The sequence below is a fragment of the Melanotaenia boesemani genome, chromosome 8 (genome assembly GCF_017639745.1).
Source record: "Melanotaenia boesemani isolate fMelBoe1 chromosome 8, fMelBoe1.pri, whole genome shotgun sequence".
In the NCBI taxonomy this organism is placed as follows: domain Eukaryota; kingdom Metazoa; phylum Chordata; class Actinopteri; order Atheriniformes; family Melanotaeniidae; genus Melanotaenia; species Melanotaenia boesemani.
Genome location: NC_055689.1, coordinates 37,916,683 through 37,988,341, shown reverse-complemented (window position 1 = coordinate 37,988,341; position 71,659 = coordinate 37,916,683). Strand labels below are relative to the sequence as shown.

At 44.5% G+C, this 71,659-nt stretch overlaps 2 protein-coding genes across 3 annotated transcripts; both read right to left on the bottom strand.

The window, feature by feature from the left end:
• Positions 1-20,432: 20,432 nt before the first annotated feature.
• LOC121645078 (M-phase specific PLK1 interacting protein) lies at positions 20,433-36,713 on the bottom strand. Its single transcript, XM_041993388.1, has 2 exons — positions 36,286-36,713; positions 20,433-20,805 (listed from the first exon to the last, which is right to left on the bottom strand). The coding sequence occupies exons 1-2, from the start codon at positions 36,610-36,612 to the stop codon at positions 20,686-20,688; spliced, it is 447 nt and encodes a 148-aa protein (XP_041849322.1). The 5' UTR covers positions 36,613-36,713; the 3' UTR covers positions 20,433-20,685.
• Positions 36,714-55,134: 18,421 nt separating this feature from the next.
• inhbab (inhibin subunit beta Ab) lies at positions 55,135-66,987 on the bottom strand. 2 transcript variants are annotated; one of them, XM_041993623.1, is made up of 3 exons: positions 66,913-66,987; positions 60,610-60,874; positions 55,135-56,789 (listed from the first exon to the last, which is right to left on the bottom strand). In XM_041993623.1, exons 2-3 carry the CDS (start codon positions 60,872-60,874, stop codon positions 55,996-55,998), a joined length of 1,059 nt encoding a protein of 352 aa, XP_041849557.1. In that variant the 5' UTR covers positions 66,913-66,987; the 3' UTR covers positions 55,135-55,995. The 2 variants fall into 2 exon arrangements, with proteins under 2 accessions (XP_041849557.1, XP_041849556.1); XM_041993622.1 differs by lacking the exon at positions 66,913-66,987 and adding an exon at positions 61,342-61,673 and having other exon boundaries at positions 60,610-61,245.
• Positions 66,988-71,659: the final 4,672 nt, after the last annotated feature.

The following is a 71,659-nucleotide window of genomic DNA, read 5'->3' as shown; positions in this document are numbered from 1 at the left end:
GGCATCATGAAAGGGTTTGACCTGTTAAGAAGCACTTTCAAGTGTGTAAGCTTCATACCTGAGAAGAAGGAACCCGGCATCTGAAAAAAAGCACTACCTGTTGAAAGTGGGCGGGGCTTACGGTTAGACCGGAATTGGTCATGTGGATCTGTTCAGGGCCAGACCCTGATTAATCCCTGCAAGTCTGATGGGGATTGGATCAGAATTGAGGGATTTAAACTGATTTATGATGTCATGGCGTCTTATCGAAACTCGCCATGGTGCCACGGTCTTGCCCTGCAGCGTAGATCAACAGTTTTCACCGGATATCATCACCAACTTGTTTTCTGCTGTTTGACCTAGGTTGTACCTGGTTGTGTCCAAAACATCAGAGAAGTCGTTGTCGGGTAAAAACCATGACTTTCTGTTGCCAGGGGGCGTGACCCAATTCATAATCCAAATATGGACATGTAGATGTGTTCAGGATGGGACTGGCATCATACATGGCCATTTTGGTTCAGATAAGTTGTTTCTTTCCTGGTCTTAGTGAGGACTGGAGTTCTAGGATCTACTTTCCTGGTCTTAGTGAGGACTGGAGGTCTAGGATCTACTTTCCTGGTCTTACTGGGGACTGGAGTTCTAGGATCTACTTTCTTGGTCTTAGTGATCTACTTTCCTGGACTTAGTGAGGACTGGAGTTTTAGGATCTACATTCCTGGTCTTAGAGAGGACTGGAGATGTAGGATCTACTTTCCTGGTCTTAGTAAGGACTGGAGTTCTAGGATCTACTTTCCTGGTCTTAGTGACGACTGGAGTTCTAGGATCTACATTCCTGGTCTTAGTGAGGACTGGGGTAGTAGGATCTACTTTCCTGGTTATACGGAGGACTGGAGTTCTAGGATCTACATTCCTGGTCTTAGAGAGGACTGGAGATGTAGAATCTACTTTCCTGGTCTTACTAAGGATTGGAGTCCTAGAATCTACTTTCCTGGTCTTAGTGAGGACTGGAGTTCTAGGATCTACTTTCCTGGTCTTAGTGATCTACTTTCCTGGTCTTAGTGGGGACTGGAGTTCAAGGATCTACTTTCCTGGTCTTAGTGAGGACTGGAGTTCTAGGATCTATATTCCTGGTCTTAGAGAGGACTGGAGATGTAGGATCTACTTACCTGGTCTTTGTAAGGACTGGATTTCTAGGATCTACTTTCCTGGTCTTAGTGACGACTGCAGTTTTAGGATCTAATTTACTGGTCTTATTGAGGACTGGAGTTCTGGGAAATACTTTCCTGGTCTTAGTGAGTACTGGCGTTCTAGGGTCTTATTTCCTAGTCTTAGTTAGGACTTGAGTTCTAGGATCTACTCTCCTGGTCTTAGTGATCTACTTTCCTGGTCTTAGTGAGGACTGGAGTTCTAGGATCTTCTTTTGTGGTCTTAGTGAAGACTGGAGTTCTAGGATCTAAGTTTGTGGTCTTAGTGAGGATTGGATGTCTTGGATCTACTTTCTTGGTCTTAGTCTACTTTCCTGGTCCTAGTGAGGACTGGAGTTCTAGGATCTACTTTCCTGGTCTTAGTGAGGACTGGAGTTCTAGGACCTACATTCCCGGTCTTAGAGAGGACTGGAGATGTAGGATCTACTTTCCTGGTCTTAGTAAGGACTGGAGTTCTAGGATCTACATTCCTGGTCTTAGTGAGGACTGGGGTAGTAGGATCTACTTTCCTGGTCTTAGTGAGGACTGGAGGTCTAGTGATCTACTTTCCTGGTCTTAGTGAGGACTGGAGTTCTAGAATCTACTTTCAGGGTCTTAGTGAGGACTGGAGTTCTAGGATCTACTTTCCTGGTCTTAGTGATCTACTTTCCTGGTCTTAGTGGGGACTGGAGTTCAAGGATCTACTTTCCTGGTCTTAGTGAGGACTGGAGTTCTAGGATCTCTATCCCTGGTCTTAGTGAGCACTGGAGTTCTAGGATCTATATTCCTGGTCTTAGAGAGGACTGGAGATGTAGGATCTACTTTCTTTGTCTTAGAGAGGACTGGAGATGTAGGATCTACTTACCTGGTCTTAGTGAGGACTGGAGTTCTAGAATCTACTTTCCTGGTCTTAGTGAGGACTGGAGTTCTAGGATCTACATTCCCGGTCTTAGAGAGGACTGGAGATGTAGGATCTACTTTCCTGGTCTTAGTAAGGACTGGAGTTCTAGGATCTACTTTCCTGGTCTTAGTGACGACTGGAGTTCAAGGATCTACATTCCTGGTCTTAGTGAGGACTGGGGTAGTAGGATCTACTTTCCTGGTTATAGGGAGGACTGGAGTTCTAGGATCTACATTCCTGGTCTTAGAGAGGATTGGAGATGTAGGATCTACTTTCCTGGTCTTACTGAGGATTGGAGTTCTAGAATCTACTTTCCTGGTCTTAGTGACGACTGGAGTTCTAGGATCTACATTCCTGGTCGTAGTGAGGACTGGGGTAGTAGGATCTACTTTCCTGGTTATAGGGAGGACTGCAGTTCTAGGAGCTACATTCCTGGTCTTAGAGAGGACTGGAGATGTAGGATCTACTTTCCTGGTCTTACTGAGGATTGGAGTTCTAGAATCTACGTTCCTGGTCTTAGTGGGGACTGGAGTTCAAGGATCTCCTTTCCTGGTCTTAGTGAGGACTGGAGTTCTAGGATCTATATGCCTGGTCTTAGAGAGGAGTGGAGATGTAGGATCTATTTTCCTGGTCTTAGAGAGGACTGGAAATATAGGATCTACATACCTGGTCTTTGTAAGGACTGGATTTCTAGGATCTACTTTCCTGGTCTTAGTGACGACTGCAGTTCTAGGATCTACATTACTGGTCTGATTGAGGACTGGATTTCTGCAAAATACTTTCCTGGTCTTAGTGAGTACTGGCGTTCTAGGGTCTTATTTAATAGTCTTAGTTAGGACTTGAGTTCTAGGATCTACTATCCTGGTCTTAGTGATCTACTTTCCTGGTTAGGGTAGGGTTAGGGGTTAGGGTTACTTACCTGGTCTTAGTGAGGACTGGAGTTCTAGGATCTACATTCCTGGTCTTAGAGAGGACTGGAGATGTAGGATCTACTTTCCTGGTCTTAGTGAGGACTGGAGTTCTAGGATCTACTTTTGTGGTCTTAGTGAAGACTGGAGTTCTAGGATCTACTTTTGTGGTCTTAGTGAAGACTGGAGTTCTAGGATCTAAGTTTGTGGTCTTAGTGAGGATTGGATGTCTTGGATCTACTTTCTTGGTCTTAGTGAGGCCTGGAGGTCTAGTGATCTACTTTCCTGGTCTTAGTGAGGACTGGAGTTCTAGGATCTACTTTCCTGGTCTTAGTGAGGACTGGAGGTCTAGGATCTACTTTCCTGGTCTTAGTGGGGACTGGAGTTCTAGGATCTACTTTCTTGGTCTTAGTGATCTACTTTCCTGGACTTAGTGAGGACTGGAGTTCTTGGATCTACATTCCTGGTCTTAGAGAGGACTGGAGATGTAGGATCTACTTTCCTGGTCTTAGTAAGGACTGGAGTTCTAGGATCTACTTTCCTGGTCTTAGTGACGACTGGAGTTCTAGGATCTACAATCCTGGTCTTAGTGAGGACTGGGGTAGTAGGATCTACTTTCCTGGTTATACGGAGGACTGGAGTTCTAGGATCTACATTCCTGGTCTTAGAGAGGACTGGAGATGTAGAATCTACTTTCCTGGTCTTACTGAGGATTGGAGTCCTAGAATCTACTTTCCTGGTCTTAGTGAGGACTGGAGTTCTAGGATCTACTTTCCTGGTCTTAGTGATCTACTTTCCTGGTCTTAGTGGGGACTGGAGTTCAAGGATCTACTTTCCTGGTCTTAGTGAGGACTGGAGTTCTAGGATCTATATTCCTGGTCTAAGAGAGGACTGGAGATGTAGGATCTACTTACCTGGTCTTTGTAAGGACTGAAGTTCTAGGATCTATATCCCTGGTCTTAGTGAGCACTGGAGTTCTAGGATCTATATTCCTGGTCTTAGAGAGAACTGGAGATGTAGGATCTACTTTCCTAGTCTTAGAGAGGACTGGAGATGTAGGATCTACTTACCTGGTCTTAGTGAGGACTGGAGTTCTAGAATCTACTTTCCTGGTCTTAGTGAGGACTGGAGTTCTAGGATCTACATTCCTGGTCTTAGAGAGGACTGGAGATGTAGGATCTACTTTCCTGGTCTTAGTAAGGACTGGAGTTCTAGGATCTACTTTCCTGGTCTTAGTGACGACTGGAGTTCAAGGATCTACATTCCTGGTCTTAGTGAGGACTGGGGTAGTAGGATCTACTTTCCTGGTTATAGGGAGGACTGGAGTTCTAGGATCTACATTCCTGGTCTTAGAGAGGACTGGAGATGTAGGAGCTACTTTCCTGGTCTTACTGAGGATTGGAGTTCTAGAATCTACTTTCCTGGTCTTAGTGACGACTGGAGTTCTAGGATCTACATTCCTGGTCGTAGTGAGGACTGGGGTAGTAGGATCTACTTTCCTGGTTATAGGGAGGACTGGAGTTCTAGGAGCTACATTCCTGGTCTTAGTGAGGACTGGGGTAGTAGGATCTACTTTCCTGGTTATACGGAGGACTGGAGTTCTAGGATCTACATTCCTGGTCTTAGAGAGGACTGGAGATGTAGAATCTACTTTCCTGGTCTTACTGAGGATTGGAGTCCTAGAATCTACTTTCCTGGTCTTAGTGAGGACTGGAGTTCTAGGATCTACTTTCCTGGTCTTAGTGATCTACTTTCCTGGTCTTAGTGGGGACTGGAGTTCAAGGATCTCCTTTCCTGGTCTTAGTGGGGACTGGAGTTCAAGGATCTACTTTCCTGGTCTTAGTGAGGACTGGAGTTCTAGGATCTATATTCCTGGTCTTAGAGAGGACTGGAGATGTAGGATCTACTTACCTGGTCTTTGTAAGGACTGAAGTTCTAGGATCTATATTCCTGGTCTTAGTGAGCACTGGAGTTCTAGGATCTATATTCCTGGTCTTAGAGAGGACTGGAGATGTAGGATCTACTTTCCTAGTCTTAGAGAGGACTGGAGATGTAGGATCTACTTACCTGGTCTTAGTGAGGACTGGAGTTCTAGAATCTACTTTCCTGGTCTTAGTGAGGACTGGAGTTCTAGGATCTACATTCCTGGTCTTAGAGAGGACTGGAGATGTAGGATCTACTTTCCTGGTCTTAGTAAGGACTGGAGTTCTAGGATCTACTTTCCTGGTCTTAGTGACGACTGGAGTTCAAGGATCTACATTCCTGGTCTTAGTGAGGACTGGGGTAGTAGGATCTACTTTCCTGGTTATAGGGAGGACTGGAGTTCTAGGATCTACATTCCTGGTCTAAGAGAGAGGACTGGAGATGTAGGAGCTACTTTCCTGGTCTTACTGAGGATTGGAGTTCTAGAATCTACTTTCCTGGTCTTAGTGACGACTGGAGTTCTAGGATCTACATTCCTGGTCGTAGTGAGGACTGGGGTAGTAGGATCTACTTTCCTGGTTATAGGGAGGACTGGAGTTCTAGGAGCTACATTCCTGGTCTTAGAGAGGACTGGAGATGTAGGATCTACTTTCCTGGTCTTACTGAGGATTGGAGTTCTAGAATCTACTTTCCTGGTCTTAGTGATCTACTTTCCTGGTCTAAGTGGGGACTGGAGTTCAAGGATCTCCTTTCCTGGTCTTAGTGGGGACTGGAGTTCAAGGATCTACTTTCCTGGTCTTAGTGAGGACTGGAGTTCTAGGATCTATATTCCTGGTCTTAGAGAGGACTGGAGATGTAGGATCTACTTACCTGGTCTTTGTAAGGACTGAAGTTCTAGGATCTATATTCCTGGTCTTAGTGAGCACTGGAGTTCTAGGATCTACTTTCCTGGTCTTAGAGAGAACTGGAGATGTAGGATCTACTTTCCTAGTCTTAGAGAGGACTGGAGATGTAGGATCTACTTACCTGGTCTTAGTGAGGACTGGAGTTCTAGAATCTACTTTCCTGGTCTTAGTGAGGACTGGAGTTCTAGGATCTACATTCCTGGTCTTAGAGAGGACTGGAGATGTAGGATCTACTTTCCTGGTCTTAGTAAGGACTGGAGTTCTAGGATCTACTTTCCTGGTCTTAGTGACGACTGGAGTTCAAGGATCTACATTCCTGGTCTTAGTGAGGACTGGGGTAGTAGGATCTACTTTCCTGGTTATAGGGAGGACTGGAGTTCTAGGATCTACATTCCTGGTCTTAGAGAGGACTGGAGATGTAGGAGCTACTTTCCTGGTCTTACTGAGGATTGGAGTTCTAGAATCTACTTTCCTGGTCTTAGTGACGACTGGAGTTCTAGGATCTACATTCCTGGTCGTAGTGAGGACTGGGGTAGTAGGATCTACTTTCCTGGTTATAGGGAGGACTGGAGTTCTAGGAGCTACATTCCTGGTCTTAGAGAGGACTGGAGATGTAGGATCTACTTTCCTGGTCTTACTGAGGATTGGAGTTCTAGAATCTCTGTTCCTGGTCTTAGTGAGGACTGGAGTTCTAGGATCTACTTTCCTGGTCTTAGTGATCTACTTTCCTGGTCTTAGTGGGGACTGGAGTTCAAGGATCTCCTTTCCTGGTCTTAGTGAGGACTGGAGTTCTAGGATCTATATTCCTGGTCTTAGAGAGGACTGGAGATGTAGGATCTACTTTCCTGGTCTTAGAGAGGACTGGAGATATAGGATCTACATACCTGGTCTTTGTAAGGACTGGATTTCTAGGATCTACTTTCCTGGTCTTAGTGACGACTGCCGTTCTAGGATCTACATTACTGGTCTGATTGAGGACAGGAGTTCTGCGAAATACTTTCCTGGTCTTAGTGAGGACTGGAGTTCTAGGATCTACTTTTGTGGTCTTAGTGAAGACTGGAGTTCTAGGATCTAAGTTTGTGGTCTTAGTGAGGATTGGATGTCTTGGATCTACTTTCCTGGTCTTAGTGAGGACTGGAGGTCTAGTGATCTACTTTCCTGGTCTTAGTGAGGACTGGAGATCTAGGATCTACTTTCCTGGTCTTAGTGAGGACTGGAGGTCTAGGATGTACTTTCCTGGTCTTAGTGGGGACTGGAGTTCTAGGATCTACTTTCTTGGTCTTAGTGATCTACTTTCCTGGACTTAGTGAGGACTGGAGTTCTAGGATCTACATTCCTGGTCTTAGAGAGGACTGGAGATGTAGGCTCTACTTTCCTGGTCTTAGTAAGGACTGGAGTTCTAGGATCTACATTCCTGGTCTTAGTGAGGACTGGGGTAGTAGGATCTACTTTCCTGGTCATAGGGGGGACTGGAGTTCTAGGTTCTACTATCCTGGTCTTAGTGATCTACTTTCCTGGTCTTAGTGAGGACTGGAGTTCTAGGATGTACATTCCTGGTCTTAAAAAGGACTAGAGATGTAGGATCTACTTTCCTGGTCTTAGTGAGGACTGGAGTTCTAGGATCTACTTTCCTTGTCTTAGTGAGGACTAGAGTTCTAGGATCTACTTTCCTGTTCTTAATGATCTACTTTCCTGGTCTCACTGAGGATTGGCGTTCTAGGATCTACTTTCCTGGTCTTAGTAACGACTGGAGTTCAAGGATCTACTTTCCTGGTCTTAGTGAGGACTGGGGTAGTAGGATCTACTTTCCTGGTTATAGGGAGGACTGGAGTTCTAGGATCTACATTCCTGGTCTTAGAGAGGACTGGAGATGTAGGATCTACTTTCCTGGTCTTAGTAAGGACTGGAGTTCTACGATCTACATTCCTGGTCTTAGTGAGGACTGGGGTAGTAGGATCTACTTTCCTGGTTATAGGGAGGACTGGAGTTCTAGGATCTACATTCCTGGTCTTAGAGAGGACTGGAGATGTAGGATCTACTTTCCTGGTCTTACTGAGGATTGGAGTTCTAGAATCTACTTTCCTGGTCTTAGTGACGACTGGAGTTCTAGGATCTACATTCCTGGACATAGTGAGGACTGGGGTAGAAGGATCTACTTTCCTTGTTATAGGGAGGACTGGAGTTCTAAGAGCTACATTCCTGGTATTAGAGAGGACTGGAGATGTAGGATCTACTTTCCTCGTCTTACTGAGGATTGGAGTTCTAGAATGTACGTTCCTGGTCTTAGTGAGGACTGGAGTTCTAGGATCTACTTTCCTGGTCTTAGTGATCTACTTTCCTGGTCTTAGTGGGGACTGGAGTTCTAGGATCTACTTTCTTGGTCTTAGTGATCTACTTTCCTGGACTTAGTGAGGACTGGAGTTCTAGGATCTACATTCCTGGTCTTAGAGAGGACTGGAGATGTAGGATCTACTTTCCTGGTCTTAGTAAGGACTGGAGTTCTAGGATCTACTTTCCTGGTCTTAGTGAGGACTGGAGTTCTAGAATCTACTTTCCTGGTCTTAGTTAGGACTGGAGTTCTAGGATCTACTTTCCTGGTCTTAGTGATCTACTTTCCTGGTCTTAGTGGGGACTGGAGTTCAAGGATCTACTTTTGTGGTCTTAGTGAAGACTGGAGTTCTAGGATCTAAGTTTGTGGTCTTAGTGAGGATTGGATGTCTTGGATCTACTTTCCTGGTCTTAGTGAGGACTGGAGGTCTAGTGATCTACTTTCCTGGTCTTAGTGAGGACTGGAGTTCTAGGATCTACTTTCCTGGTCTTAGTGAGGACTGGAGGTCTAGGATCTACTTTCCTGGTCTTAGTGGGGACTGGAGTTCTAGGATCTACTTTCTTGGTCTTAGTGATCTGCTTTCCTGGACTTAGTGAGGACTGGAGTTCTAGGATCTACATTCCTGGTCTTAGTGACGACTGGAGTTCTAGGATCTACATTCCTGGTCTTAGTGAGGACTGGCGTAGTAGGATCTACTTTCCTGGTTATACGGAGGACTGGAGTTCTAGGATCTACATTCCTGGTCTTAGTGATCTACTTTCCTGGTCTTAGTGGGGACTGGAGTTCAAGGATCTACTTTCCTGGTCTTAGTGATCTACTTTCCTGGTCTTAGTGGGGACTGGAGTTCAAGGATCTACTTTCCTGGTCATAGTGAGGACTGGAGTTCTAGGATCTATATTCCTGGTCTTAGAGAGGACTGGAGTTCTAGGATCTACTTTCCTGGTCTTAGTGATCTACTTTCCTGGTCTTAGTGGGGACTGGAGTTCAAGGATCTACTTTCCTGGTCTTAGTGGGGACTGGAGTTCTAGGATCTATATTCCTGGTCTTAGAGAGAACTGGAGATGTAGGATCTACTTACCTGGTCTTTGTAAGGACTGGAGTTCTAGGATCTATATTCCTGGTCTTAGTGAGCACTGGAGTTCTAGGATCTATATTCCTGGTCTTAGAGAGGACTGGAGATGTAGGATCCACTTTCCTAGTCTTAGAGAGGACTGGAGATGTAGGATCTACTTACCTGGTCTTAGTGAGGACTGGAGTTCTAGAATCTACTTTCCTGGTCTTAGTGAGGACTGGAGTTCTAGGATCTACATTCCTGGTCTTAGAGAGGACTGGAGATGTAGGATCTACTTTCCTGGTCTTAGTAAGGACTGGAGTTCTAGGATCTACTTTCCTGGTCTTAGTGACGACTGGAGTTCAAGGATCTACATTCCTGGTCTTAGTGAGGACTGGGGTAGTAGGATCTACTTTCCTGGTTATAGGGAGGACTGGAGTTCTAGGATCTACATTCCTGGTCTTAGAGAGGACTAGAGATGTAGGATCTACTTTCCTGGTCTTACCGAGGATTGGAGTTCTGGAATCTACTTTCCTGGTCTTAGTGACGACTGGAGTTCTAGGATCTACATTCCTGGTCGTAATGAGGACTGGGGTAGTAGGATCTACTTTCCTGGTTATAGGGAGGACTGGAGTTCTAGGAGCTACATTCCTGGTCTTAGAGAGGACTGGAGATGTAGGATCTACGTTCCTGGTCTTACTGAGGATTGGAGTTCTAGAATCTCCGTTCCTGGTCTTAGTGAGGACTGGAGTTCTAGGATCTACTTTCCTGGTCTTAGTGATCTACTTTCCTGGTCTTAGTGGGGACTGGAGTTCAAGGATCTCCTTTCCTGGTCTTAGTGAGGACTGGAGTTCTAGGATCTATATTCCTGGTCTTAGAGAGGACTGGAGATGTAGGATCTACTTTCCTGGTCTTAGAGAGGACTGGAGATATAGGATCTACATACCTGGTCTTTGTAAGGACTGGATTTCTAGGATCTACTTTCCTGGTCTTAGTGACGACTGCCGTTCTAGGATCTACATTACTGGTCTGATTGAGGACTGGAGTTCTGCGAAATACTTTCCTGGTCTTAGTGAGGACTGGAGTTCTAGGATCTACTTTTGTGGTCTTAGTGAAGACTGGAGTTCTAGGATCTAAGTTTGTGGTCTTAGTGAGGATTGGATGTCTTAGATCTACTTTCCTGGTCTTAGTGAGGACTGGAGGTCTAGTGATCTACTTTCCTGGTCTTAGTGAGGGCTGGAGATCTAGGATCTACTTTCCTGGTCTTAGTGAGGACTGGAGGTCTAGGATCTACTTTCCTGGTCTTAGTGGGGACTGGAGTTCTAGGATCTACTTTCTTGGTCTTAGTGATCTACTTTCCTGGACTTAGTGAGGACTGGAGTTCTAGGATCTACATTCCTGGTCTTAGAGAGGACTGGAGATGTAGGCTCTACTTTCCTGGTCTTAGTAAGGACTGGAGTTCTAGGATCTACATTCCTGGTCTTAGTGAGGACTGGGGTAGTAGGATCTACTTTCCTGGTCATAGGGGGGACTGGAGTCCTAGGTTCTACTATCCTGGTCTTAGTGATCTACTTTCCTGGTCTTAGTGAGGACTGGAGTTCTAGGATGTACATTCCTGGTCTTAAAAAGGACTAGAGATGTAGGATCTACTTTCCTGGTCTTAGTGAGGACTAGAGATGTAGGATCTACTTTCCTGGTCTTAGTGAGGACTGGAGGTCTAGGATCTACTTTCCTGGTCTTAGTGGGGACTGGAGTTCTAGGATCTACTTTCTTGGTCTTAGTGATCTACTTTCCTGGACTTAGTGAGGAGTGGAGTTCTAGGATCTACATTCCTGGTGTTAGAGAGGACTGGAGATGTAGGATCTACTTTCCTGGTCTTAGTAAGGACTGGAGTTCTAGGATCTACTTTCCTGGTCTTAGTGACGACTGGAGTTCTAGGATCTACATTCCTGGTCTTAGTGAGGACTGGGGTAGTAGGATCTACTTTCCTGGTCATAGGGAGGACTGGAGTTCTAGGATCTACTATCCTGGTCTTAGTGATCTACTTTCCTGGTCTTAGTGAGGACTGGAGTTCTAGGATGTACATTCCTGGTCTTAAAAAGGACTAGAAATGTAGGATCTACTTTCCTGGTCTTAGTGAGGACTGGAGTTCTAGGATCTACATTCCTGGTCTTAGTGAGGACTGGGGTAGTAGGATCTACTTTCCTGGTCTTACTGAGGATTGGAGTTCTAGAATCTACTTTCCTGGTCTTAGTGAGACTGGAGTTCTAGGCTCTACATTCCTGGTCTTAGAGAGGACTGGAGATGTAGGATCTACTTTCCTGGTTACTGAGGATTGGAGTTCTAGAATCTACTTTCCTGGTCTTAGTGACGACTGGAGTTCTAGGATCTACATTTCTGGTCTTAGAGAGGACTGGAGATGTAGGATCTACTTTCCTGGTCTTACTGAGGATTGGAGTTCTAGAATCTACTTTCCTGGTCTTAGTGAGGACTGGAGTTCTAGGATCTACTTTCATTGTCTTATTGAGGATTGGAGTCCTAGAATCTACTTTCCTGGTCTTAGTGAGGACTGGAGTTCTAGGATCTACTTTCATTGTCTTATTGAGGATTGGAGTCCTAGAATCTACTTTCCTGGTCTTAGTGAGGACTGGAGTTCTAGGATCTACTTTCCTGGTCTTAGTGGTCTACTTTCCTGGTCTTTGTCGGGACTGGAGTTCAAGGATCTACTTTCCTGGTCTTAGAGAGGACTGGAGATGTACGATCTACTTACCTGGTCTTTGTAAGGACTGGATTTCTAGGATCTACTTTCCTGGTCTTAGTGAGGACTGCAGTTCTAGGATCTACTTTACTGGTGTTATTGAGGACTGGAGTTCTGGGAAATACTTTCCTGGTCTTAGTGAGTACTGGCGTTCTAGGGTCTTCTTTCCTAAGCTTAGTTAGGACTTGAGTTCTAGGATCTACTCTCCTGGTCTTAGTGATCTACTTTCCTGGTCTTAGTGAGGATTGGATGTCTTGGATCTACTTTCCTGGTCTTAGTGAGGACTGGAGGTCTAGGATCTACTTTCCTGGTCTTAGTGAACTACTTTCCTGGTCTTAGTGAGTACTGGCGTTCTAGGGTCTTCTTTCCTAAGCTTACTTAGGACTTGAGTTCTAGGATCTACTCTCCTGGTCTTAGTGATCTACTTTCCTGGTCTTAGTGAGGATTGGATGTCTTCGATCTACTTTCCTGGTCTTAGTGAGGAATGGAGGTCTAGGATCTACTTTCCTGGTCTTAGTGAACTACTTTCCTGGTCTTAGTGAGGACTGGAGTTCTAGGGTCTTCTTTCCTAAGCCTACTTAGGACTTGAGTTCTAGGATCTACTCTCCTGGTCTTAGTGATCTACTTTCCTGGTCTTAGTGAGGATTGGATGTCTTCGATCTACTTTCCTGGTCTTAGTGAGGAATGGAGGTCTAGGATCTACTTTCCTGGTCTTAGTGAACTACTTTCCTGGTCTTAGTGAGGACTGGAGTTCTAGGGTCTTCTTTAGGCAAGGCAAGGCAAGGCAGTTTAATTGTATAGCACATTTCAAGACATTACAGATATTTAGAATAGTAAAAGGCATCAACACATAATCACAATAAAATAATAAATTACATTAAAATTATTAAAAGCGAGACAAGTTAAAAAGTTTCCGTGCAGATTTCATGCATAGGCATGAGAAAAGAAATCTGGGTTAACCTGGATTTAAAAATGTCTACATTTGGGGAAAGTTTAATCTCCACTGGCAGTTTGTTCCATTTGTTTGCAGTATAACTGCTAAATGCTGCTTCTCCATGTTTAGTCTGGACTCTGGTCTGGACTAGTTGACCAGAGTCTTTGGATCTAAGAGCTCTGCTAGGTTTATATTCTCTGAACATATCACAGATGTATTCTGGGCCTAAACCATTCTGGGATTTGTAAACAAGCAGAAGGGTTTTAAAATCTATTCTGTGACTGACTGGAAGCCAGTGTAAAGATTTCAAAACTGGTGTGATGTGTTCAGATCTCTTAGTCCTGGTTAAAACTCTAGCAGCAGCGTTTTGGATGAGCTGCAGAGGTTTAATGCTCTTTTTAGGAAGTCCTGTTAAAAGACCATTACAGTAATCCAGGCTACTGGAGATGAATGCATGGATGAGTTTCTCTTGGTCTTTCTGGGAGACTAAACTTTTAATTCTGTTGATGTTTCTGAGCTGGTAAAAAGCTTCTTAGTGAAGCTTTGATGTGGCTGCTGAAAGTCAGGTCTGAGTCTATCAACACTCCCAGGTTACGAACTTGGTCGGTGATTTTAAGAGCCCGAGTCTCCAGGTGTTTACCAATGCTGACCCTCTTCTCTTTGCTACCAAACAGAATAATCTCAGTTTTATCTTCATTTAATTGTAGGAAATTCTCCCTCATCCAGGTGTTTATTTGCTCCAGACTCTGACACATTAAGTCTATTGGACTGCAGTTGTCTGGAGACAGAGACACATAAAGTTGTGTATCATCTGCATAACTTTGATAATTAATGCTATAGTTCTGTAATATTTTACCCAAAGGGAGCAGATACAAGTTGAACAGAAGAGGTCCAAGGACTGACCCCTGGGGCACTCCACAGGTCATGGCCACTCGCTCGGATTCATAGCTGCCGATCGTAACAAAATAACTCCGGCCTTCTAAACAGGACCTGAACCAGATAAGAACCGCTCCAGAAAGTCCAACCCAGTTTTCCAGCCTATGCAACAGGATTCTGTGATCTACAGTATCAAACCCAGCACTGAGATCCAGCAAAACCAGGACTGATACTGGACCAGAACCAGGACTGATACTGGACCAGAACCAGGACTGATACTAGACCAGAACCAGGACTGATACTTGACTAGAATCAGTATTCAACCTAATGTCATTTAACACTTTGACCAGAGCTGTTTCAGGGCTGTGATGAGGTCGGAAGCCGGACTGAAATTTATCAAGATTTCCACTTTCATTTAAAAAGTCATGAAGCTGGTGAAATACAACTATTTCAATGATCTTGGAAATAAAAGAGGTTAGAGACGGTCTATAGTTGTTCATTATAGAGGCGTCTAGAGTCCTTTTCTTTAGGAGGCTTAATAGCAGCTATCTTTAGTGACTTGGGAAAAATGCCTGATGCCAGTGAGCTGTTAACTATCAGTAGGAGACCACTTTCTACTGAGGTAAAAACTGTTTCTTGTAGGATTTTTAAATCAAACTTTTTAAATTGCGACATAACATCAGAATTATTTCCGGGTTTTAGACACAGACTAGTTTTCTTGTTGTGGAATTAATATTTTGTCTGATTGTTTTAATTTTTTGGCTAAAAAAGTTTGCAAATTGGTTGCATTTCTCAGTGGAAAGGAGCTCTGGGCTTATCTGTATAGTTACGCAGGCTTTGTTTGTACAGCTCATAGTAAATTTGAGGTTTATTTTCCGCCATTTCCGCTCAGTTTTTCTGCTTTCTCTCTTTAGGCTGGTAACCACAGTGGTGTTTCTCCATGGTGTTTTCTGTTTGCTCAAGTTGCTCTTGATTCTTATCGGTGCAACAGCATCCATTACATTCAAGATTTTCAGATTGAAATGATCCAGGAGTCCATCAACTGACTCTGCTCTGGTTGTTGGTAACATAGCTATGGCCTCCACAAACTTGGCACTTGTTCTTTCATTAATGTACCTCTTCCTAACCGAGGAGCAGGTTGGTTGGACATTCTGAGTGATCAGTAAATCAAACAAAATACAAAAATGGTCAGAAATGGCCGAGTCAGCGACCACAACAGAAGAAATATCAACACCCTGAAATAACCAGGTCCAGAATGTGACCTCGAATGTGGGTCAGTTCTTTTACATGCTGCCACAAACCAAACATCTAATATGGAAGAAAATTCCTTTACTTGTCATGTTATCTATGTGGATGTTAAAATCCCCAGTTAAGATGAAATGGTTAAAATCAGTAGAGATAACTGACAATAATTCAGAAAGTTCATCAATAAAATTTACACAGTGTCCTGGACGTCTGTAGATGATTAGAAATAGGATTTTAGGAACGCCCCTTAAAATAAAACTAAGATATATAAAAGAAGTAAAATCAGCAAATGAAATCTCTTTACACTGGAATGAATCTTTAAATAAGGCAGCTTCTCCTCCCCCTTTCCTCCCGTTTCCACATTTATTCATAAAACTAAAATGAAGGGGTTGCTGTTTCATTAAGAACTGTAGCACTTGTGTCTTCTGTTCACCATGTTTCTGTCAGAAAAAGAAAATCTAAACTGTGAGAAATGATGAAGTCATTAACTAACAGTGATTGTTGGACAGAGATCTAACATTAAGTACAGCAGCTTTATGAAGTTTACTCTGGTCTCTGTTGTATTCTGAGTTATACAAGGTATAGTTAACAGATTAGATCGATTCACCCCACAAACTGACCGTGTTCGATTCCTTATTTTACTAACACAGGAATCCTACTGGGTCCAGGCTTGATCTCAGAACAGCTGTCAGTAGTAGCAAAACTACAGCAAGGACCCTGAACGCATCATGGCATGTTATCTTTGTTGTGAATTCTGCTGCTCTGGGAACCTCCTGCACCTCCTCCCGTGCCCTGCTCGGTCAGGACAGATGATCTAAGAGGAGGATGAAGAGGGGGAGGAGGGGGAGCCCTGTATTTCTTGGTAGATGGTGGTCGCTGGGGTCCGGTCCGGGATAGAGACATCCTTTGAAGACCTTGGGTGATGTGGAGAAGAGGGTCTGGTGAGGGGGGAGAGCTGGGAGTTGATCTCTTCTCTGCTGTGTCCTTCGCTCTTATCTGTACATCATGTTTGGGTTTTTCATCCCAACAGCATGACGCAAGTGTGCACCAAGTAATCTGCATCCAGTTAGATTTGGATGGACACCATCAGGTCTGAATCGCTCCTTATAGTTCCAAAAAGGACCAGACGGCATCAGCCCCAGGCTGCTCAGGACCTGTGCAGACCAGCTCTGTGGGGTGCTCAGGTACATCTTTAACCTGAGCCTCAGCCTGGAGAAGGTCCCTGTCCTGTGGAAGACCTCCTGTGTGGTTCCGGTTCCTAAGATATCACACGCTAAGGAACCGAACCATTACAGACCCGTCGCCCTGACCTCCCACCTGATGAAGACCATGGAGAGGCTCATCCTCGGCCACCTCCGCTCCATGGTGTGCACCACGATGGACCCGCTGCAGTTTGCCTACAGGCCAAACATCGGGGTGGATGATGCTGTCATCTACCTACTGCACAGGGCGCTGGCTCACCTGGAGACCGCTGGGAGCGTCGTGAGAGTCATGTTTTTTGACTTCTCCAGTGCGTTCAACACCATCCAGCTGGCGCTGCTGCGGGGGAAGCTGGATGGAGCTGGAGTGGATGGAAAGTTAGCTGCGTGGACCATCGACTACCTCACCAACTGGCCACAGTACGTGCGTCTGCAGAACTGTGTGTCTGAGGTGGTCTCTGCAGCACGGGGGCCCCTCAGGGAACAGTGCTCTCACCGTTCCTCTTCACCCTCTACACCTCGGACTTCACCTACAACACCAGCAGCTGTCATCTCCAGAAGTTCTCTGACGACTCAGCCATTGTGGGCCGTGTGTCTGAGGGGAACGAGCTGGAGTACCGGTCAGTCATCATGGACTTTGTGGACTGGTGTGAGCGCAACCACCTGTGCTTAAACACCAGTAAGACCATGGAGATGGTGATTGACTTCCGGAGAAGGACACTACCCCACACACCGGTGAACATCCAGGGGAAGGACATTGACCTGGTGGACAGTTTCAAGTACCTGGGTGTTCACCTCAACAGTAAACTGGACTGGTCACACCACACAGACGCCCTGTACAAGAAGGGCCAGAGTCGCCTCCACCTCCTGAGGAGACTGAGGTCCTTTGGAGTATGCAGGCCTCTGCTAAGGACATTTTATGTCTCTGTGGTAGCCTCTGCTAAGGACATTTTATGTCTCTGTGGTAGCCTCTGCTGTCCTCTACGCTGTTGTCTCCTGGGGAGCGAGCAGCACTGACCGGGACAGGAAAAGACTGAACAAGCTGGTCAGGAGGGCCAGCTCTGTCCTGGGCTGCCCGCTGGACTCTGTGGAGGAGGTGGGTGAGAGGAGGATGTTGGCCAAGCTCACATCCATCATGGACAACACCTCTCACCCGCTGCACCAGACTGTGGAGGGGCTGAGCAGCTCCTTCAGCAGCAGACTGAGACACCCTCAGTGTAGGAAGGAGCTACCGCAGGTCCTTCATTCCCACTGCTGTCAGACTGTACAACTTATCTGTATAGTCATAATACTGTGTAATATTTATTTATATTTTACTGTGCAATACCCCCCATTATCAATATCATATTCTTCATATCCCACCATCACCATGTAAATATGTATATAGTCTGTGAAGTTGTTGTTATATTTTATATATATATATCTTTTATATTTATAATGGTACATATTTTTGCTTTTCTTAGACTTTTTCTTGTAAATAATTTATATTGCACCTTCTTGCTGTGATGCATGTTCACCTTATTCTGTCTTTTTGCACTTTATTCTATAACAAGAGCTGCTGTAACAAGTGAATTTCTCCACTGTGAGATAATAAAGTCTAATCTAATCTAATCTAAAAGATACTGAAGTTATCAATGAACTTTATCCCATGGGTGATACATGCGTTTGATAACCTTGTGTTCAGGACAAGAAGTCTACTGAAAAGTTCAGTTCCTTTACCCGCTGTAGGAATGGGTCCTGACATGTAAACATGGTGCTCCAACGGACACAGTCTCTCCAACAGCAGAGAAAAAGTCTTTCTTCGGGATCTCAGAGCCAATTTTCCTCCTCAGAATATCCAAAGACCCAGTGTGGACAATAATCTTCATACCATCTGGATGTGAAGACAGAATGGTCTAAACATCTCTGTCAGTTCCCTGACTGATGTATCAGAAAGTGTTAGATTTTCCGTCTTTGCCATCCTTACATGCTGTTATAGAGTCTCCAATCAGAATTGTGTCTATTTGTTTTTGTGTGGGGGCGCCAATAGCTTCTCTAGTCCTCCTGTTTGTGGAATTCTGGCCTCTCCTCCTGGTCTGGTTAGCCCTGGGCTGAGTTTTAGGGCTATTTCTTGAGTTTTTATATATCCTTGCATTACATTCATTTTAATATGAGTCAACACATCATATTTATTATGCAGTGAGACTTCAGGTGGTGGAGTGAGTGCTGGAGCTTTAAATTTCCTGCTGGATTTACCTCTGCGACGAACAACATCAGACCAGGTTCTTGCTGGGGTTGATGACTTTGGTCTGGCACCAACACTGTTCCAGTAGGTGAGATCAGTCTGATGGTCCGGTTTGGGATCTTCCCAGCTATTCCAATGTCATTTGAACACATCCAGGGAAGTGTATCAGCCAGGTCTGTAGCGGGAGGCTCCACATTCGACATTCATGGTTTATGAATAAAGCTTGATTTGATATCGGCCTGTAGCTGCTCATGAGGGACGCGCCCAGGTTTTTCTTTTTCAGGAGTGGCTTGATGACGAATGTTTTTAGGGTCTGAAAGCAGAGACGTGTTTACAACCTGGAAGATATCTAAGGCCATGCATCCTGAAACATTCCTAAAAACCCGGTTGGCAGGACGTCAAAACAGCAAGTGGTGGTTTTCAGATGGACAAGGATCTCATCCAGGTTTTTAGGACTGACTGGAGAAAAGTGTGTCCTGGTGTTCATGTCTCTGAGTGGACACAGGGACATATGTCCTGCCCTGGCATGGAAGCACTGACTGACTGCCTTGGCAAACAGTCCTGTTTCCCATCAAGAGGAAATCCATCACCGAAGTTGCTCTCACTTTCATCACTGGGAATGTGTGTGGAGCTGGTATAAGGGAAAAGACTGAAAAAGATTTTCAATCGGCTGCAGGAGATGAAGGCAGACGTCGTCCTTCAAGAAACTCATTTATCAAAATCAATAATAGCTTCTAACAGCTCAGTTTTCAGTTATTCAGCTTGTTATAATTCTAGGCAAAGAGGAGCAACAACTCTTATTAATAGGAGGTTAAAGTCTGACATTAATAACACAATCACAGATCCAGAAGGCAGATTCATAATAGTTACATTACCTACTCAAAATGTTACATGGTCCATTACAAATATATCTGGTCCAAATGTTGCTGACCCTTCTTCTTTCCCTCCGTCTCTACCTTACTCTATGGTCACTCAAGCCTGGTACACACACAATTGTTTTAATTGTGAGATTTCTTATCTGGTCGAGACCTCACACGTTAAGATAAAAAAAATCAGTTATGATCGTACTGTGTGTGGTGTGTTCTGAAAATGTAATCATGGAACAACACACACATGACGAAGCTGTCCAGTAACTGAAATACAATCTAGTCCTCCGAGCCGGACAAACGTTGAAACGTAGAAGAAGAACCATAGCAATAACCGGCAAAAGACAAAGAAGAAGAAACATAGTAACAATCGAAAAACAACACCCAGCATGGAAGGGGACATACAGGACGAGGGAATGATGGAGGTCTCGGGACCATTGTTAAGAGAAAAAGCCAGAACTGAAAAAATGAACAGACTGGACACGGCATGAACACGGGCTTTATTTACGTCCTTGCTCCCCAGTCAGCTTGCTCTCTGATTGGCTACATTCTGCACCATGTCACCACCCACGCAACCAGAATGTATGTGCTGTGTTGAAATATTAAACATGTTCACTGTTCCAAATTGTCGGCTACGACCCGTTTCGGAGCGGATTATCGGGACAAATCAGCTCATAACCACTGACTAAATGATGATTGGACAGGGAAATCTCACTCAATCGATCAGGCGCTTGCCGTCCGAGAAGAGAGGACACCTTCTTCTCTTCAGTTCACCATTCCTATTCTAGATTAGATTATTTCTTAACTAGCAGCTCACTGAAATTTGTTCACATTACAGCAGCCAAGCAGCCAGACCATCATTCTGCCGCCACCACAGGACAAGATAAAAAAAAAAGTGTAGCTACAAGTTAATTATCTCGTTTCCTCACTCAGACAGGTTGGTCCTCATTCTGGGAATATGAGGTAGGTGGGAGAAAGTGGTCCCTGATACCAGTTTTATTTGCAAGCTGGTCCAGTCTGGTCTGGAGATCCTGGTCCAGAAGAACCTCCAGATACAGCATTGTGTGAATGTTTAAACATGAAAACCATCAACATAAGTTTCTGATCTACTCTGTCCAGAAATAAAAACAGTCTCAGTCAGAAATAAAACATGAAACATTTTTATTAAAACATTTTTAAATGAAAATATAGTTATAAAACGTTTAAAACATTTTAACAGAAACTCTAAACTATAAAAATATTAAAAACTATTTTAATAAAAATGATCAACATCAGATCTTTTTTCTGCCATGAGTTCATCCTAAGGGAAGGTTTCTGATCAGCCTGCTTGGTCGTCCTGATCCAGAAGCTGCTGGTGACCCGAGCCCAGATCTCTGACCCGTTTCCTGCCAGTTCGGACTGGATCATGTGAACCTCTTGGCAGCAGTGGCATCCTTGGCGGTGAGGGGGTGAAGAGTCTTCCAGGGATCATCCATCATGGACGGACTGAAGAACTTCTCCACTGGAGGGTCCGAATGTCTGGACTGGAACCAGAACCAGGACACGTTAGTTGTGATTACTACTCAGAACCTCAAACAGTCCAAAGAACCTGGTTCTGAACCATGACCTGGACGCTCCCTCACCTCCTACCAACTGAAATCAGCAGATTCAGACTGACAACACTAGACCCTCTACCAGAAACACCAGGTCAAACAAAAGAACCACAAAACTGACTCACATCCTGGACCTAGACCAGGTCTAGGAGCAGAACCACAGAACTGTTTAGGGTCAGTTCTGGACCAGTGTCACACCAAATATTGTGACCAGCGTATTCAGTGCCTCTAGGAGGTGCTGAAGGGTTTTACCAGCTTGATTCAGCACCCAAATATCACATTTAAGCATTGAAGAGAATCCTCCACTAAAACTGCCCCCACCAAACAAGTTAAGGTTCTAGATGCTGGCGGGTAAATTCTTATTCTACACATCACATTAGGAAGGCTTTTCCTGTATTAAAAGAAGAGCAGAACACTGTGTGTATATGAAACGCTTTCCAATTAAACCCAGAAGAGGAAGGCAGTTAGACACATTAATAGAGGTGTAGTTTGAGGAAAATGTCATTCTTCTTGGTACGCATTCTTAGTCACTCCTCGGAAGATTCTAAAGGACTCCGACCAGTTTTAGAATCTCTTTTGTTTACTGGTTGTGTTCACTGGTTAACTTGTTGTGATCCTTGGTTAACTTGTTGTGTTCACTGCTTACCTTGTGTTAACTGCTTGTGTTCCCTGGTTAACTTGTTGTGTGCACTGGTTAACTTGTGTTCACTGGTTAACTTGTTGTGTTCACTGGTTAACTTGTGTTAACTGCTTCTGTTAACTGGTTGTGTTCCCTGGTTAACTGTTGTGTTCACTGGTTAACTTGTTGTGTTCCCTGGTTAACTTGTGTTTACTGCTTGTGTTCACTGCTTGTGTTTACTGGTTAACTGGCTGTGTTCACTGGTTAACTGCTTGTGTTCACTGGTTGTGTTCCCTGGTTAACTGGTTGTGTTTACTGATTAACTTGTTGTGTTCACTGCTTGTGTTCACTGGTTAACTGGTTGTGTTCCCTGGTTAACTTGTTGTGTTCACTGGTTAACTTGCTGTGTTCACAGGTTAACTTGTGTTAACTGCTTGTGTTCACTGGTTGTGTTCCCTGGTTAACTTGTTGTGTTCCCTGGTTAACTTGTTGTGTTCAACGGTTGTGTTCACTGGTTAACTTGTTGTGTTCCCTGGTTTAATTGTTGTGTTCCCTGGTTAACTTGTTGTGTTCAATGGTTGTGTTAACTTGTTGTGTTCACTAGTTAACTTGTGTTAACTGCTTGTGTTCACTGGTTAACTGCTTGTGTTCACTGGTTAACTTGTGTTAACTGCTTGTGTTCACTGGTTGTGTTCCCTGGTTAACTTGTTGTGTTCCCTGCTTAACTTGTTGTGTTAAACGGTTGTGTTCACTGATTAACTTGTTGTGTTCACTGCTTGTGCTAACTTGTTGTGTTAACTTGTTGTGTTCCTTGGTTAAGTTGTTGTGTTCAATGGTTGTGTTAACTTGTTGTGTTCACTGGTTTACTTGTGTTCACTGGTTATGTTAACTTGTTGTGTTCACTGCTTGTGCTAACTTGTTGTGTTAACTTGTTGCGTTCCTTGGTTAACTTGTTGTGTTCAATGGTTGTGTTAACTTGTTGTGTTCACTGGTTAACTTGTGTTAACTGCTTTTGTTCACTGGTTAACTTGTTGTGTTCCCTGGTTAACTTGTTGTGTTCACTGGTTAACTTGTTGTGTTCACTGCTTGTGTTAACTGGTTAACAGGTTGTCTTCACTGGTTAACTTGTTGTGTTCACTGCTTGTGTTCACTGGTTAACTGCTTGTGTTCACTGGTTGTGTTCCCTGGTTAACTTGTTGTGTTCACTGGTTAACTTGTGTTAACTGCTTGTGTTCACTGGTTGTGTTCCCTGGTTAACTTGTTGTGTTCCCTGGTTAACTTGTTGTGTTCACTGCTTGAGCTAACTTGTTGTGTTAACTTGTTGTGTTCCCTGGTTAACTGGTTGTGTTCCCTGGTTAACTTGTTGTGTTCAATGGTTGTGTTAACTTGTTAACAGGTTGTCTTCACTGGTTAACTTGTTGTGTTCACTGCTTGTGTTCACTGGTTAACTGCTTGTGTTCACTGGTTGTGTTCCCTGGTTAACTTGTTGTTTCACTGGTTAACTTGTGTTAACTGCTTGTGTTCACTGGTTGTGTTCCCTGGTTAACTTGTTGTGTTCCCTGGTTAACTTGTTGTGTTCAGTGGTTGACTTGTGTTAACTGCTTGTGTTCACTGGTTGTGTTAACTGGTTGTGTTCCCTGGTTAACTTGTTGTGTTCACTGCTTGAGCTAACTTGTTGTGTTAACTTGTTGTGTTCCCTGGTTAACTGGTTGTGTTCCCTGGTTAACTTGTTGTGTTTAATGGTTGTGTTAACTTGCTGTGTTCACTGGTTAACTTGTGTTAACTGCTTGTGTTCACTGGTTGTGTTCCCTGGTTAACTTGCTGGGTTCACTGGTTGTGTTGCCTGGTTAACTTGCTGTGTTCCCTGGTTAACTTGTTGTGTTCACTGCTTGTGCTAACCTGTTATGTTAACTGGTTGTGTTCCCTGGTTAACTTGTTGTGTTCACTGGTTAACTTGTGTTAACTGCTTGTGTTCACTAGTTGTGTTCCCTGGTTAACTTGTTGTCTTCACTGCTTGTGTTCACTGGTTAACTGGTTGTGTTCACAATGTAGATCAGTAAGACCAGGAAAGTGAATCCTAGAACTCCAGTCCTCTCAGATGCCAGGAAAGTTGATCCTAGACCTCCAGTCCTCACTAAGACCAGGAAAGTAGATCCTAGAACTCCAGTCCTCCCTAAGACCAGGAAAGAGGCTCCTAGAACTCCAGTCCCCCTTAAGACCAAGAAAGTAGATCCTAGAACTCCAGTCCTCACCAAGACCAGGAAAGTAGATCCTAGACCTCCAGTCCTCACTAAGACCAGGAAAGTAGATCCTAGAACTCCAGTCCTCACTAAGACCAGGAAAGCACATCCTAGACCTCCAGTCCTCTCTAAGACCAGGAAAGTAGATCCCAGAACTCCAGTCCTCACGCAGACCAGGAAAGTAGATCCTAGAACTCCAGTCCTCACTAAGACCATCAAAGTAGATCCTAGAACTCCAGTTCTCACTAAAACCAGGAAAGTAGATACTAGAAATCCAGTCCTCACCAAGACCAGAAATGTAGATCAATAAGACCAGGAAAGTAGATCCTAGAACTCCAGTCCTCAATAAGACCAGGAAAGTAGATCCTAGAACTCCAGTCCTCACCAAGACCAGGAAAGTAGATCCTAGACCTCCAGTCCCCACTAAGACCAGGAAAGTAGATCCTAGAACTCCAGTCCTCAATAAGACCAGGAAAGTAGATCCTAGAACTCCAGTCCTCACTAAGACCAGGAAAGTAGATCCTAGACCTCCAGTCCTATTTAAGACCAGGAAATTAGGTCCTAGAACTCCAGTCCTCACTAAGACTGGGAAAGTAGATCCTAGAACTCCAGTCCTCACTAAGACCAGGAAAGTAGATCCTAGAACTCCAGTCCTCACGAAGACCAGGAAAGCAGATCGTAGAACTCCAGTCCCCCCTAAGACCAAGAAAGTAGATTCTAGAACTCCAGTCCTCTCTAAGACCAGGAAAGTAGATCCTAGAACTCCAGTCCTCACTAAGACCAGTAAAGTAGATCCTAGAACTCCAGTCCTCACTAAGACCAGGAAAGTAGATCCTAGACCTCCATTACTCTCTAAGACCAGGAAAGTAGATCCTAGACCTCCAATTCTAAATTAGACCAGGAAAGTAGATCCTAGAACTCCAGTCTTCACTAAGACCAGGAAAGTAGATCCTAGAACTCCAGTCCTCACTAAGACCAGGAAAGTAGATCCTAGAACTCCAGTCCTCTCAGATGCCAGGAAAGTTGATCCTAGACCTCCAGTCCTCACTAAGACCAGGAAAGTAGATCCTAGAACTCCAGTCCTCCCTAAGACCAGGAAAGAGGCTCCTAGTACTCCAGTCCCCCTTAAGACCAAGAAAGTAGATCCTAGAACTCCAGTCCTCACCAAGACCAGGAAAGCAGATCCTAGACCTCCAGTCCTCACTAAGACCAGGAAAGTAGATCCTAGAACTCCAGTCCTCACTAAGACCAGGAAAGCAGATTCTAGAACTCCAGTCCTCACTAAGACCGGGAAAGTAGATCCTAGAACTCCAGTCCTCACTAAAACCAGGAAAGCAGATACTAGAACTCCAGTTCTCACTAAAACCAGGAAAGTAGATAGTAGAAATCCAGTCCTCACCAAGACCAGAAATGTAGATCAATAAGACCAGGAAAGTAGATCCTAGAACTCCAGTCCTCAATAAGACCAGGAAAGTAGATCCTAGAACTCCAGTCCTCACCAAGACCAGGACAGTAGATCCTAGACCTCCAGTCCCCACTAAGACCAGGAAAGTAGATCCTAGAACTCCAGTCCTCAATAAGACCAGGAAAGTAGATCCTAGAACTCCAGTCCTCACTAAGACCAGGAAAGTAGATCCTAGACCTCCAGTCCTATTTAACACCAGGAAATTAGGTCCTAGAACTACAGTCCTCACTAAGACTGGGAAAGTAGATCCTAGAACTCCAGTCCTCACTAAGACCAGGAAAGTAGATCCTAGAACTCCAGTCCTCACGAAGACCAGGAAAGCAGATCGTAGAACTCCAGTCCCCCCTAAGACCAAGAAAGTAGATTCTAGAACTCCAGTCCTCTCTAAGACCAGAAAAGTAGATCCTAGAACTCCAGTCCTCACTAAGACCAGTAAAGTAGATCCTAGAACTCCAGTCCTCACTAAGACCAGGAAAGTAGATCCTAGACATCCATTACTCTCTAAGACCAGGAAAGTAGATCCTAGACCTCCAATTCTAAATTAGACCAGGAAAGTAGATCCTAGAACTCCAGTCCTAACTAAGACCAGGAAAGTAGATCCTAGAACTCCAGTCCTCACTAAGACCAGGAAAGTAGATCGTAGAACTCCAGTCCTCACGAAGACCAGGAAAGCAGATCGTAGAACTCCAGTCCCCCCTAAGACAAAGAAAGTAGATTCTAGAACTCCAGTCCTCTCTAAGACCAGCAATGTAGATCCTAGACCTCCAGTCCTCACTTAGACCAGGAAAGTAGATCCTAGAACTCCAGTCCTCACTAAGACCAGGAAAGTAGATCCTAGAACTCCAGTCCTCACTAAGACCAGGAAAGTAGATCCTAGAACTCCAGTCCTCACTAAGACGAGGAAAGTAGATCCTAGAACTCCAGTCCTCTCAGATGCCAGGAAAGTTGATCCTAGACCTCCAGTCCTCACTAAGACCAGGAAAGTAGATCCTAGAACTCCAGTCCTCCCTAAGACCAGGAAAGAGGCTCCTAGTACTCCAGTCCCCCTTAAGACCAAGAAAGTAGATCCTAGAACTCCAGTCCTCACCAAGACCAGGAAAGCAGATCCTAGACCTCCAGTCCTCACTAAGACCAGGAAAGTAGATCCTAGAACTCCAGTCCTCACTAAGACCAGGAAAGTAGATCCTAGAACTCCAGTCCTCACCAAGACCAGGAAAGTAGATCCTAGAACTCCAGTCCTCACTAAGACCAGGAAAGTAGATCCTAGAACTCCAGTCCTCACTAAGACCAGGAAAGTAGATCCTAGAACTCCAGTCCTCTCTAAGACCAGGAAAGTAGATCCTAGAACTCCAGTCCTCACTAAAACCAGGAAAGCAGATGCTAGAACTCCAGTCCTCTCTAAGACCAGGAAAGTAGGTCCTAGAAGTCCAGTCCTCACTAAAACCAGGAAAGTAGATCCTAGACCTCCAGTCCTCTCTAAGACCGGGAAAGTAGATCCTAGAACTCCAGTCCTTACTAAGACCAGGAAAGTAGATCCTACATCTCCAGTCCTCTCTAAGACCAGGAATGTAGATCCTAGAACTCCAGTCCTCACTAAGACCAGGAAAGCAGATGCTAGAACTCAAGTCCTCTCTAAGACCAGGAAAGTAGGTCCTAGAAGTCCAGTCCTCACTAAGACCAGGAACGTAGATCCTAGAACTCCAGTCCTCACTAAGACCAGGAAAGTAGATCCTAGAACTCCAGTCCCCCCTAAGACCAAGAAAGTAGATCCTAGAACTCCAGTCCTCACTAAGAACAGGAAAGTATATCCAAGAACTCCAGTCCTCACTAAGACCAGGAAAGTAGATCCTAGAAGTCCAGTCCTTACTAAGACCAGGAAAGTAGATCACTAAGACCATGAAAGTAGATCCTAGAATTCCCGTCCTCACTAAGACCAGGAAAGAACATCACTAAGACCAGGAAAGTAGATCCTAGCACTCCAGTCCTCACTAAGACCAGGAAAGCAGATCCTAGAACTCCAGTCCTCAGTAAGACCAGGAAAGTAGATCCTACATCTCCAGTCCTCTCTAAGACCAGGAATGTAGAGCCTAGAACTCCAGTCCTCACTAAGACTGGGAAAGTAGATCCTAGAACTCCAGTCCTCACTAAGACCAGGAAAGTAGATCCTAGAACTCCAGTCCTCACGAAGACCAGGAAAGCAGATCGTACAACTCCAGTCCCCCCTAAGACAAAGAAAGTAGATTCTAGAACTCCAGTCCTCTCTAAGACCAGGAAAGTAGATCCTAGAACTCCAGTCCTCACTAAGACCAGTAAAGTAGATCCTAGAACTCCAGTCCTCACTAAGACCAGGAAAGTAGATCCTAGACCTCCATTACTCTCTAAGACCAGGAAAGTAGATCCTAGACCTCCAATTCTAAATTAGACCAGGAAAGTAGATCCTAGAACTCCAGTCCTCACTAAGACCAGGAAAGTAGATCCTAGAACTCCAGTCCTCACTAAGACCAGGAAAGTTGATCCTAGAACTCTAGTCCTCTCTAAGACCAGAAAAGTAGATCCTAGAACTCCAGTCCTCACTAAGACCAGTAAGGTAGATCCTAGAACTCCAGTCCTCTCTAAGACCAGGAAAGTAGATCCTAGACTCCATTACTCTCTAAGACCAGCAATGTAGATCCTAGACCTCCAGTTTTCACTTAGACCAGGAAAGTAGATCCTAGAACTCCAGTCTTCACTAAGACCAGGAAAGTTGATCCTAGACCTCCAGTCCTCACTAAGACCAGGAAAGTAGATCCTAGAACTCCAGTCCTCCCTAAGACCAGGAAAGAGGCTCCTAGTACTCCAGTCCCCCTTAAGACCAAGAAAGTAGATCCTAGAACTCCAGTCCTCACCAAGACCAGGAAAGCAGATCCAAGACCTCCAGACCTCACTAAGACCAGGAAAGTAGATCCTAGAACTCCAGTCCTCACTAAGACCAGGAAAGTTGATCCTAGAACTCTAGTCCTCACTTAGACCAGGAAAGTAGATCCTAGAACTCCAGTCTTCACTAAGACCAGGAAAGTAGATCCTAGAACTCCAGTCCTCACTAAGACCAGGAAAGTAGATCCTAGAACTCCAGTCCTCACTAAGACCAGTAAAGTAGATCCTAGAACTCCAGTCCTCACTAAGACCAGGAAAGAAGATCCTAGAACTCCAGTCCTCACTAAGACCAGGAAAGTTGATCAGTAAGACCAGAAAAATAGATCCTAGAACTGCAGTCCTCTCTAAGACCAGGAAAGTAGATCCTACACCTCCAGTACTCTCTAAGACAAGGAAAGTAGATCCTAGAACTCCAGTCCTCACGAAGACCAGGAAAGTAGATCCAAGACCTCCAGTCCTCACTAAGACCAGGAAAGTAGATCCTAGAACTCCAGTCCTCACCAAGACCAGAAATGTAGATCAGTAAGACCAGGAAAGTAGATCCTAGAACTCCAGTCCTCACTAAGTCCAGGAAAGTAGATCCTAGAACTCCAGTCCTCACTAAGACCAGGAAAGTAGATTCTAGACCTCCAGTCCTCACCAAGACCAGAAATGTAGATCAGTAAGACCAGGAAAGTAGATCCTAGAACTCCAGCCCTCACTAAGTCCAGGAAAGCAGATGCTAGAACTCCAGTCCTCTCTAAGACCAGGAAAGTAGGTCCTAGAAGTCCAGTCCTCACTAAGCCCAGGAAAGTAGATTCTAGACCTCCAGTCCTCTCTAAGACCGGGAAAGTAGATCCTAGAACTCCAGTTCTCACTAAAACCAGGAAAGCAGATGCTAGAACTCCAGTCCTCTCTAAGACCAGGAAAGTAGATCCTAGACCTCCAGTCCTCACTTAGACCAGGAAAGTAGATCCTAGAACTCCAGTCCTCACTAAGACCAGGAAAGTAGATCCTAGAACTCCAGTCCTCACTAAGACCAGGAAAGTTGATCCTAGAACTCTAGTCCTCTCTAAGACCAGAAAAGTAGATCCTAGAACTCCAGTCCTCACTAAGACCAGTAACGTAGATCCTAGAACTCCAGTCCTCTCTAAGACCAGGAAAGTAGATCCTAGACTCTATTACTCTCTAAGACCAGCAATGTAGATCCTAGACCTCCAGTTTTCACTTAGACCAGGAAAGTAGATCCTAGAACTCCAGTCTTCACTAAGACCAGGAAAGTAGATCCTAGAACTCCAGTCCTCACTAAGACCAGGAAAGTAGATCCTAGAACTCCAGTCCTCTCAGATGCCAGGAAAGTTGATCCTAGACCTACAGTCCTCACTAAGACCAGGAAAGTAGATCCTAGAACTCCAGTCCTCTCTAAGACCAGGAAAGAGGCTCCTAGTACTCCAGTCCCCCTTAAGACCAAGAAAGTAGATCCTAGAACTCCAGTCCTCACCAAGACCAGGAAAGTAGATCCTAGAACTCCAGTCCTCACTAAGACCAGGAAAGTTGATCCTAGAACTCTAGTCCTCACTTAGACCAGGAAAGTAGATCCTAGAACTCCAGTCTTCACTAAGACCAGGAAAGTAGATCCTAGAACTCCAGTCCTCACTAAGACCAGGAAAGTAGATCCTAGAACTCCAGTCCTCACTAAGACCAGTAAAGTAGATCCTAGAACTCCAGTCCTCACTAAGACCAGGAAAGTAGATCCTAGAACTCCAGTCCTCACTAAGACCAGTAAAGTAGATCAGTAAGACCAGAAAAATAGATCCTAGAACTGCAGTCCTCTCTAAGACCAGGAAAGTAGATCCTACACCTCCAGTACTGTCTAAGACAAGGAAAGTAGATCCTAGAACTCCAGTCCTCACGAAGACCAGGAAAGTAGATCCAAGACCTCCAGTCCTCACTAAGACCAAGAAAGTAGATCCTAGAACTCCAGTCCTCACCAAGACCAGAAATGTAGATCAGTAAGACCAGGAAAGTAGATCCTAGAACTCCAGTCCTCACTAAGTCCAGGAAAGTAGATCCTAGAACTCCAGTCCTCACTAAGACCAGGAAAGTAGATTCTAGACCTCCAGTCCTCACCAAGACCAGAAATGTAGATCAGTAAGACCAGGAAAGTAGATCCTAGAACTCCAGCCCTCACTAAGTCCAGGAAATCAGATGCTAGAACTCCAGTCCTCTCTAAGACCAGGAAAGTAGGTCCTAGAAGTCCAGTCCTCACTAAGCCCAGGAAAGTAGATTCTAGACCTCCAGTCCTCACTAAAACCAGGAAAGCAGATGCTAGAACTCCAGTCCTCTCTAAGACCAGGAAAGTAGGTCCTAGAAGTCCAGTCCTCACTAAGCCCAGGAAAGTAGATCCTAGACCTCCAGTCCTCACTTAGACCAGGAAAGTAGATCCTAGAACTCCAGTCTTCACTAAGACCAGGAAAGTAGATCCTAGAACTCCAGTCCTCACTAAGACCAGGAAAGTAGATCCTAGAACTCCAGTCCTCACTAAGACCAGTAAAGTAGATCCTAGAACTCCAGTCCTCACTAAGACCAGGAAAGTAGATCCTAGAACTCCAGTCCTCACTAAGACCAGTAAAGTAGATCAGTAAGACCAGAAAAATAGATCCTAGAACTGCAGTCCTCTCTAAGACCAGGAAAGTAGATCCTACACCTCCAGTACTCTCTAAGACAAGGAAAGTAGATCCTAGAACTCCAGTCCTCACGAAGACCAGGAAAGTAGATCCAAGACCTCCAGTCCTCACTAAGACCAGGAAAGTAGATCCTAGAACTCCAGTCCTCACCAAGACCAGAAATGTAGATCAGTAAGACCAGGAAAGTAGATCCTAGAACTCCAGCCCTCACTAAGTCCAGGAAAGTAGATCCTAGAACTCCAGTCCTCTCTAAGACCGGGAAAGTAGATCCTAGAACTCCAGTCCTCACTAAAACCAGGAAAGCAGATGCTAGAACTCCAGTCCTCTCTAAGACCAGGAAAGTAGGTCCTAGAAGTCCAGTCCTCACTAAGCCCAGGAAAGTAGATCCTAGACCTCCAGTCCTCTCTAAGACCGGGAAAGTAGATCCTAGAACTCCAGTCCTTACTAAAACCAGGAAAGCAGATGCTAGAACTCCAGTCCTCTCTAAGACCAGGAAAGTAGATCCTAGAAGTCCAGTCCTCACTAAGACCAGGAACGTAGATCCTAGAACTCCAGTCCTCACTAAGACCAGGAAAGTAGATCCTAGAACTCCAGTCCCCCTTAAGACCAAGAAAGTAGATCCTAGAACTCCAGTCCTCACTAAGAACAGGAAAGTATATCCAAGAACTCCAGTCCTTACTAAGACCAGGAAAGTAGATCCTAGAAGTCCAGTCCTTACTAAGACCAGGAAAGTAGATCACTAAGACCATGAAAGTAGATCCTAGAATTCCAGTCCTCACTAAGACCAGGAAAGAACATCACTAAGACCAGGAAAGTAGATCCTAGAACTCCAGTCCTCACTAAGACCAGGAAAGCAGATCCTAGAACTCCAGTCCTCAGATCTTTACACTGGCTTCCTGCTGTTAGTTTACAAAGACCAGAATAGTTAAGGACCAGAATCCATTTAGGATCTTCTGGTTGGTTATGAACCAGATCCCTCAGGTCATCAGGGTCAGGTCTACTTTATGTTCCCAGAGTCAGAACTAAACATGGAGAGGCAGCGTTCAGCTTTTATGCTCCTCACATGTGGCACAAACTCCCAGAAACCTGCAGGTCTGCTGACTCAGCAGTTTTACATCAGAGTTAAAACTTTTCTGTTTGCTGCATTTTATCAGAACAGCTGTTAATTCCCCACACTGGAACTTTATTTCTGGCTTTTTTTTTTTCTTTTTCTTTTAAAGTCCATTTTTAATGCTCTTGTTACTGCTGTGATGCTTTTTATGTTTTATGCAAAGCACTTCGAAATGCCTTTTACAAGAATTGTGATGTACATATAAACCTGATTTTCCTAATATATGTGTGTGTGTGTGTGTGTTTGTGTGTGTGTATTTGGTTGATATCATGTGTTTTTCTGCTTCCTGCAATTCTACTGTTTGTCAAGGCTGAATCATCCAACGGGCCCACATGAGCAGTTTCGAGAAAGAAAAAAAAAGGCTTTAAGTTTAGACATGGGAGCCGATACCCAAGAATCACATCGATTTTTAACCTTAACAGAATTATTTGATTAGTGGGGTGGAAACCATGGTAACCTGCCCTGCAGCCCCACCCCCTGTCCACCATCTTTAAATTAACCAGTGTTGAACTGGCTGAACTCGTAGCTTTGAATGAGCAAGAATAAAAGAATTGGTTGTTTTAAACGGAAGTCAAAGCGAGGAAAGGAGAGGGAGGCGTGTTTATTAAGAAGTTTACCTTCTACAGACACATTCTTCGTCAAATCGAGGGAGGAAAATGAGGATGAATAAATAAGGAAGACGTGGAAGCTGCAGCTACGAGTTGCAGGGGATTATCAGGTCTGTGGACAGTCGATGAAAATGCTCGCGTTGTTCTCATTGATCCTGGAGCTGCTGCCTTTCACAACAAAGGAAGCAAATATCCTGCTTCAACCCGTGATGGGGCTCGGGTGGTAAAGCGTGCTCCCTAACAAATGATCTAATGTGCTGTCATCTTCCAAATGAGGACAAAGCCTCTCAAGACTGGATCACCGGTTCACCATCTACAGCCAAGTTGGCTGGTACATGAAAAAATCCGCCAGCCAAACAAATTTTTTACCGGCCAAATTATTAAATTATTGTACACACACACACACACACCTCTACACACGTTATTTTCTATAATACTATGTTGTGTTGTATCCAAACTGAAACTGAAGCTCACAGCAACATTAAACAAAGGCAACAAGAAAAATGGTTTTATTTGATAAACAGTTAATGTCTGAATTCATGAACTAAAACCTGATCAGACTCGTCCCTCTCTGCTCTTCGTCTGGCCTCCTAACTGTCCTCGTACCCCAGCATTACAGCCTTGGTGGGATCAGACGCCCTGATTCTTGCTTTTTATTTTATTGTTTAAAAAATAAACTTAACAAAAATTTATAATAAATCAATTTTAAGCTTATTGATCTGATTAGTGACAAATCAGTAATATTGAATATAAATAGCTTATCAATAATCATAAAAGCTGATTTATTTTAATAATGAACTTAATAACTGATCAATACAATAATAAAAAGTTAATCGGTTGACAGCTGTTCGTAGTCTCGCGGAGTCACGTCCCGTCATGCAGCTGTCGCCACCCTTCAGGTTGTTAAGCTAAGCCAAGCTAACAGGCTAACATCACGTCCAACAGAGTGCTGCTGTGCTGACAGCACGGCGCGCGCAGGCGCGTCACCGCCTACAGTCGACACGTGCAGGCGCGTCACCGCCTACAGCGCAGGCGCGTCACCGTCTACAGTCGACGCGTAGGCGCGTCACCGTCTACAGTCGACGCATGCAGGCGCGTCACCGTCTACAGCGCAGGCGCGTCACCGTCTACAGTCGACACGTGCAGGCGCGTCACCGTCTACAGTCGGCGCGCAGGCGCGTCACCGCCTACAGCGCAGGCGCGTCACCGTCTACAGTTGACGCGTGCAGGCGCGTCACAACCTACAGCGCAGGCGCGTCACCGTCTACAGTCGACGCGTGCAGGTGCGTCACCGTCTACAGTCGACGCGTGCAGGCGCGTCACAACCTACAGCGCAGGCGCGTCACCGTCTACAGTCGACGCGTGCAGGTGCGTCACCGTCTACAGTCGACGCGTGCAGGCGCGTCACAACCTACAGCGCAGGCGCGTCACCGTCTACAGTCGACGCGTGCAGGCGCGTCACCGTCTACAGTCGGCGCGCAGGCGCGTCACCGCCTACAGCGCAGGCGCGTCACCGTCTACAGTCGACGTGTGCAGGCGCATCACAACCTACAGCGCAGGCGCGTCACCGTCTACAGTCGACGTGTGCAGGCGCATCACAACCTACAGCGCAGGCGCGTCACCGTCTACAGTCGACGTGTGCAGGCGCATCACAACCTACAGCGCAGGCGCGTCACCGCCTACAGTCGACGTGTGCAGGCGCGTCACAACCTACAGCGCAGGCGCGTCACCGCCTACAGTCGACGTGTGCAGGCGCGTCACAACCTACAGCGCAGGCGCGTCACCGCCTACAGTCGACGTGTGCAGGCGCATCACAACCTACAGCGCAGGCGCGTCACCGCCTACAGTCGACGTGTGCAGGCGCATCACAACCTACAGCGCAGGCGCGTCACCGCCTACAGTCGACGTGTGCAGGCGCATCACAACCTACAGCGCAGGCGCGTCACCGTCTACAGTCGACGTGTGCAGGCGCATCACAACCTACAGCGCAGGCGCGTCACCGCCTACAGTCGACGTGTGCAGGCGCATCACAACCTACAGCGCAGGCGCGTCACCGTCTACAGTCGGCGCACGTAGGCGTGTTACATGAGAAGCGAGCGGAACCGGGCCGTGAAGCAGACAGAAGGCGCCGCTTTATCCAAACTGAACTTTCTGGTTTGGCTGGAAGCTGCTGGTCTATCCTCCAGTTCACCGAGTTTTCTTTAGGAAAGCTGGCCGGCTGCTGCTAATAATCTCCACGTATTTACCTGCTTCATTAGCCTGAGCTAAACGGTGAACAGAACTGAAACAGTGCAGAGCGTTCTCGTGTCATGTGTGAGTGTTTGCGTCAGTATGTGTGTGTACGTGCACGTCATTCATACATGCAGACAGCAGAGCAACATGAAGAAGAAATCCACCAAAAGAAAGACTGAAAAACACGACTGGTTCGGTACAAACATTTACTCGCATTTGGTGCCTGGCGAGTGTTAATTTCGACCCTGTATACAGGTAACATTTCTTACCTCGCATGTTATTTGCATGAAAGAAAAACTATTCCTGAAGGCGTGCCATGCAAAGCCAAATTAGAAACAGCCATTGAGAACATAACATCTGATCCTGGAGAAAAAAGGGACTAATGAGGCATCAGTCCCGGTTTGGTTGGGTGTCTTAAGCAGACTCAAAGCAACAAGTGAAGCGCTACCAAAGGCCGACATTCATCTTAGGACTCGTCCGTTCGACTCACTGAAATCATTTCTGTTATCAATTCAAGACCAATTTGACCATTTTGAAAAATCTGTGAAGCATGTTTCCAGCGTGTGCCGGTCATATGGAGAGGAACCGGACCAAGAACGGCTTTTTCTGCTGAATCTACAGAGCAGGAAGTAGCACTTAACCAGCTACTGCTTGGACCATAACCCAGCAGGAGAAATCCTGCAGGCCGGCGGCTTCGTACAGCAGGATACGTCTCCGCCGTCCTTCCCGGATCTGTTTGCAACCCTTCACATTTTTTTGATTCTGCCGGTTACAAACTGTGAAGGAAAACGTTCCTGTTCACAGAAGAATTAAAAACGAGCTGAGAACAGCTCAAAGCCAGCAGCTCGGATGGCCACGCAGTCTCAGCTTGTCAGGAACCTGAAGTTTGACGACGGTTACTGAGTTTGCTAAAAGGCAGGAAAAAGCCTTTGTGAGCTGGAGAGATGATCTTCAGACGGGAGGAAGATGACGAAATATGTGTGCGAGATGAGAAACAAGAGTAAGAAACTGTAAAGACGACATCTTCAGAAAGACAAAAACAGAAAGAGACAGTGAAGAGCGGAAATAATCACATAGAGACAGAGAGACAGACAGGTGAGGACAGAGGACTGAGACATCAGCAGGTGTCTGAAATGATGGGTTTCACCTGGATGTGCAGCGTGTTGTTACATTACTGACTGGAATGTTAGAAATGAGCTCTTACGTTGTGTCATGGACAGTTTCGCTGTTTCTCCCCTGAGGGACTAATTAAGGTTTTTCTTGTTCTGAAAAGTCGCGGACGCGGAGCGTGGCATAAGACCGGGTCCATGTAGACCCTGCTGGTGGAGGACTCTCTTCTTCGATGCTTAACGGGACGAAGCTGTAAAAAGCCCGGGCTGGTTTTTACTCCCAAACTGTCTCTGTTGGCTTTTAAATCTTCTGTTATGTTTTAGTCTTTAAAGTTGTGGCTTCTTCTGTCCCTTTAACTGGTTTTGGTGGGTTTAGGCTGTACCGGCCCAGCCTGGTGGACTCTGTTAAATCTGCTGGATAAATAAACTGGACTGAACATTTATGTACCTGGAAGTTGGGAGATGAGGACGGACTGAAGGACGGAAGCTGCCTGGACACGCCCCCTCTTCGCCGCATCTGACCCGCGAAGTCTCGCGACCCACTGCCGAATCCGCCCGGGGACCTGTTACCGAATCCTCGGTTTGAACTCGGGGAGAAGACCGGAGGACCCGGTGCATAAGGCTGCCCGCCCCGAGGAGAGCCTCCGCGGTGTCCGGAATCAATGAACGGGGACCGCGGCCCGGGGAAAGGCCAGCAGGGAGACGGTGATGGAAACCTTCCAGGCGGCCGCGGAGCTCCGGGACTCCGCTGAGATCTGACTGGAGGACGCTGCATTGAACGGGCGAAGGAACAGAAGAACGGAACAGAGAAATAAACTAATCACTTCGTCAGACAGGAGCAAGGCAACCGGAACCAGACAAAGGAAGCAGGCTTTAACCCTTTAGCTCAGTAACGCTGACCGCCTTTAGCACCCCCTAACGGCTGGGAGTGGAACTGACCAGAGACCGGTCGGCCCATGCGGTCAGAATAAAAGCTTATAATATTTCATCCTCCATAATAACGTGGCTCCAGATGACTGGTTAGTTGCCCCTTTTCTTACATCAGCTATCATCTCAGCCAGGATTTCATGGAGCATAATTCCTTCATTGACATCTGGAGGGATAGAAACCCTGATAGGATAATTTTCCTGGTTCAAACCCAGTGAGAACTTCAAGTCGGAAACCGACTTCTGGCTAATTTTCCCAGAAATCTCTCATTTGGTAACAGATGCCATGATGTCAGGTGCCCTCCTAACTCATCACTGTGCAGTCCATGAGATGCTTCCACCAGATAAAAACTGTGTCCAGAGGTTTCCCCATGGAGACCCTTTGCACCACGAACTTTGCCTGCTCAACGCTTAAACATGTTCATAAACATGTTCATAAACATGTATATAAACATGGATGTAAACATCTACATAACCATGTATGTAAACATGTATATAAATATGTTCATAAACATGTATATAAACGTAAACATCTACATAAACATGTATATAAATATGTATATAAACATGTTCATAAACATGTATATAAACATGTTCATAAACATGGTCCAGTCTGAGTCCATCACTAGACCCAGATCTCTGGTCTGGTTGGTGGTTTTTCGGTCTGAGTCCATCACTAGACCCAGATTTCTGTCTGGTTGGTGGTTTTTAGGTCTGAGTCCATCACTAGACCCAGATTTCTGGTCTGGTTGGTGGTTTTTCGGTCTGAGTCCATCACTAGACCCAGTTTTCTGGTCTGGTTGGTGGGTTTTAGGTGTATAGACTGAAGCTCTGTGGTGACCTTTAATCGTTTCTCTTTGGCTCCAAAAACCATCACCTTAATTTAGCTTTTGTTTAACTGAAGAAAGTTCAGACACATCCAGTCATTAATCTCCTCAATACATTTACCAAGAGCCTGTACGGGGCCTCGGTCTCCTGGTGACATTGTAATATATACCTGTGTGTCATCTGCGTAGCTATGGTAACTAATGTTGTTCTTTATAACCTGTGCCAGTGGGAGCATGTAGATGTTAAACAGAAGAGGCCCCAGGATGGAACCTGGGTGGAACTCCACATTTAATTCTTGTCTGTTCAGATGTAAAGTTACCTACTGACACAAAGTACTTCCTGTTGTCTAAATAAGATTTAAACCAGAGTAGTGTAGCACCAGAGAGGCCACCCAGTTCTCCAGTCGGGAGTAATATATTGTGGTCGACTGTGTCAAATGCAGCACTGAGGTCCAGTAAGACTTAGACTGACATTTTTCCATCGTCTGTATTCAAACTTATGTCATTAATGACTTTGGGCAGAGCATCTCGGTGCTGTGGTGCCGTTTAAAACCTGACTGGAAGACATCGTAGCAGTTGTTCATGTTAAAAAGTCGCTTAGTTGATGAAAAACGACTTTTTATGATCTTACTGAGAAAAGGAAGATATGAGATTGTCTGTAGTTGTTCATCTCTGTCTAGATTTTCTCTTTTTAGCAGAGGTTTGATTACAGCTGCTTTTAGAAGCTCATGGAAGACACCCAGGATCCCATCCAGCCCCCAGGCACCAACCCCCACCAACCTCTGAAGGAGCAGCCCAAGTGGGTCAGAGGGCAGGAAGCCCCCAACAAACAACCATACACACCTCCACCTCATCCATTTTGTCCATCCATACCCACATCCAGATACATTTACCCTTACTGTTCAAAACAGACGCCCAAAAAGACACACGCATTTACAAGGTCCCCCAGTGATCACATGCCATTTAAGTGATGGTATGTGTGTTTTTTAGTGTCATTATATTCATGTAAAGATGACTAAGTGTGATTAAAACTAAGGAGCAAGCCATCCCAGGGTGCACGAGAAGCAGCCACTGAGGCCCCTTCCACACCCTTCCCACCCCACGCAAAACACACTGGAAATGTTCTGGATCCTTTGTTTGTTTTTAACATATTAAAACATATTTTTTAGGGCCAATAATAATAAACGCTTAACACTGATATAAAATGTTCGTTTGTGATTCGTCTGATGTGCAACATTTAGTTTTACAGAAAGCTGGACAAATAATTCACTTTACAGAGAGAAATGTTGCAGTGTGTTTTAGAAGAATGTAACTGTGTTTGGATGATAGCCATCGACATTTTCATCATCCAGCTTCTCCCTTGTTTTAATCCAGTATTCAATAAAGTTTGTTGTAAAAATTTGAAAAAATGTTTGTGTGTCTTTTGTGACCGAAAACCTGAAGTTTGTGCCGTAAAATCAGTTTATGGCTCAACAGTTTACTTGTCAGCTCTTTAATAACAGAAAAGTCGCTGCAACGTTAGCTACTTTTTCCTTATCCTTAAACAGCAATTCAGTTTTTACTGGTTCTCAAAAGATTTAAAGGTAAGTAAAATGTGGTACCACTCAGTTTATACAATACAGACTTCATAGAGCTACTTTATTATTATTTAGATGCAGTAACTTGGCATGATGCAAAAAAGGTTCATCTCATGAACGCAGGGACAAACCAAATAGATTTTCTTGGGGATTCACATATTTTTAGTATAATACACCCAGATGAGTGAAAATTGTCAAAATGTGTAACTTGGGACGTTTCATTCTTTCATTTGACTGCACTAGATTCTTAACAGATTAATGAGAATACTTAAATTTGTTGATGGCATAAACACGACAGAATTATGTCAATAAATTCAAAACCATTCAAGTTTATTTAAGCCTTACCTGCAACCAAATCAAGCCTCTTACATGTTATATGAAATTTAAATCAATGTTTAATATTTCATAGTATTTACTGTAGTTTACTATAACTCATACAAGCGTATGACGTCAATATTATTTAATTTCCTCTACTGAGGGATAAATAAAGTCCTCAATAACGTTGGTTGCAAATTAGTAAAAATATTAAAAGTGATTAAACTAACTACACATCTCTCCTTCAAGTAGAAAACAGCCAGCAGTAGACAGAAATTCCCTTCTGGAAGTTCTCTGCTCACCAAAAGAGGCCAAACTCCTGGAAAAGGTCAGCATGGCCACTCCTAGAGTCTGGACAGAGCTGAGTGAGCAGCCAGGAAACAGGATCTCTGCAGAGGCGTGTATACCATCGTCAAATTAAACCAGTACGATGTCTGGTCAGCTTTAGGTTCAGTATTCAGACCAAGCATCCAGAAAGCAGTGACATCCGAGTCAGGTTTTCTCCTGGACTAAAAGATGATTCGGATTTCCAGCTTGAAGTTTTGACAAATGGATGCAGTTTATTCCTGAAGATGTGGAATATAAAGACAAGTTCTTCAACTAAACAAAGGGACTACAAAATTATGAAGCCTTGCATCTGGACTCATTATAAATGAGCATATTTGGGAAGAAGTTAAAAGCCCATGCACATTTGTATTTAGGAGAGCCGATTCTATATTCTATATCTATAAAAGGCTGATGCAAAGACTGTGTCAGCCATTTTGATGTTAAATGTGAGGAAGAATCTGCACTAAGCAGCCCGATGGGCCTAAAGTGCAAAATAAAAAACACTGATGAATCCAAGCACACAGGTCAGTCCGAGCGCTTCATGTCTGGACACTGGTGTGTGCAGGTAGCCACAGAGTGTGTGAGGGCAGGAAGGAAGCCATGTATGGTGGCATCACAGGCAAACACGCTGATGGATTTTGGAGATCCTGAGTCAAGCCATCTACCCAGTTTGGCTACGCTGCAGAAAGCAAAACAAGAGAGAAATGGAGACTTCAGGTGAGCGTTTCAAGATGGCGACATAGATCTAGATTGCTCCTGGTCAATTCAATGCAAAGCCCCACTAAACTACAATCACAAGAAAGGAATATGACTTAGAATGAGTGGGGCAAGAAGCAAGAAAACTGTGAGGGAAGTAAAAAAACAGGAAAACAAAACTGAACTCGAAATGAAGAGAAAAGAAACATCGAACGACAACACCGCTAGCATGGAGGGGACAGAGCCAGTTGATGAAGAGGGAGCTTTTACGATGGCCATGGCCATTCGAAATTTAAGCAAGGACATTCAAAGCATGTAAATGGAACTGAAACGAGATTTAATGGACCTCAAGGATGACTTTAAGAACGACATTAAACAAGAGTTTAACAACGTCAGAGCGGAGATAAACCAAAAGCTACAAAGTGTTATCAGCGATGTCCGTAACCACAGTGCAAGACTGAATGAGATAGAGCAGCGAGTGGAAGAAACAGAGACCGCTAGCACTGAGTTAAGGGATGCTCTGCTCGACTCCCTGAAACAGCAGAAACTACTGCAAGCCAAAGTAACGGACCTTGAAGGGAGATCACGCCGTAACAACATCCGTATATACGGTATTAAAGAGGGTACCGAAGGTAGCTCAATGCTAACATTTATTGACAACTTCATGAAGACGGAGCTAGCACTTGACGCTGAGGCAGATTTACAAATCCAGCGAGCCCACCGGTCTATCGGTCCAAAACCTCAAGATGAAGCCGTTTCACGGTCCATTTTGGTTAATTTTCAGAGATATGAAGTTAAGGACAAAATACTTAAAGCGGCCTGGTCAAAGAAAATAACTTGTGATGGAAGACCGGTCACTTTTGCTCACGATTTCCCTACTGAAATCAATAATAAACTGAAAGAGTACAGAGCTATAAAGAAAATCCTGAAGGAGAAACAGATACGTTTCCAAACTCTGTATCCAGCCAGGATGAGGATTTACTGGGACAACGGCCCACGTCTCTACAACAGCGCAACAGAAGTTACAGAGGACATGAGAAAGAGAGGCTTCCAGACCCTGAGGTTTGAAGTCAATGTTTTATCTGTTCTTAATGTTCCTTTTAAAGTTCTCTGTTATTGTCACAGTATACATATTGTTGCATCTAGTACACGTGGACTGAATGATTGTTATGGGGTATAGTAATTGAACAGTAGTCTCCTGGAATGTAAATGGCCTAAACAGCCCAGTGAAGAGGAGTAAAGTGATTACAAAAATGAGAAGAGGGAATAATAAAATAATATTTCTGTAGGAAACCCACCTCTCCCAAAATGAACACGAAAAATTAAAAAGGTTCGGATACAAAAACACATTTTACAGCGCATTCAAAACAGGACATAGACGAGGACTTGCCATATTAATACATAACTCTGTTCATTTCGAATTGGTTAGGGAGATCAAGGATAGTGAAGGCAGATATATCCTAGTGCAAGGCAAAATAGAAATTCATTTGACTACCCTTATTTCTGTTTACCTGCCCCCTTTAAGTAATCAAATCTTTATGAAAAAGGTCCTAGAATTGGTGAATTCAGAATCACAGGGCACTTTAATTTGTGCAGGAGATTTTAACACCATAATGAATGGCAAACTGGACACATCTAATAATAAGAGATGTGTAACTCCTCAAACTAAACTACTTAGGAAGGGTTTGGATGAGATGGGCTTGCTTGATATTTGGAGGGACCTGTACCCATTAGAGAAAAGTTATACCTTTTATTCTGCCCCCCATGCGGTTTATTCAAGGATTGACTATTTTTTTATGCATCAAAATGATCGACATAGGATCCTGGACTGTGAAATTGGATCTAGACAAATCTCAGACCACTCACCAATATATTTGAAATTACATCTTGATAGTAGATTAAAGAAAACAAGTTGGAGACTCAATACAAGCATACTTAATAACAAAACAGTCGTTCAACAGCTAACATCTGAAATTAAGACCTTCCTTGATCTTAATGACAACTGGGGAAGTGAGTCCAAATATACTATGGGACACTTTGAAAGCAGTGATGAGGGGTAAACTGATATCCCTCAGCACTGCCATTAAGAAAGAAAAGGAAAATAAACTTAAACAGCTCAAAAACAATTTAAGAAAGCTGGAAACGCATCACAGAGAGAGTCAAGACCCCCAAATGATAGCTAAAATCAAAGAAATTAGGAATCAGATACAAAATATTTATAAAGAGGAATTTGAAAAAAAATATGAGTTCCTAAAACAGTCATATTACGAGGTAGGCCCCAAGGCTACAAAATTATTAGCAAGGAAAATACGTAAAAAACAAATCGAACAATCAGTATATAAAATAGCAGACCCTAAATCAGGACAAGTTTATCACAACTTAGAGGAAATCAACACCGCATTTCAAACATACTATAAGTCCCTCTACTCGCAACCAAAACAAGAAAGTAGAGAAAATATAAAAACTTTTTTAAATTCCCTGGACCTGCCTACAATTGGTTCTCAACAAAACAAATGCTTAACGACACAGATTACAAAAAAAGAACTGGAAACTGCTTTGAATAAACTAAAAAACAATAAAACACCAGGAAGTGACGGACTACCGGCTGAATGGTATAAGATCTTTAAAGAGGAGCTGAATCCAGCTCTTCTGAATTCCTTTAAAATTCCTTTGCTCCACGAGGTCAGCCCCTCCCTCGTGGAGTGAAGCAATAATTTCTGTCATCCCAAAAGAGGGCAACAATAAAATGTTATGTAGCGCATATAGACCGATTTTAATTTTAAATCAGGATTACAAATTATATGCATCTATCATGGCCAGGAGACTGGACTCATTCATTCCAGACTTAATTGATACTGACTAGACTGGGTTTGTCCAGGGACACCAAACACAGGATGATATATGGCGCTCCACCAACATAATACAGGAGATTCAAAAAACAAAAACAAGTACTGTATTAGCAAGTTTAGACGCTGAAAAAGCTTTTGATTGTGTTAGTTGGGAATATTTATTTTTAGTTTTGGAGCGGTTTAGTTTAAATGAAAAATCAATTAACAATTTTAAAACATTATACTCTGCCCCTACAGCAAGAATTAAAGTAAACGGCCGCCTCACTGATCGCATAGAACTGGAAAGATCCACACGCCAGGGATGCCCTTTCTGCACTTTACTTGGAACCTTTGGCACAAGCAATAAGAGAACATTGTAACATACAGGGAGTTATGGTCAATGATACGGAACATAAAATAGTGATGTACGCTGATGATGTCCTGTTATATATTACTAACCCAGAAAGGTCCCTTCCTATCCTTTTAGATCTCCTAGATACATTTGGCACATATTCAGGTTATAAACTCAATATTCAGAAAACTCAAATATTAATGTTTAATTATAATCCTTCTCCTGAACTCAAACAAAAAATACCTATTGACTGGTCTCAAAAAGCAATTAAATATGGGAGTTTGGCTGACACACTTTCCAAGTGATCTATATAAGAAAAACTATGAAATTTTAAACAAGAAGATTAGGGAGGATCTTAATAATTTCTTATCAGCAGACCTACTAAGTTTCAGTGATAGAATTGATATTATGAAAATGTCTATTTTGCCTAGATTGCTATACCTATTTATGTCACTACCAGTTAAAATCCCACCCAGTCAGTTCCAGGAATGGGACAAACAAATCTCACGCTTCGTCTGGAAAGGGTAAAAACCCAGGATCCGATACAGAACATTAACCCTTAGCAAAGAAAAAGGTGGTATGTCACTTCCAAATCTTAAGGATTATTATTATTCTGCCCAGTTAAAAACTGTGATTCTCTGGTGTGATTATAAATATGAGGCAAAATGGAAGGACATGGAAAAAGAATGCAGGAGCATCCCGATACAAGCAATGGTTGGAGATTACAAACTAATGACAACTCATCAGGACCATCTGAATCCCCTTGTCTCATTTACATTAAGCACTTGGTTTGGAGTTCTGAAACAGTTGAATTTAATGACCCAATTGAAAAAATTTAGATGGGTTAAATACGATACAGATTTCAAACCAAATGCTATGGACTCTAGATTTAAATTCTGGACAAGTAAAGGTGTTACTGCATATATTAACATAATAAAGAAGACCACCTTACAAAGCTTCCAGATATTAAAAGAAAAATACAATTTGGAAAATCATGACCTTTTCAGATATGTACAGTTACGGCAATATTATTTGAAAGAAATTTGGAAAAATGAAAAAACAGAACCTAACGAAATAGTACAATTAATAACACAGGCATGTACTGGTACTTCTAAATCAGTCATTTCGAAACTTTACCAAGGTATTGCAAGGGGTAGAGGAAATTCCACAATGTATATCAAGGAGAGGTGGGAGAAGGAGTTAAATGACAAAATCACATGTCAGCAATGGGATAGCATGTGTGAGACTGTCTTTTCTACCTCCTGTTCTATGTATTGGCGTGAATTCTGTTGGAAAAGTCTTGTCCGTTTTTTCATCACCCCTAAAATGAAAACTTACCTTGTATCTACAAGCCACGCATGTTGGAGAAATTGTGGAGATGATGAGGTAAATCACTATCATATTTTTTGGAGATGCCCATGATTACAAACATTCTGGAAAAATATCTTGACAACTACACAGCAAATTATGGACAATAGGTTCCTCTGAAATTCACAACCCTTTATCTTGGTGACCTACCAGAGGAGATAACAGGAAGTGCTTAATACCTCTTGAAAATAATGATTGTGGCAGCAAAAAAAGCAATAACTCGTAAATGGTTACAGACCGACCCACCTATAGTTAACGATTGGCTTGAAATAATGAAAGAGAGTCATGAGATGGAAAGACTGACCATTTTACTCAGATTGAGAAAAGACTTGTATCGGACAAGATGGAGAAGATGGACAGAATTTTTGATTGAATAAGGAAGTTTCTTGTTGACCCCCACTACCAATTTATACCTTTGATTTAAAGGTTTTTTTTTTTTGTTTGTTTTTTTCTCGTTTAGTTATTTACTTGCGCTATATTTCCAGGTGATACTACTTGTATAAATTTTATTGAATACCGGTATGTATAAACCCTACTTACTTACTTAACCTTGAGGTCTGATCCTGATGCTCTTTTTATTGTACTGTGCTGTTGAAGTTTTATGTTGTTTTTCTTGTCATAAAAACAATAAAAAATTTAAGTATTAAAAAAAAGAGAGAAATGAATTGGAATTGGTTGACAAAGATCCCATTAAGTCACTGCAGATGCTAAAATACAGTCACCACACAGTGGTAGCGTCAGGGACATCGGCCTGGACAAGCTTTTCTGCCACTACTGGAGTCAAACACAAATGCATGTTTACAAGATACTGTCAAAGAAATCTCAGCAGTGTGTTTTGATGCAACTGGCTCAGTGGTGAAAAAACTGGTGAGACCAAACGGCTCCTCTGGCCATATCTGGTTGTATCAAGGACTCCTGACGGGACCGAGCAGCTCCAGCGGACCCGTGGTCCAGATGTTGTCAGGAAGACATGATGCTGTTGCAGCAGCTCAGTGGCTCAGAGTGGACTCCCGCTGGTGCTCCTGTACCAAAACAAGTTGTGAGTGATTTTTCTCGTGCTTCTCTTGGTGCTCTGGTGAAGGCTTTTTCTCCTCATCGTGACCTCAAGACTTACATCGAGTGCCTTGGTGTCTTACAAGGAAACCAGGGTGCAAAACGGCCTCACTTTGTCAGATCTGCCAGTGGGAATGTCTGAAAATCAAAACACCACACATAAAAGATTTTTTGTGAGGGTAATAGCACAACTCATTATATCAGTCCCTGAAGCAAAAGAACTGATACATGCATCACCACTGTGGCACGCAGCGAGGCAGAAGGCTGTGATAACTCTGAAGTCCCTCTCACATCAGAGATATGCAAGAAATACCTGGAAGCCCAGATTGCAGAGGAATCTGTTACCATTCCAGATGCAGAGGGAAAACAACTGGAACATGCGGATCCATGTGGTGCGATCCAGACTGACCGAAGTCAGCGGGTAACAGAAATCTGTGAGGAAAGCAGGTTGCTTGCCATGGCTGATGAGGATCGAGACAACATCCACCATCTCCACGAGATCATCCCTCAAATAATAAGATTAGTCCGCTACTTACCACTGTACTCACCCTTATGTTGGTAAAGTAAAATGGTCAAAGCTCACAGAGTCTAATCTGCAGCATTATCATAGATTGACCGAAACGAATCTAGGGAAAATTCAAATTCCATATGATGCTATATTGTGTGGAAATACCAACTGTGCTAACCTGGACCATAACAATGATTTATGTGCTATGTATGATAAAATTCTGACTGCTTTAAATAATGCAAGCAAAACATTTCATAACAAAAGTGCTAAACATGGAAATGTCCGACCAGGATGGAAGGAGCATGTGAGCGAAGTTCATCAGCAAGCTAGAGAGGCCTTCAAAAACGGGCCGCCTCAGGCAAACCAAGGTCTGGCCCTGCATGTGAGTTTAAAAAACTAGCTGCTTCACCGCTTCAATACGCTGTGCGACTCATCAAAAAGAGGGTGCACGCCTTGAGAGCTAATTCTTTGGCCCAAAAGTTATTGCAAAACGATATGTTTTGTTTTGTTTTGTTGTTTTTGTGTGTGTCTGAAATAAAAGAATTGTGTGCAGGAGTGATGGTCCCTTTCTTCCAAACCACTGATATCAACTCAAGTTCAGCCGCTGTAGAAGCAGAATTCAACAATGTCAAGCATAACGGGTGGATCGATTCATCGCTGCCATCTTTCCTTCACTGAAGGAACGCTGGAGAAGAGGCTGAACGAGGGTAACGGGGACTGAAGCAGCTCCCACAACTACACAAAGCGTAGAAGAGATGAAGGACGCTGGTGAGGAGCCTGATGCTGCCACCAAAGCTGGCTGAAGAAGAGCCAGTGGAAAAGTTGCTGTTCAGACAATGTTCCTCACAGTCCTGCAGCCTCACGTTCTACGGAGGATGTTCCATTTGTTTCATCTTCGGTTGCTGTCCTGCATGGCTCATCTTAAGACGGCTGTAGAACAAGAAGTTAACCTTCCTGAGTCAACCTGCTTCAGGCAAATGAAAAGTGCATCTCAGGTTCCCTCTGCATTTACAACTGAAGACCTCACCTCCGGGAAAGTTCTGCGTGCTGGGAAAGTAACACAGCTATAGGGTTGGAGAACTTTGATGGATCGACACTGACCCTGGAAGCCCTTCCACAGCGTCACCACCACCAGAAGAGATTTCCTTTGTGTGAGTTCCCCTCCAATCTGGTACTCCGAGGGAGACATTTACTCTCAGGTCAGTCATTGCTTACCAGGAAGGGTTGTCCCGGGATGGGCTTGGACATGATGTGTCTACTGTAAAAGAGCTCCGTGTGTTATGATTCTTGTCTGTTTCCTGGTGTGTGTGGTTCCTGGATTGCCCTAGTGTGTGTGTTTTGCTCCCTCTGTCTGGCCAGGGGGGTTTAGCAGATTATTCCAGGGCAGCAACCATCTCACCTGGGCTGATTACCACACCAAGATCTCATCCAACAATTAAGCCACCTTCACTTCCCCGCCGTACTTAAACACCGGATCATTCTACCATCCTCGCTGGATCATCCAGTTACCCGTCATGGCCTCACTAGTCCTCCGCTTGAGATTCCGCTTGTAATTAACAAGATCTGTTTTATGCTTAGACTCCTGGTGCAATGGATCCTGCCAGCCCTATCTGTCTCGCCAACCTCCTGGATTACCCGGGTTGGATCTGTTCTCCCCTCTCCAGCTCAATGCTGCACTCTCCACGCCACGCTCCTACCGGCTCCATGCCACGCTCCTACCGGCTCCACGCCACGCTCCTGCCTGCCCACCTGTTCTGTCTGGCTAGCTGAGACCCACAGCGGTCATCGGATCCTGAACTTGGATTACAAACTGTTTCCTGATTCAACTCAAACCTTCATTAAACTCCCTTTCTGTTTGATCCATTCTCTGCCTTCTGGTTGGTCTGTGTCTGCATCTTGGGGTCCAAATCCATCTCTGTTTGATTCACCGTAACAGCATGTGTCTGGGAAATGTACAATGACCTGCGAGGTGGTGTCACAACAGCATCAGAAAACACCCGGATCTGGCTGCATGCTGCTTTGTACACCAGTGTACTGAGTAGGAGGGGGTGGAGGGACTTCAAGATGTGTCATCCATCGGTGGGCTAATTTCTGTGTGTGAGTGTGTATGTGTGTGTGTCATGTTTAGTTCAGTTTGCCCTCATGTGCTGTGTTTTCTGTCCCTGGCTCATTAGCTCACCTGGTTTGATTTTTATTCAGTTCACCTGTTCTCAATTTGTTCCTCTGTGTACATAGACCCCATGGTTTTCAGTTTGCCCTTGTAAAATCCTTTTGGTTAGCTCCCTGTCATGTGTGGTTCCCTGTCCTGCGTTTTGAAAACAAACCCTTTCACCTGCACTGATTCTGCCTGCATTTGGGTCCTCACCTCCGCCGCCATACATGACAGAAGGATCTGACCAGACATGGACCCAGCAGGCAGATGGAACTGGTCACACAAGGACCCAGAGGGCCACTCGTATATCACTTCAGCGGAACTGGTGGCGTGCCACCCTTACAAACAATTGTTCTGAGAGTTCGCCAATCTGGAGGTCCAGACTGGCGATAAGGGCAACGCCGTTTGGGGGCTGCACGTCTCAGGGGTCTGCATGGGCTGCGGTGGTGGCCAGGGGAGGCAGGGCTCCAGTCGATCTCGCTCCATGCCTTACTTACTACCGGTCTCCGCCGGTTCCGCCAGCTCCATGCCTCACGTCATGGGTGATGCCACCGTCTTCACGGTCAGAGTCTCTGGTGTCGCTCCAAGGCCCACGTCTCCAGTGTCGCCTCCTGCTCCAGTGCTTCAGCGCCCCACGCCGGCTCCCAGGTCTGCTCTATTTCTTCAGCATCTGACGCAAGCTCCAAGGTCCTGCTCAGTGCTGCAATGTCCCATGCCGGCACCCAGGGTCCATCCAGTGCCTCAGCTTCCCCGTGTCCCTGTCCCTGAGGAGGTCCCTGGAGGGGATGATTCTTTTCATGTCCTTGTTCCTGAGGAGGCCCGTGGTCAAGACACTGTTCCTCATGTCCCTTTCTTTGAGGAGGTCCCTGGTGGAGACACCTCTCTTCATGTCCTTGTTCCTGGGGGAGTTTACGGTGGAGAAGTTCCTCCGTGGCCCCCCTGTGGTTGTGGACAATTTGAATGTTCAATGTTCTCTGGTTCCGGGGCATGACAAGTTGTGGTGTCTCCTGAGCCCTCTGGAGAGACAGTTTCCAGAGGGGGTCTCTGGCCAAGATGTTCCTCACTTACAGTCTCTGGTCTCTGCCGCCGAGGGGATTGCTCCTCCTCCGCCGCCTGTGATCTACGCAGCAGAGGAGATCGCTCCTCTTCTGCCTCTGGTTCTGGGGCTCGTCATAATGTGGATATTGAGCCCTCCAGAGAATCCTTCTGCTTGGCCTCTGGGCCGGCCTCCTGACCAGAGTCTGTTGTCTGTCCAGCCTCTGGGCCGGCCTCGTGAATTTGTTGCCCGGATTATTCTGCTTGGGCCTGGCCTCCTGCCTGAGTCTGCCTGCAATGGGTCTGCCGACAACCATCACAGTGTGTGTGTGTGTGTGTGTACATTCCTTTTTTGCAACAAAGCAAAGTCTGCTGTTTTTTTATCCTATTTTTTCAGTTTTTATTTATTTTCATTTACATTCTTGATTCCAGTGTTCTAGGTTAATTAATATTAGATATGTTCTGTTTTGTTTAATAAAATATTACATTTTTAGTGTAACCAGTATGTTAAATTGTGTACATAAAGCCATTTCAATTTCATTCTTTTTGAGTCATCATGAGTCATGTCTAGTACCTCATGTCTTACTTTGAACTTCCTCTACTCCGCAGGTTACAAGCAAGGCAGCTTTCTGATTCATGTCTTCCCTTATTGTCTAGTTGGTTGACACATGGCTGGTAACACAGTTAACGTAGCTTTAAAAGAATATTAACAGTCAAGAAGCAAATTATTCTCCAATACTTTCACAACAATTGACTACTTAGAAATAGATGAAAAATGGTACATTTAGGGCAACACACCTTTGTATGTTGAAACAGCAGCAATATCACGCCAAACAATTGCAATTTACTCATTATTACCACAGATGAAGTAACAAAACTTAAATATTCTCTGGTTGCATCGATGTATGTGTGTGTGGATATAAATGCAAGCATGGGGAGGGAGGGGTGTGAGGACTGGCACGATAAGGGAGCCAGGAACCCACGCACCACACCCTGGAGAGAGGGGAGTACTACTACTAATACTACATCTACTACTACCACAACTGCTATTACTACTACTACAACTACCCCCAGTAAAACTACTACTACCACTACCACTACTGCTACTACTACTAATAATGATGATAATTTACATGTTTCCCCTCTAAACACACATAGACATATACACTCACCATCATTACACCCAAACATGCCTGTAATGATCAGCTGTGCATCCCGGAGTCACAACCACGCCATTTAGTTCAGGAGCACCATCCTTCCCGTCCCACTCAGACCACTGTCCACCCATCCTCCCACCCACCCCCACCACTCCCTCCATCCACCCATCCAACAAACGCCTCTGAGTTCATTAGCAAAAGGTCTCACAGTTCTGTCTCTAAATATCTCATTGTTCTGTCCCCCATTGCCTCAAAGATCTGTCTCTCAGTGTTTCACAGTTTTGTCCCAAAATGTCTCAAAGCTCTGTGAATTTTCACAGATGAAGAATCAGGTTTGATGTTTAAACAATGAAGAGATCTCATTTCTGATGATCAGTGTCATGTTTGTATGGAAACATTAACGTCATTTAAATCTGAGTTTGCAGAAACAACATTTTTTAAAGGTTTATAGCAAATAAAAAAATGAACTTCCTGGAAGTGACTGATTTGTGGGAGAGGATCTCATTACAGGTGTAAAGACATTTGAAACAGATGAAGATGAGTGTGTGGACAACCTAACGACGTCTCTAAGGAAGCTGTGGGGGTGAATGCCTCTAAATAGCAGCAGTGAGTATGAGTTTGGTGATGGAGCAGCAGTCTGTGGTGGAGGTGTGATGAGGTTAGCAAGCCTTCCCTCAGCTAACGGCGCTGACGTATCCTGCAGCCTGCCCACGCACAGAAGACAGATCCTTCAGTTTGCTGACATGACAGTCCACCTCTCATCGGGCCTTTCTGAATACGTTCCCTCCTCCCAGTCCGTCTGACACAGAACCACCTCCTCAGATGTTTCACTTGCACAAATAGATATGTCCATGATGAGACATTGTCCTAATCACCTCATGTCCCCACGACCTTCAATAATATCCTCACATCCTTCTATAATTGTCTCATGTCTTCACATCTGTAATAAACCCATGTCCTCACATCCTTCAGTAATAATCTCATGTCCTTTAGTAATATCATATCCTCACGTCCTTCAATAATTGTCTCATGTCTTCACATCTGTAATAAACCCATGTCCTCACATCCTTCAGTAATAATCTCATGTCCTTTAGTAATATCATATCCTCACATCCTTCAATAATTGTCTCATGTCTTCAGATCCTTCAGTAATATCCTCATGTCCTCACATCCTTCAAAAATTTTACCTCTTGTCCTCACGTCCTTCAGTAATTGTCTCATGTCTTCACATCCTTCAGTAATAACATCATGTCCTCACTATCTTCAGTATTAATCTCATGTCCTCTAAGTCCATCAGTATTAATCTCATCCTTATATCTTTCAGTAACAATGTCATGTCCCCACGTCCATCAATAATCTCATATCCTCACTTACTTCACTAATAATCTCATTTATAATCTCATGTTGTCACGTAACCAGGAGGCTGGACTCAGAAATCTCAGAAACCCAGGAATAGGTAAAGAGTTTTATTTAACAAACTGAACTGAATAGAAATGAACTCAGGAACCTGGCGGAGATCAGAGAGAGTGGAGGAAGGCTGCAGTAGACGCTTCCGCGTTTCTCCGTCAGAGAAGTAAACAGAGTCCGTGATCTACCAGCAGACAGGAGAGGCAAAACAGACCCGAGAAGCATGGAACGTGGGGCGCACCCGCAGGCAGCCAGGGAGAGGAGAGACGGGATTCAGGAGGGCGCCCCAGAGAAGTCACAGACAGGGATAGCACTTCAAGCGGACGACCCGGAGGCCGAGCAGACAACAGGGCCGGTTCCAGAGGACGACCCGGGTGACGGGCAGGCTGGATCCCTGGCAGACGGGCTGACGGCAGCTGCTGGATTTCTGGCGGACGGCCTGACAGGAGCTCTGGAAGGCCCGCTGACTGGAGCTGGAACTCAGGGATGCGCGCTGAGAGCACTGACTGGAGCTCTGGAAGACACATAAATTCTATTAATTCCAGTGGACGACCGGGGACCAGAAGAGGGAGAGGAGCGTCTGGACTAGGGACCTTTCTACGAAACGGGGACCAGAAGAGAGGAGCAGGACAGGGGCACAGGCGCTGGAGGCTGCGGAGCAGACCATGGGGCAGGCTGGCTGGGTCTCTGGAGGCAGAGCAGACAGGGACTCCGGAGACAGTGGCGCTGGAGCTGGAGGTGAGACAGGAGACGTGGACCTGGAAGCAGGAGGCGACACTGGAGATGAGAGCTGATGCCTCCTTTATACTAGGCTGGTTTGTCTGGGAAGGGACAGGAGGACACAAAATAATTACTGAAAGATGCGAAAACATGAAATTTCTACTAAAGGATGTGAGGACATGAGGTTATTAAGGAAGTGAGGATGTGAGACAATTACTAAAGGACATGAGGACATGAGATAAATACTGAAGGACCTGAGGAGATGAGGTTACCGGAGGACGTGAGATTATAAATGAAGGACATGAGATTATTACTGGAAGACATAAGGACATGAGATGAGATGAACATGAGGACATGGGTTTATTACTGATGATGTGAGAACATGAAATTATTACTGAAGGACCCGAGGACGTGTGGCACGTCTCTGCTGATAGAGGGTCAGTTTTTTCCCAGCCTGATTGCTGATTGCTCCACCTGGGCTGCGACCTTTATATGCTGGTCTGTGACAATCCTTCATTGCCAGATCGTCTCGGTTTATCCCTGCACGTATCCAGCCTCCGTTTCCTGCCTGTTTTTCCTGTTTACCTGTTTACCTGTCTGTCTGCTTGCCTGCCTGCCGTCGACCCTGAATTCTGAACCTGGACTTTCGCCTCTGCCCGCTCCCTGACTGGTAACTCTGCCTTGGTTAATATTTGGATCCCCTGTATAACTGACCTCTGGATTGCTCTCTGGTATTTGTCTCTAGATCACGGACTCTGTTTACTTCTCTGACGGAGAAATGCGGAAGCGTCTACTGCAGCCTTCCTCCACTCAGACTCTCTGATCTCCGCCAGGTTCCCGAGTTCATTTCTATTCAGTTCATTTATAAAACTCTTTACCTATCCCTTGGTTTCTGAAATTTCTGAGTCCAACCTCCTGGTTACGTGACAGTACGTTCTGGCCAAATTAGGACTCCTCAGATCTCAGGGATCGGTGTGTCAATACGAAATTCGTTTGAAACTACCGATCCTCACAAGCCCCTCCGTCTAAGTCTGCCCCCAAGACAGATTGGAGTAGGTGGGGAGTGTGGGGTGGGGGCCGATAGCACCCTGGTTCTCGGGGTGTGCGGCTGGAACATCGGGGTGTGTGCTGGCCTACGCCGGGTGGCTTTCTGGGGGGGCCTGGTCCTCCTAGGCATGTTGCGGGCCCTCTGCCTTTGGGGGATGGGGCGGCCGCCTCTGGGCTCCTGGGCTGCCCTAGGTGGCCGGCGGCCGGCGGCTGCTGATCTTGGCCCATTGGGACCCGTGCCCTGGGACCATGGGGGGCTTGCTGGGGCTCTCCTCTGCCGCCCTTCGGGTGGGGCTGGAGTCGTCTTCGTGGTGGGGTGGCTTGGGTTGGTGCTCCGGGTCTGCTGCTGAGGGCCCAGGCCTCTGGCCCTGGTCTGCCTCTGGCCTCCGTGGAGGCGTGGTCGCATTTGCATGATCTCACTCACCACTCTTCATCACTGATCACTCCTCTTCCTCATGCTCTGCATGCTGACACAGTCACTGAGGTGTCCAGTGGGTTTTTATACTAAGAGATATTTTTTTTTTTTTTTTTCCTGTGAGTAAGTATCTGGTCGCTGTTATGTCTTTTTGATTTGGTTATTATTTAAAAACTCTTAATGACTAGCAGCCCTGTTTTTTCTGTGTGTGTGTTTCTGCTTTTGTAAAAGTTGTAGGAAATGTTCTGGTGTGTTCATGTACAGGTGTAACAGTTTGTTGTCTGGTGATGGTGTGGATTGAAGGGTCGTTTCCTTCTGTCTGTGATCTTTTTGTCTCCTTTCTTCTTTCCCTTTTGCTATTTTCCATCTTTTTCTGTCCCCTCCGGTCAGGTCCAGCAAGATTACATAGATTCCGTGATTCAAAGTAAATAAATAAATAAATTAATCAGATTATCAAGAGGAGCCTTACCCATAGGCCTCCCCTTGGCAGAGCAAATTTGTTCAGCACGATACAGCAAACAGATTATCATTTTGCTGCTATGATGCTGGACAGGACAAGTTAAAAAAAAAGAAAGAGACAAAGTTCCAAAATCTTAACTGACACTTTGTTTAATAACAAAACAAAAAGACCAATAAATTAGATTAAATTCACATAAAACAATGACCAAAGATTAAATGTTTTTATCATCTAGTCAAATAATTAAACATTAGCCATGTTTATACGAGAGAGCTCATTTAGAGGTTTGAAAAAATGAACCAAGCTTTAATTATACATTTAATTATTCACAAGAACGTCATCTCAGGGCTTTACAGACAAATCAGTTCAAGGCAATTCATGATAAATAATAGCCTAAATAATGAAAACCAGCAGACTGCATTGAATCTTGACTTTGATATGATGACCCCCCCCCCCCCCCCCCCCCCCATCCTGAGCATGCAAGAGGCAGTGGAAAGGAAACCCCCCCTTTAACAGAAAGAAGAAACTTCCAGCAGAACTAGAACCAGAAAGAGAACCCGACTCAGGGACGGCAGCTATCTACCTCGACCGGTTAGGGTGGAGAGTCAGTGTTGACTTTGGTTTGACAAAGCTTTGTTCACTCTGTATTTATATTTACATCTAACTTATATGCTGTAATAATAATAATAATAATAATAATAATAATAATAATAATAATAATAGGAAAGTTTAGCTCCAGCAGCTCGATGAAAAAAGCATTTCAAGTTTCTCACCACAGAGATGTTTTACAGAAGTTGAACCTCAGACAAATGTCATAATCAGCAGAAGAAAAGCAGCTAAGAACCACACACACGTGATGCCATCATAGGTTGCAAAGTTTTTATCAGCTCATTTCAATTTGGAAAGAAATCCAACTTGTCACCTAAGACAATCATCTGCAGATGTGTTTTTATGTGCAGGAAGAGTATTCCTGAAGTCCGACGAGGAAGTTTTACGAGCACCCACACTCTTCCACGATCATGTTCTGGATGTCTTTCTTAATGATCCTCTGCTCCTGGTTGTAGTAGAGCATGGACATGGCCCGCAGCCTCGTCGGCACACAGCAAGACTTCATGTTCTGAAACGGGCTGTAGCCCCTCATGCGGTAATGACTGATGACTGCTGAATGGAAGGAGAGAGACAAGCTGCCGATGTTCGCCACATGGTTTGGGCAGTTGCCCTCACAGTAGTTGGCATGGTAACCAGATGGAGCAATAATCCAGTCACTCCAGCCAATGTCTTTAAAGTTGACATAAAACTGTCGTTTACAGCAGATGTGGATTCTGCCATCGCACTCCAGACCTCGTTTCACTCTCTGCTGAGGCATTTCCACTCCAGCTCGGAGCACCACCATGAGGAATGGGCGGTGAGACTGATCTTGATCTGTTAAATGTTCTCCTCTGGCAGACATGAGGATTGGCAAGATCCCGGCCTCAGCACACATCGGACAGGAAATCCGCAGTCTGAGCGAACTGCTGCCACTGTTCAGTAAAGTCTGAACAGTTTGAGGAACAGCGAGCATGTGCCAGCCGCTGCGTCGAGGGTCCACCATCTTCTCTGAAACGCACTTCTCATCAGTCACCCTTTCTTCATTGTGATGGGGCTGCAGCACCCTCAGCATCACTTTACCTTTCACCCAGAATACCTTAGATTTCATCAGGAAGATCCAAACACTGGCCCGTTCCACCACCGCTGAGCAGCTGCCCTCGTTCACAATGTCAAAGCTCACCGTGTCTGGAGCGTCTCCTGCAGCAGGAAACAGTCATCAAGATCAATCAATCAGTTTCTGAAAACAGTCTTCAACATCAATCAGACACAATTAAACTGATTTAATTTTCTTGGTCCACTATTAAGCTGAATAAGTTTTTAAAACTCTGACTTTAATGAATCACAACCAAAGTATAACCGGTGGAAATATTTGTGAAAAAATATTTCTCTTGTTTCACAAATAAGTCTTGAAAGAAAAATGTATGACGACACTGACACCCTCCCACCCCCAGTAACCCTAGTACCCCTACCATCTCACGTTAATGTCATCAAGGACAAAGCATGATTCTTCCTCTAAATATACATGAAATAAAGAGAGATGCTAAAAAAACTGACAGGCCTGGTTTCAGGGAATGTGGTCAACAAGGTAGCTTTTATAGAACACCACTATTTCCCCTCATCCTGGCCTGTGCTGCCCTCTTTGTCTCCTGTTGCAAAATAATTACTGAGGCCAACATTTGTCTGAATGAGGAGATTATTTACGGCTTGAGACCTCGCTGTATGCCTCCCCAGCCCGATTCTTGTTATTGTTCACTAATTAGGGTGAACCTTTCAGGGGCTTTTTAATGACAGTTTTCTCAGAGCAAACAACTATTTATAGCACAATGCAATCATATGCATTTATGTAAGCAACCCAAAAGAGCCGTTGCCACCGGCTTGGTATACGCTGACAGAAACCGACCACGAGACAACACTTTCTGATCATTGTATTTACTTAATTACGTAATCTCTGACACACTGATGGTGAAGAATTAATAATAAACACTGTACTTCATCTTTTTTAAAAACCATGAACAACCAACACAACAGAAACTGTCTGTGTGTGTTTGTACAAAGTTGTGTGTGAGAATGTGTGTTTAAGTTTGCAGGGTTGTGCATGTGATCATGCAAATGCAGCAGCTGCCACTCCAAGGATCAGAGGCTAACCGAGGGCCCCAAGCCCCAGGCAACCAGTACCCACCACAGAGACCAGAACCAGCCCACCGCAAGAATGGCCATGCATCCAGACAGAAGGAGGCAGAGGAAGGCTGTAGCCAGAGCTCCCACTCCATGCCATGGAGTTCAAACCCCTGGGTACCAGAGGCAGCTGTCCGCCAGCACCGCCAGGTACCGGTCACCCAAGCATGAGTCAAAGACAGAAACCAGAACCCTGTGAGCCTAAGAGCCACCCACCACCCCAGGTGAAGGTCTGTACTTCATCTTTCATCTGCATCGGACCGAAGAGTAGAGCAGTCGTTCCCAACCTACTGTCCTTGGGGATCCCCGTCATGTATATACTAAAAAGCCATGGACCCTTGCCCCACCCTGTGCTGAAACCATACTTGGTTTAATGCTTTCAAAAGTGAGATTCTCATCCCAAAAACTGCAGTCTTGTCCTTTGATAAAGCCAAAGTTAAAGGTAATTAAATTAACATAGAGCCTTCCTTTTTTTCTTAAAATAGGGACAACGTGTTGACATTAATCACAGTGGCTCAGGGACCCCTGTGCTTGTTGGGAGACCTCATTAGGGGTCCCAGACCCCAGATTGGGAACCAGTGGACTAGAGCATTGCTACTTAATTCAGTCCTATGAGGGCCGCAATCCAGCAGGCTTTCCATGAATCCCTGCTCTAACACACCAGACTCAAATTAATGAGTCACTGTATAGAACTTGATAGGCTGTTAGAGCCATTTAATTTTATTCAGGTGTGTTGAAGCAGGAATACATTGAAAACCTGTTAAATTGCAGCCCTCATAGGACCTAACTGAGTAACCCTGGACAAGAGGAAGGTTAACTCCTCAGTCAGTTGCGTCCTTACCATCTGTTGAGCTTGAGCTGACTATCACAGACTTCCACCTCCTCTAACAACTCTAAAACTAATCTAAAGTCATATTTATCTGATAGATTTACAGTTTGTTCATGTAAATAAGTCTTCCTCACACACCATAGTAGGCCATGGAGTTTTCTCAGGGTTCTGTACTGGACCATATTTTCAACATTATACTTTATGTAACATTTTTAGACGGCAATGATATACACTTCTATTGCTATGCAGATGATACTCGGATATATTAGCATGACAAAACCAATCAATTTCTTAGAATTGATATACCTTACCTATCACAATCCATTTCACACTTTATTCATCACATTTTACAACTACTGTTTTTAGTACTGAGTTGTTATAATCACAACAGCAGTAACTGATAGTATCATTATCATAATTATCTTTAAGATCACCATTTTATTCGTCAGTGAGATGAGATCCTTCTCACATGCTTAGGCCTATGTGTCTTATGTAACATATAATTAAATGTTCAAGTGTTGTTTTTTTTTTTTGTTTGTTTATTTTTTTAAATAAAAATTTTAAAAAAATTTATGGGCATTTGTCTCTTTCTGTTAGTGTTGTAAGCAACTGTTTGCATAATTTCTAAACCTCGGGTATTTGTATGTTTAGAAGTTTGTTTGTCTAAAAGGCTGCACCAATAGAGGCCCGTACGAACATTAGTCTGCACCGATAGAGAAGCATACGAACATTAGTCTGCACCGACAGAGGCCCGTACGAACATTAGTCTGCACCGATAGAGACGCGTACGAACATTAGTCTGCACCGATAGAGACACATACGAACATTAGCCTGCACCGATAGAGACCCGTACGAACAATAGTCTGCACCAATAGAGACACGTACGAACAGAGGTCTGCACTGATAGAGACACATACGAACATTAGCCTGCACCGATAGAGACCCGTACGAACAATAGTCTGCACCGATAGAGACCCGTACGAACAGAGGTCTGCACTGATAGAGGCTCGTACGAACATTAGCCTGCACCGATAAAGACCCGTACGAACAGAGGCCTGCACCGATAGAGACCCGTAAGAACAGAGGCCTGCACCGATAAAGACCCGTACAAACATTAGTCTGCACTGATAGAGGCCCATACGAACATTAGTCTGCACTGATAGAGACCCGTACGAGCAGAGGGCTGCACGATTAGAAGTCTGTATGATTATAGGGTTGTATGTTTAGAAAGCTATACTAGTATAAGTTTTAGAAGTGCTTACAATTAGAAGTTCATATGATTAGGACTCTGTACGATAACAAGTCTGTATGAATAAAAATCTCTATGTTTAGAAGTCTGTATCTCAGAATTTGAGTCTGGTTGTTTTAAAGTCTAGATGTTTAGAAGTCCAGATATGAAGACATCCAGGTGTTTAAAGTCCAAATGTTTAGAAATCCAGATGTCCTTATGTTTAAACTTCCAGATGTTTAGAAGTCTAGCTGTATAGAAATATAGATGTTTAGAACTGCATATGCTTAAATATCCAGATGTTTAAAAAGTCTTGATCTTTAGACGTTTGGATATTCTGAAGTCCAGATGTTAAGTTAGCATGTTTGGAAGTATGTGCATTAACCTTTTCAGATGTTTAAAAATGAAAATGTTTTTATTAAAGAGAGTTTTTGTGGCATTTGTCAACAAACTGGTTAACTCTGTTTTTTTTGTATTGTTTTTATGCACCCCATACTTCTGTTTTAGATGTTGAATCCCACCATCCCACTTGTTATTCCTATTTTATATGGATAACTTGTTGTGTGAATTGTATATTGTAAATAGTATTATATATATATAAATATATACCTCTTCCTTTACCCAGCCTGCCATCTTCCCATGGTAGACTGGTTCACCTCAAGCTTGGGTCCTCTCACAGAGTCAGTAAAAATATGTGCAGTCTGGTCAACTAATATTTTAGATTTACTTTCTATTCTACAGTCATTTATTTAGCAGACGCTTTTAACACTGACTGTTGGACTCACCTGCTTCTCCAAAGGTGATGATTTCAGACGATGGTTTGGATGGTGTTGGGTCCCTGGCACCCTGACTCTCTTCCTGGATCTCCACGCTGCCATCTTCAGCAACACGACCAAAATGCAACTTTTTAATGGCGTTGAGCAGTGCAGCCCGAGGAACTGGCTGTGTGAGGTTGGGCCGAGCACTCAGGTGCAACATGTTGAGAATGTGACGCTTCACTGCCTCTACCATTTCATTTTGACCCCTGGATGAAGAAGAATTCCTCCTCATCTGAGAAAGAGAGCAAGATGGACAGTCCAAGGATGGTGCCTCCTCCTGGAACTGCGATCCCATCTCAAGCGATGAAGAAACAGTTGGGGAGGCATCGACCAGAAAAAACACAGGAACAAAGAAAAATATGGCAAACTGAGAGCACATTATGATCTGATGCCGAGACTGCAGTTCACAGTAGATACAGTAGAGTCTCACAGTGCACCAGGAGAATCTACTGACAAAAAATACACCCTTTGTAAGCAGAATCTGATAGTAGAATCAAATTCTAGTGTCTTATGGTAGTCAGATGCTAGAGTTAGACAGTAGAATCTGATGGTAGAATCTGATGGTAGAGTCTAATGGTAGAATCTGATGGTAGACCCTGATAACTATCAGACAATAGAATCTGACAGTAACAGTTGAAGCAGTTGGTAGAATCTGATAGTAGAATCTGATGGTAGAATGTGATGGTAGACTCTGACAACTATCAGACAGTAGAATCTGACAGTGAGTAACAGTAGAAGCAGTTGGTAGAATCTGATGGTAGAATCTGATAGTAGAATCTGATAGTAGAATCTGATGGTAGAATCTGATAGTAGAGTCTGTTGGTAGAGTCTGATGGTAGAATCTGATGTTAGAATCTGATGGTAGACTCTGATGGTAGAATCTGATAGTAGAATCTGATAGTAGAGTCTGTTGGTAAAGTCTGATGGTAGAATGTGATGATAGAATGTGATGTTAGAATCTGATGGTAGACTCTGATGGTAGAATCTGATACTAGACTCTGATGGTAGAATCTGATAGTAGAGTCTGATGGTAGAGTCTGATGGTAGAGTCTGATGGTAGAATCTGATGGTAGAATCTGATAACTATCAGACAGTAGAATCTGACAGTGAGTAATAGTAGAAGCAGTTGGTAGAATATGATAGTAGAATCTGATGGTAGAATCTGATGGTAGAGTCTGATGGTAGAATCTGATGGTAGAGTCTGATGGTAGAATCTGATGATAGATTCTGATGGTAGAATCTGATGGTAGAATCTGATAACTATCAGACAGTAGAATCTGACCGTGAGTAATAGTAGAAGCAGTTGGTAGAATTTGATAGTAGAATCTGATGGTAGAATCTGATGATAGAATCTGATGGTAGAGTCTGATGGTAGAATCTGATGATAGACTCTGATGGTAGAGTCTGATGGTAGAATCTGATGGTAGAATCTGATAACTATCAGACAGTAGAATCTGACAGTGAGTAATAGTAGAAGCAGTTGGTAGAATATGATAGTAGAATCTGATGGTAGAATCTGATGATAGAATCTGATGGTAGAGTCTGATGGTAGAATCTGATGATAGACTCTGATGGTAGAATCTGATGATAGACTCTGATGGTAAAATCTGATGGTTGAGTCTGATGGTAGAATCTGATGATAGACTCTGATGGTAGAATCTGATGGTAGAGTCTGATGGTAGAATCTGATGGTAAAATCTGATGGTAGAGTCTGATGGTAGAATCTGATGGTAGAATCTGATGGTAGAGTCTGATGGTAGAGTCTGATGGTAGAGTATGATGGTAGAATCTGATGATAGACTCTGATAACTATCATACAGCAGAATCTGACAGTAAGTAACAGTAGAAGCAGTTGGTAGAATCTGAAAGTAGAGTGACAGTACAGTCTGATGGCAGATGGATGGCGTTGGAGTCTCTTTCAGCTGTCTGAGGAACCGCCACAGGAACCAAAGGCAGAATTTTGTCCTGAAAATCTGATCCTGATCAGCTGAGACCTGCAGGTCAGAAGGTCTGCTTCCCTGGTCTTCCGTCTGGTGGTTTTGGTGTTAATGGTCCAGATCCTCACTGGTAGGGAAGGTCTGCGCTGCATGAATGCTGTATAGGGTCACTCTCCTCTCCCTCTCTGCTCCCTGGCAGCAATTATACCTCTCTGCCCGTTTAATCCCTCCCTCCATTCACAGAGGTATTTTCCTATGAGTCACACAGGGTGACACACAGAGACACAGAGTTAAATCTCAGAATATCTCAGAATCCACGTGTGGTGTTTCCTCCTGAATGAACGTCACGACAGAAGAGGAGGAAGGAGGGAAGAGGAGGAACAGTGTCTCTGATTAATTCATACCACACACAGATGAATCACACCAGCATTATCACCACCTTACGTGGAGGAGAAACTCTGTTGGTGTGAAATGAATTTAGATGGAAGCTGTCACAAGCAGCAGAAGGACAACGTTCATGACATGTCATATCACACCATCACACACTTACCGACATCAGCACGCTTTCTGCTGTTGACAAGCAGGAATTACAGCATCACCTGGGAGGTTTTTAATCTGTCTTTGGTCCACTTTTCCCAATTGTGTGGAAAATAGTGCTGACCATCAATCCAGTCTGCAGGTAGACGTCCTGAAGGTGAAGACAGGCTTCTTTCTGATGTTGTTCTCTCTACCCAGTCTGACCAGTTTAACCATCCTTCAAGCTCTGGTGGTATCCAAACAATGTGGGCTAAAGACAACTGGAAAACTCTTTGAGGAAACCATGGTCTGATCAGGAAAGACAGCATTCATCCCACTTTGGATGGAGCAATTTGGTCCCCCTCCTTCAGTTTTCTTTCAGAAAGAAAAAGAAATCGTATAAACTGGGTGCATGAATCCAGCTTGGTCAGCATCTTTCAGCTAAACACACGTCAAACCCTGAATAAGTCACAGCGAACTGAGTTATAAAACTTCTTTTTAGATATTTGTTACCTTTTAAAATTTTGAAATATTGGAGTTGCTGACCTCAACTCAGACATTGTGGGTCTGTTCTATTCTATTCTATTCTATTCTACAGTCATTTAGCAGATGTTTTTATCCAAAGCGACTTACATTTGAGAGTAAGAACAACACAAGCATGAATTCAAACAAGATGGACGTCATCATTAAATGGCAGTCACACTGCTGGAGTCCAGGTGGACCAGGTGCTGTCATGTAGTGCTAGAGGCAGTGTATAACTTCTTTTTTTTTTTTTTTTTTTTTTTTGTAAGTCATTTTGTTTGATTACAAAATCATGATTTCATCAAACAGCATCATCTTGGGTATAAGTGCAGCAGTTTCTTCAGTACTTGGTTGAGCCAAAGATCTGGACAAATCTTTCTAACTCATTCTGAGTAGAAGAGTTAAGCTAAGTGTGGAAATGCTCCTTAAACAACTGAGTCTTTAGCTTGCTCTTAAAAGTGGATAAGGACTCTGCGGATCGGACGGAGTTTGGTAGATGGTTCCACCACCGGGGAACAACAGAGGAGAAGAGTCTAGCTACTGATGTGGCGCCACCTTGTGGTGGGAGCACTAGGTGTCTTTCACTGGCAGAGCGTAACTGTGGAGAGGGAGTGTAGCTCTGGATTAAGGAGTGGAGGTAGACCGGAGCCGTTTGGGTTATTGTTTTGTAAGCCAGAAGCAGAGCTTTGAATCTGATGCGCTGCAACTGGAAGCCAGTGGAGAGCGATTAGCAGCGGAGTGACATGAGCTCTTTTAGGCTGGTTGAAGACCAGACGTGCTGCTGTGTTCTGGATCATCTGCAGAGGTTTAACTGAGCATGCAGGCAGGCCAGTCAGTAAGGAGTTGCAGTAGTCAATGCGTGAAATGACCAGAGCCTGGACCAGGAGCTGGGCCGTGTGTTCAGTCAGGTAGGGTCTGATCCTCCTGATGTTGTAGAGAGCAAATCGACAAGATCGAGCAACCGAGGCAACATGGTCCTTAAAGGTCAGCTGGTTGTCTACCATGACACCAAGATTCCTGGTAGAAGACGTAGACACAAGCGTGATGGAGTCAAGTTGCACGCTTATCTGTGGTGGTAAGGAAGGATTGGCTGGAAAGACAATAAGCTCGGCCTTGGACAGGTTTAGCTGAAGGTGGCGATCCTTCATCCATGCGGAGATATCAGCAACATGCTGATATTCACATTGAGACGTTGTGTCGTCAGGTGGGAAAGAAAGGAAAAGCTGAGTGTCATCTGCATAGCAGTGGTAGGAGAAACCATGAGAGCTAATGATGCACCGAGTGAGGACGTGTATAAAGAAAAGAGAAGAGGGCCAAGCACCGAGCCCTGAGGCACCCCTGTTGTCAGCCCATGTGATCTGGACACGCCCCCTCGCCAAGATACTTTGAAGGATCTTCCTGTGAGGTAGGACATAAACCACGAGAGGACAGATCCTGAGATGCCAAGCTCAGAGAGTGTGGAGAACAGTATATGATGGTTGACCGTGTCAAAGGCAGCCGACAGGTCCAGCAGTATAAGGACTGAGGATTGACCAGTGGATCTGGCAACCCGTAGGGAATCAGTAACTGACAGGAGAGCAGTTTCAGTAGAACAGCCTTGCCTATAGCCAGACTGATATGGATCTAACAGGTTGTTGTCTTGGAGGAACTGTGGGACCTGACTGAAGACGGCACGTTCTAGTAGTTTAGACATGAATGGAAGCAGTGAGACCGGCCAGTAGTTTCCAACCTGGGCTGGGTTGAGTGTGGGTTTCTTCAGCAGTGGGGGAACCCGAGCTTGCTTGAAGGCAGAAGGAAAGACACCGGATTTAAGAGAGGAGGTGATAATATGGGTTACTGCAGGTTTGATTGTAGGTAAAATGCTCTGCAGGATGTCAGAGGGAACAGGATCAAGAAGACAGGTCGTGGGTTTTGAGTTGACTAGAAGTTTAGAGACTTGGTCCTCATTTAGAGAGCGGAAGGAGCAGAGTGAGGCACCAGTAGCTGGTTTGGTAAGGCTGAGTTGGTCAGGCTCAGTGAATTGGTTACTGATGGTAGCGACCTTTTCAGTGAAGTAGGAAGCAAACATTTCTGCAGTCAGCACAGTGGGAGGCTGAGCAGGTGGTGGAGATAGAAGAGAGTTAAACACTATGAACATGTCGTGTGTTGGGAGCATTGCGGATCTTGTTCTGATAAAAGGCTATCTTGGCCGCCTTTAGGCTGAATGTGAAAGTTTCAAGTTTTTGCTGGTACTCAGACAAGTCAGTGTGTTCTTTTGATTTGCGCCACTTTCTTTCTGCAGCCCCGAGTCCGGCTCTGTGCTCCCTCAGAACCTCTGTGAGCCATGGACTGGGAGGGTTTTGTCTGGCTGGTTTGGACACCAGAGGACAGAGTTTGTCCAGAGAGGAGGCGAGAGAGGAGCAGAGTGTTTCTGTAGCCTCATTAACAGACAGTAAGGAGAAGTCTGAGTGGGAAGGGAGGGCAGAGTAAACCTCATCAGACAGCTGTGTAGGTCTGAGGGAGCTCAGGTTTCTGTGGTAGGACACCATTTTAGGAGCCGCTTGAGTGGCATGAGGAAGGAAGACAGAGAATTTAACCAGGAAGTGGTCTGAAAGGTGCAGCGGGGTGACAGACAGGTCGGCTGTGGAGCAGTTTCTGGTCAGAACCAAGTCAAGAGTATTACCAGCTTTGTGTGTTGGAGGAGTCTGAACCAGTTTCAGATTGAAAGAGTAGATGAGAGCCAGAAAGTCAGTCGCTGTGGTTTGCCAATGTGAATGTTCATGTCTCCCATGACAATTAGTGGTGTGCCATCATCAGGAATGTCAGAGAGAATCATGTCCATTTCAGAGACAAACTCAGCTATACTGCCACCCGGAGGCGGTAAATGACCAGAATGTATGCAGTGATGGGTGTAGAGACCTTCACTGGTGATACTCAGGTGATGAGCAGGTAGCCATAGGACGGAGAGGTAAAGTTCCACTTTTTGGAAATAAGAAAGCCCGTTCCACCTCCTCGTCCAGCTGAGCGAGGTGTTTGGGTAAATTCTGCATTGACAGAAAGGGCAGCTGGTGTAGCTGTGTTTTCTGGACGGATCCAGGTCTCAGTCAGGGCTAGAACCTGAATGTCTGAGACATTTATCAATGAACTGATAAATTCTGTTTTGTTCACCGCAGACTGAAACCGCCTCTATCTGCTTTACCTGAGCAGTACACAGTGGGTGTGACCCGCGTCAAGGCCACAACTGGTTGTAGAGAGAAGGTGCTAACCCCACACCAGCGATGTAAACAATAAGACAGAAACCAAGACAGAAACTTACCTAACTGACTGTTCCAACCCAGATCAAAATCAGTGCTTGTTCTGGAAGGTGGTGTGGGTGGAAGGAATCCTTTGAAGACCTTCTCAATCCCACCAACACGTCTTCCGATGAGGAAGCAGAGTCTGGGGTAGCTGGTGCTGGCTCTCCCATCTCTGGGGCTGAGGTCACTGAGGTGGTTAAAAAAGCTCCCCGGTGGCAAGGCCCCGGGGGTGGATGAGGTCCGCCCGGAGTTCTTAAGGCTCTGGAGGCTGTAGGGCTGTCTTGGTTGACACACCTCTGCAGTATCATGTCAACATCCGGGACAGTGCCTCTGGACAGGACTGGGGGGGACCGGAGGGTGTGCTCCAACTACAGGGGGATCACACTCCTCAGCCTCCTTGGTAAGGTCTATTCAGGGGTGCTGGAGAGGAGGGTCCATGAGATAGTCCAACCTCGGATTGAAGAGGAGCAGTGTGGTTTTCTTTGTGGAACGGTGGACTGCACCCTCTTCAGGGTCTTGAAGGGGACGTGGAAGTTCACCCAACCAGTCTACATGTGTTTTGTGGACTTGGAGAAGGCGTTTGATCATATCCCCCAGGGACTCCTGTGGGGTAGTGCTTTGGATACCAGACCCTCTGATAAGCTGTCCAGTCCCTGTACAACAGGTGTCAGAGCTAGGATGGGATCCCCGGATCAGCTGGAGGAAATGGATGAGATGGGAGGTGGGAGTTATCTTCCAATCAGGGTTATTGATCATATTAGATAAAGTTATTCTGAATGCCCGACAGTCTTCCTCACCCAAAATGGACATGAGAGAAGCCACTTCTGCTAGCTGTAGCATATTTTCCACCTGGACCTTACTCTGAGTTTCTGAGAGTTTTTCAGACATCCTAAGGAAAGGATAGATAATACTTCATTCATCCCATAGATCAGGAAATTAAGCTCCGACAGCAGCAGAAGCAGTCCACCCATACTGTAGGGTTTTACATTTACATTTACAGTCCAAACATACAGCAACAGAACAAGACACAGAACACATCCCATGGGAATAGTGCCCAGTAACAGACTAAGTCATGTAAGGGGTGATGTCCATCATGACTAACATACTAAGGACACGTGTGTGCTGCTGCAGTTTATACAGACTGTGTCAAGGACATGTGGGTGGAAACACACGTCCATTATGACAGATTGATGTTGGACAGTCTGATGGGATGAAGGACTTCCTGAAGAGCTTCTTCTGAGGGTGCAGCAGTCTGTAGCTGAAGGAGCTACTGAGCGACCCCACAGTTTCATGTAGAGTGTGGGAGCTGTTGTCAGCTCAGCCAACATCCTCCTTTCCCTACTTCCTCTATGGCAGGGATCTCCAACTCCGGTTCTCGTGAGCTACTGTCCTGCAGGTTTTGGATTCTACCCTGATGCAACATACCTGACTCTAACCACTGGGTCATTAACAGGCTTGTGCAAAGGTGTGTTGTAGTAGGAGATGTTTAAAACCTGCAGGCCAGTAGCTCCTTCCTGTGAAGGTTACCAACAATCTCCTTTTTCTTGCACGTGTTTATGTGGAGGAGGTTCTGCTCACACCAGACTTCACTGCTTGCACCCACCATGGCTCAGTGGGTAGAGTGGTCGTCTTGTGGCCTGAGGGTTGCCGGGTTGATCCTCACCTGGAGAGCTCAGGTGAGCAAGACACCAAACCCCTAATTGTTCCTGATGGGTCATGGTTAGCATCTTGCATGGAAGCTTCACCATCAGTGTGTGAATGTCTTTGTGAATGGATGCTGTATAAAGCGCTATATAAATACAGAGGGCCCCTGTGCTACACATCACCACATCAGGTTTGGTTATGAAGCTTCAGGTTCTGGGGCTTCTCTGTGAGGTACTGGTGGTCCATGTAGCCAGGTGGGCCTCTACTCCAGCGCCTAACATCTTCATCTGAAGGTGTGGTGGTTGTACAGGCTCCTTATCAAACTTAGGCCCTAACAGCCGTACTGACTAGGAAAATAGTAATCCTATAATAAATTCAGTTGTCTTTCCTCTCCACAGACCTCCTCGCTCTCTGGTCTGGTTCTATGAACAATAACAGTTTTTCGCTATAGCTCTGTCCTGTCTGATCATTAATTAACTTCTGACTTTAGTTAACTGATGACACAATTCATGATGGAAATATCTGTATTTTCCCATACAGGGAAGTTAGATTGAACTAGGAACAAACAGCATAAACTTCATCACACCGACTCAGTGATGATGTGGGCAGAAGATACAACAGAATTAAGAAAACGACAAAACCACATAGACCACACCAATTAACATAAAAGCAATAAAATAAAAAAGATGTTCAAAATGAGGGTATCATTTCCAGTTCCAGGGCTTCCATATGTTCAGTCCAGCAACCAGAGGGTAGCAGCCCAAAGTCAGACCAGTGGGAACGACCCGGCTCTTAGATGGCTGAAGTACTGAAGCACCGGTCCAATAAAAAGATCTGGTAGCTGCTCCTGATTCCTCCCAGGAACCTGGTCTATTGTGATCAGTTTTTATTCAGCAGAACTACAGGCCAAGGAGAAGGTGTGGCAGCTACCTTCCAATCAGGGCTCTTGACCAGTCCTAGACCTGAGATTAGTTCTAGTTCCTCTGAATACCCGACTCTCAGTCTTTCTCACCCAGAATGGAGCTGAGAAGCTGCTTCTGCCAACAGTAGATATTCGTCCACCTGGACCTTACAGTTTTGGATGTTTCAGACCTCTGATCAGACTTAGAGCTGAATCCTGATAAAGTCATTGATCGGGGTAAGGTTAATGTTGACCATGAAAATGAAGGCATTGATTTTAACTCTATATTAAATTTGACTGGCTTTTCTAGATACAGTATATGTGAGTCCAGTGACTTAAACCAGCTGGAGGATGGTTTAGTGGGTATCATTGAAAACAGGTAGTTTACTTTAGATAGAACCATCATTTTAACTGTAGCAACCCTCTACATGAGTGATATGGGTAAGTGCCTCCATCGTGAGAGATCATCCTCTATTGCTTTAAGTAGCTGGACATAATTTAGCTTTGTTAGTTCTGATAACCTGGGGGAAATGTTTATGCCTAGATATCTAATGTTTCCAGACTGTATTGTAGTATTGGGTGTGTTTTGTAGGTCAGATATTGATGAGAATGTGTTAATAAGTGTGATTGTCTGGGGGAGAGATGTCGGTGAGTTCTGGAGGAAAAGTAATATGTCATCAGCATAAAGACTTATCTTATGTTCTATATTTTTGGCATGGATTCCTTTAATCTCTTTATTTTGTCTTATGGCAGCAGCTAGGGGTTCAATAAAAATAGCAAAGAGTGATGGAGAAAGCAGGCAGCCCTGTCTGGTGCCTCTCTGCAAACAGAAGCTTGGAGAGGTTTGATCATTGGTCTTCACACATGCATTTAAGTTGTTATATAATATTTTTATCCAGTCTATGAAAGATGACCCAAACCCAAATTTGTTTAACGTTACAAATAAAAATTTCCAGTTTACTCGGTCAAATGCTTTTTCTGCGTCTAAAGAAATAACTGTGGAAGGTGAGAATGCTGTAACGCGAGACTTGGCAGAATCAACATGGCACGCTACTGAAAACAAACAAACGCCACAAGCTAACAGAGAAATATTTTTTTTTTTAAATTATATATTCCAAACCACACTAACCCGGCCACTCTGGATCACATTGAAGAAGATCTCATCAGCTCGACGGATTTCATCGAAGAAAGCTTCCAGCGGATCGTAATGGGCAAGTCTAACGCTGCAGTGACGGCCTCAAAAACCGGCTCCAGTTCTAAAAGAGTTTGCCCGGCAGATTCCCCCGAAGCAACCAGCCCAGTTTCTCCAACCGGCAGCGATACGACGGATATCCTAATCTCTATCGACGGGAAGCTATCCAGTCTCGATGCCCGTCTCTCCCTGCTGGAAGTTCTTCATCGTGAGTTTCAATCTTTAAAAGAAAGTTTGGGATAAAGCCAAAAGCAGGTGGAAGCTCTTGTTACAGAGAACAACACCCTCAGAGACTCGGTGGAAAGCCTTACCGAAGGAGTAAGCCGACTATCAGTGGAAAATAAAAAAATGAAAGAGTTAGTCCTAGATCTACAGGCTCGTAGCCTGAGAGATAACCTAGTTATTTCAGGGATCCCAGAGCAGGTGGAGGAAGATACAGAGGCAGCTGTTAAAAAATTCATCAGAACCAACCTTAAACTTCCAGAGGAAAAGGTAAAAGCCATCTCCTTTCATCGGGTTCACCGCATAGGGGAAAAAAAAACTGGAGGGTACACCCAGGCCGATAGTAGCTAAATTCGTTCTCCACAAAGAAAAAGAAGAGGTGAAGCGTTGCAGCAGACAGCTTCGTGGGACTGACCTTAGCATGAACGATAAGCTTCCCAGAGAAATCCTGGAGCGTCGCAGCGTCTTGTTCCCCATCAGGAGGAAATTCCTGGATGGAGGAGCCCATGCTGCCATCTCGGTGGACAAACTTTACGTCGATGGACAGCTACATCGTGACCATAACACCACTCCCTGCTCTACTGACCTCAGATATGTATCCACACTCTGCACTTTTACAGGTGTTATAAACGCTAATCAGACTCACTGGGCTTAAGTCACAGAGTTTAATGTTTGTTCACAATAGACAATAATACTGCCAGTCTCTAATGTTCACAAAATGGACTTATTTTTTATGGGTTCATTTTCTTTTTTCACCCCCCCCCCCTTTTTTGTCATTTTCCTCTCATTTTTTTCTTCTTTTCCTCTC

Bases quoted from the DNA above. Each gene is read 5' to 3' on its own strand.
- LOC121645078 (XM_041993388.1), bottom strand. From the start codon at position 36,612: ATGCAGCGTCCTCCAGTCAGATCTCAGCGGAGTCCCGGAGCTCCGCGG. The intron at 20,806-36,285 runs GTACATAAATGT...TTCTGGTTCCAG, and splicing joins CCTCATCTCCCAACTTCCAG to TCCAGACATTCGGACCCTCC.
- inhbab (XM_041993622.1), bottom strand. From the start codon at position 61,021: ATGTGCTCTCAGTTTGCCATATTTTTCTTTGTTCCTGTGTTTTTTCTG. The intron at 56,790-60,609 runs GTGAGTCCAACA...TTCCTGCTGCAG, and splicing joins CATCACCTTTGGAGAAGCAG to GAGACGCTCCAGACACGGTG.